Below are 60,948 nucleotides of genomic sequence, written 5' to 3' on the forward strand. Positions count from 1 at the left end.
TTCTCTGTTCTTATGCCAGTACCAAGCTGTTTTCAATACTGTAGCTGTGTAAGAGTTTGAAGTCAGGGATGGTTATACCTCCAGAAGTTCCTTTATTATATAAGATTGTTTTGGCTATCCTGGGTTTTTTGTTTTTCCATATAAAATTAATTATTATTCTCTCAAGGTCTGTGAAGAAGTTTGATGGGATTTTGATGGGGATTGCATTGAATCTATAGATTGCTCTTGGTAGAATTGCCATTTTTACTATGTTGATCCTCCCAATCCAAGAGCAAGGGAGATATTTCCATTTTCTGGTATCCTCCTCAATTTCTTTCTTCAAAGACTTAAAGTTCTTGTCAAATAAGTCTTTCACTTCCTTGGTCAGAGTTATCCCAAGATATTTTATGCTATTTGTGGCTATTGTGAAAGGTGAAGTTTCTCTGATTTCCCTCCCTGCTTCTTTATCCTTTGTGTATAGGAGGACAACGGATTTTTTGGAGTTGATCTTGTATCCTGCCACATTACTAAAGGTGTTTATCAGCTGTAGGAGTTCTTTGGTAGAGTTTTTGGGGTCGCTCATGTATACTATCATATCATCTGCAAATATCGAGAGTTTAACTTCTTCCTTTCCAATTCGAATCCCCTTGATCCTCTTATGTTGTCGTATTGTTATTGCTAGAACTTCAAGCACTATATTGAAGAGGTATGGGGAGAGTGGACAGCCTTGTCTTGTTCCTGATTTCAATGGAATGGCTTTGAGTTTCTCTCCGTTCAGTTTGATGTTAGCTGTCGGCTTGCTGTAAATAGCTTTTATTATATTTAGGTATGATCCTTGTATCCCCAATCTCTTCAACACCTTTATCATAAAGGGATGTTGAATTTTGTCAAATGCTTTTTCAGCATCTAATGAGATGATCATATGGGTTTTTTTCTTTCAGTTTATTTATATGATGGATTACATTGATAGACTTGCATATGCTGAACCAGCCCTGCATCTCTGGAATGAAGCCTACTTGATCATAATGGATAATTTTTCTAATGTATTCTTGGATTCGGTTTGCCAGGATTTTGTTGAGAATTTTTGCGTCGATGTTCATGAGTGAAATTGGCCTGTAATTCTCTTTCTTGGTTGTGTCTTTATGTGGTTTTGGTATCAGGGTAACTGTAGCTTCATAAAAAGAGTTTGGCAATGACTCTTCCGTTTCTATATTGTGAAATACCTTAAGGAGTATAGGTATCAGCTCTTCTTGGAAGTTCTGATAGAATTCTGCATTGAAACCATCTGGCCCTGGGGTTTTTTTTGGTCGGGAGGTTTTTGATAACAGCTTCTAATTCTTCGCGACTAACAGGTCTATTTAGATTGTTCACCTGGTCTTGATTTAACTTTGGTAAATTGTATTTATCTAAAAACCAATCCATTTCTTGTACATTTTCCAACTTTGTGGCATATAAACTTTCGTAGTAAGATCTAATGATTCTCTGAATTTCCTCTGTGTCTGTTGTTATGTCCCCCTTTTCATTTCTGATCTTATTAATTTGAGTGTTCTCTCTCTGCCATTTGATTAGTTTGGCTAGGGGTTTGTCAATCTTGTTGATTTTCTCCAAGAACCAACTTTTTGTTTCGTTGATTTTTTGGATTGTTTTCTGTGTTTCTATTTTGTTGATTTCAGCCCTCAGTTTGATTATTTCCAATCTTCTACTCCTCCTGGGAGAGTCTGTTTGTTTTTTTCCAGAGCTTTCAGGTGTGCTGTTAAGTCTCCAATATGTGCTTTCTCCGCTTTCTTTAATTGGGCACTTAGTGCTATGAACTTTCCTCTTAGCACTGCTTTCATAGTGTCCCATAGGTTTGAGTATGTTGTGTCTTTATTTTCATTAAATTCAAGGAAGACTTTAATTTCTTTCTTTATTTCTTCCTTGACCCAGGGATGATTCAGTAGTTGACTGTTCAACTTCCACGCGTTTGTCAGCTTTCTGGTGTTAGAATTGTTATTGAATTCTAACTTTATTCCATGGTGATCCGACAAGACACAGGTGGTTACTAATATTTTTTTTGTATCTGTGGAAGTTTGCTTTGTTACCGAGTATGTGGTCAATTTTTGAGAAAGTTCCATGAGCTGCAGAGAAGAAGGTATATTCTTTCCTATTTGGGTGGAATGTTCTATAGATATCTGTTAAGTCCATTTGATTCATTACCTCTAGTAATTCTCTTATTTCTCTGTTGAGTTTCTGTTTGATTGACCTGTTCATTGGTGAGAGAGGTGTGTTGAAGTCTCCTACTATTAGTGTGTGTGGTTTGATGACTGCCTTGAGTTCTAAAAGTTTTTCTTTTACATAAGTGGGTGCTTTTATATTAGAAGCATAGATATTCAGGATTGAGACTTCCTCCTGATGAATTGTTCCTGTTATAAGTATGAAATGTCCATCTCCATCTCTTCTGATTGATTTTAGTTTGAAGTCAATTTTGTTGGAAATTAGAATGGCCATACCCGCTTGTTTCTTAGGTCCATTTGCTTGGAAAACATTTTCCCAACCCTTTACTCTGAGTAGATGTCTATCTTTGTGGTTGAGGTGTGTTTCTTGTAAACAGCAGAATGTTGGGTCCTCTTTTCGTATCCAATCTCTTAGTCTGTGCCTTTTTATAGGTGAGTTGAGTCCATTAATATTAAGTGATATTAATGACCAGTGGTTGTTGATTCCGGTTATTATTTTTATCCTGGAATATTTTGTTTTCTCCATTGATAGTGAACAATAGCTAGATGTCTGGGTTATTGTAGGCAGTGATGGCAATGTTGGCTTCCTTGGGTTGCGATTTTCCTTCTATTACTTTCTGTAAGACTGGATTTGTGACTACGAATTGTTTAAATTTATTTTTATCCTGGAATATTTGTTTTCTCCGTTGATAGTGAATGATAGCTTGGCTGGGTGTAGTAGTCTGGGTTTGCATCCATGGTCTCTTAGTTTCTGCAGTACCTCTATCCAGGATCTTCTGGGTTTCATGGTTTCCATAGAGAAGTCCGGTGTAAGCATGATAGGTTTACCTTTATAAGTTACTTGACCTTTTTCCTTTGCAGCTCTTAATATTCTTTCTTTAATCTGTATGTTTTGTGTTTTGATTATTATACGGCGAGGGGATTTTTTTTGATCCAGCCTATTTGGTGTTCTGTATGCTTCTTGAACCTTCATAGGAATATCATTCTTTAGGTTGGGAAAGTTTTCTTCTATAATTTTGTTGAATATATTTTCTGGGCCTTTGATCTGCAGTTCTTCTCCTTCTTCAATCCCTATTATTCTTTGATTTGGTTTTTTGTGTGTTGTCCCAGATTTCTTGAATGTTTTGTGAAGAGAATTTGTTGGATTTGCCATTTTCTTTGACCAGAGCATTTATTTTCTCTATGGTATCTTCAGAATCTGAGATTCGTTCTTCTATCTCTTGTATTCTATTGGTTATGCGTGATTCTGTAGTCTCCGTTTGTTTACCTAGGTTTTCCATATCCAGCCGGTTCTCGGTTTGTGTTTTCTTCATTGCCTCCATTTCAGTTTTCAATTCTTGAACTGTTACCTTTACCTGTTTGATTGTTTTTTCTTGGTTTCTCAGGGTATCATTCACGGATTTACTTATTTCTTCAAACTTTTTGTTATACTTCTCATCCATTTCTTTACTCATTTCTTCAAACTTTTTGTTATACTTCTCATCCAATTCTTTAAGGGAGTTATTCATATTCTGTTTAAGGGACTCTATTGCTTTCATAATGGCACTTTTCTCCACTTCTTCTGGATTAAGGTGTTCAAGTCCTTCTATTGTAGGGTCGTTGGGATCTGGTGTTTTCATGTTGTTTTTCAGATTGTTGGACAAGGTCTTGCCTTGGCATCTGCCCATCTCTTCCTTCAAATGCTCTCTATTGGATCTTCTGGTACCGGGTCAGGTTCCCTTGTTGGGCAGGGACTTCACTGACAGAATGCCCACCTTTCCTCAGGCAGGCTATTGAAACACAGGCACTCCCTCCTTCCAGGATGCGCCTACAGCCCAGGCCCAGCGCGCAAGGCAGCTGAGCTGGGGAAATTTTATGGCCCCCGGGGGAAGGGAGAAATATAGGAATTTGTACCTGGATGGAAGCTAGGATGGCAGGCGGGAGAGCTTAGCGGGATGGAGCCAGCACTGCAGGGTGACCTGTGAGTCTATGGGGTCGGGGAAAGTCCGAGCTCCTCCTCACCGGGCCCCTGCCGCGAACTCACCCCTCTGATGGCCCTCTGCTAGAAGTCAGGGCCCCTTGCTGGTCAGGAATGTCGCTGAGCTGACACCAGCTGGGAGTCATTTTCTTTCAAACCTCCTCATGCAGTATTTCCTTAACCAGGTGAAGCAATGACTCAAGGTATATAAGTTTCATCTTTCCCTAAAGCAAGTGGTTTTTCTGAGTTATTAGCATGTTTTCTGCCTGTATTGAAATTAGGATAGTCTGTGTACTCGAGATCATCTTAAAGTTAGCAGTTCGTGGTGTTACTAGCGAGGTATGTTCAGGGTGGAACATTCCACCACGTTGACCAGCTGGGCAGAGAAACCTGTAGGTTAGGTGCAGCAGTGATGTGCTGGGCCTTTTCATGTAGCCAACTTTGTAGATACATTCTCTGCCATCTATGACAGAAAGCTCTCCAGGGAGTTGGGATTTGGTTTTTTGTTTGTTTTGTTTTGTTTAATGAGAAGGGCAAATGTTCCTGGGATGATTAAGGCCAGCTTTGTACATGAGCATGTCTACCTAAAACATCTAAGATTCCCACTTCAGGGAGTCAAATTGAACTCACGCGCCATTTTATTTTCCTTTACTAGTTTACCTTAGTGGGTATTTTTGTGGGGGGGGGGGTTCTGAGAATCGAACCTAGATCCCCTGAAGGAGCATCCAGTGTTTGGAACTGCTGAGCCACCGAAAGCAGCCTCATGAGTTAGTGTGCATCTGTCATTCCAGCACCTGAGAGGGTGAGATAGGAGGCTAACCTTGGCTACACAGTTTGGGGCCAGCCTGGGCTCCTGCTCTAGAGTATAAAACCTTTGAGAGGGATGAGAAAGAAAGAGATGGGGGAGGAGAAAAGAGGAAGAGGAAGGGAGGGCTCACACAATTGAAGATTGGTGATGTAATTCACTGGTAGAATGTTTTCAGTCATGATTCGTACCCTGAGTTTGATTTTAGCGTCTCTCTCTCTCTCTCTCTCTCTCTCTCTCTCTCTCTCTCTCTCTCTCCAGCTTTACTGAGATGTAACTGATGGTGTGCACTGTACTATTCACATATAAAGTATACAGTTTATATGTGGGCTTGTGCAAGCACTCTTGAAGTTATCACCATAATCAGGACAAATAAACCCCTTACCCTCAGTTTCCTTGTTCCTCCCAAAGCCTTGTCACTATTCCTTGCCATATATACTTTTAACCCACCCTCGGCCCTCACTGTAATCAGCCTCTGCTATGTTTATGTCACTCAGGAGTCATTTGCTTTTTCTACACACTTCCTACACAGGGGCCATATAGTCCTGTAGCACAAATAATAAAAACCCAGACACAGATACTGGGGTTCAACCTGAAGATCAAAAAAGCAAAACAGCCAGCCACTGGCTCTTACCTCTACCTCAGACTGAAATGGTGATACTGCCTCCAGGAATCACAGGATGAGACTGTGTGTGAGAGGTGTCTCCTCCTGTCCTATAGTCCTCTCTAGTGCTGGGATTAAAGGCATGCACCACCACCACCCGGTCTCTATGGCTAACTAGTGTGGCTACTGGGATTAAAGTGTGTGCCACCACTGCCTGGTCTGTATGACTGAACAGTGTAGCTGTTTACTCTCTGATCTTCAAGGCAAGATTTATTAAAATACAAAAGAAATATGACGACATAGTTCCTTCTGTTCTGTCTGCTTTCATGCAGCTTCATGGTTTGGAAATCTGGTGGGGGAGAATTATCTGTATTCTGTCAATCATGTTTTAAATAAACGCTGATTGGCCAGGCAGGAGGTGTAGGTGGGAAAACCAGACAGAAAGTGGAAATGATGCAAGGAGAGCAGGAGAATTCTGGGGAGGAGGAAGTCGATTCCTCCCACTCCTGCCCAGATCACCGAAGCCGCAGGATGTGAGCTGCCCCACTAAAAAAGGTACTGAGCCAAATAGATCAGAAAATAGATCAGAAAAATGGGTTAATCAAGATGTGAGAGTTAGCCAGTAAGAAGCCTGACCTAATGGGCCAAACAGCTTTATAACTTATAGAGATCTCTTGTGTGGTTGATTTTCTCTGGGGCCTGCTGGCTGTGGGATACCAGGCAGGGACAGAAAACACAAACAAGCAGGCCCAACATGTTACAGAAATCTGCTAGCACTGTATACCTCAGTAGTCTTTGCTACTCCTGCTTTCTAATCCCTGCTCTGCTTGCCCCGAGGGTGAAGCAAACTCCACATTTTGGTGTGTTTCTGTTTTCTACCGCTCTAGCAAAGGACCTAGCTGGCAGGATTTGAGGCTATTTTCTCAATTGTGCAAATCAAGTGCTTGATTTTAAAAAGATTTTTAAAATACCAGTAAATGATCTGTTGTCATCAGTAAGGACCGTGGTACAATCATGCAATATTAGACATACATAGTATTTTATTTCTTAGAGGATTCATTTAAATATAGTCATTTTAAAAATTTTGGTTTGTGTCATAGGCTATATAAACTGTATCACAAATTATGCTTCAGTTGATGTAAGTTGTCTCATAATAAGAATTTTCCCAAACATAAAATTAAAAGAAACTAATTTTTCCTCAAATGCTGCTTCCCTCTAAGGAACTGGGAATCCAATGTCATCTTGTGCAAGAAGTCACATCCTGGAATGGACGTGAGCCAGATGTCCTTCAACCCCATGAACTGGCATCAAATGTGTTTGTCAAGTTCAAGCATAGTGAGTGTGTGGACCATTGAGAGAAGTAACCAGGATCATCACTTCAAGATGAGGTGGGGGCCCGTGCTGTTTCACAACCACGTGGTCTTCATTTGCGTTCACAGACATCATTGGGCCTCTTTGATGAATTAAGTGGCTTCAAACAATACTCACAACCATGGACACACACACACACACACACACACACACACAGTGTATTATAAATTATAACAGTACTCAGTATCTGTAATAAGCTTGGAGTGGCTGCTCACACTTCAGATTCTCTTTGACTTTCCAAGTCCACTAAGAGTTTTTTTCCAGCATGTTTAATTTTGCAAAATTTGATTTATTCAAATTAATACATTTTAAATTTCTCTCTCATATATTATATCCCTATCACAGTTTGCCCCCTCTCACTTCCTCCAGCCTCTCCCTAGCATTCCTCTCCCCAGATCCAACCTCCCTCTGTCTCCCCTCAGAAAAGAGCAGGCCTCCCAGGGACATCAACCAAGCACGGCATAATACGTCACTATAATGCCAACTACATACTATCAAACCAAGTCTTCAAGAGGCAACAAAGCAGGAGGAAAAGGGTCCCATGAGTAGGCAAAAGAGTCAGCGTCTGCCCCTGCTCCCACTGTTAGGAGTCCCACAAGAACACCAAGCTACTCAGTCATAACATATATGCAGGGACCTAGGTCAGACCCCTACAGGCTTTCTGATCTCTGTGAGCCCCCGTGAGTCCTGGTTAATTGATTCTGTGAACCATATTCTTTTGGTGTCCTTGACCCCTCTTGTTCCTTCAATCCTCCCTTCTCCTCCTCGCAGGATTCCCTGAGCTTTGCCTAATGCTTGGCTGTGGAACATTGCATCTGTTCCCATTGGTTGCTAGATGAAGTTTCTCTGTTCTCTTTGATGAGGACTCTGTTGGACTATAGTCCCAGAACACCCTGCAGACAAGACAAGCTGTAGGTTGTAAATGGAGGCTGCATTTTCATTTCCCAGACACCCAGACCTGAATAATCATACAAAACCTATATTAATTACAGCGCTGTTTGGCCAATGGCTCAGGCATATTACTAACTAGCTCTTACATCTGAAATTAACCCATTTCTATTATTTTATATTTTACCATGAAGTTCATGGTTTGTTACCTCACGTCTCTTCTAGAGCAGCTATATGGCCCTGACTCTGCTTTCTTTCTCCCTGCATTCAGTTTAGTTTTCTCACCTACCAATATTCTGCCCTTCCATAGGTCAAAGTAGCTTCTTTATTAACCAATGATAATAAAACATATTCACAGCAAACAGAGGGGAATCCCATATCAGTAGGTAGAAGATTTTAGGGTTGGATTGGTGGTCTAGTCCCTCCACTTGAGGCCTTACATGGTTACAGAAGATGGCTGGTTCAGATCTGTGTCCCCCATTACTAGGAGTCTTTGCTAGGATTACACTTACAGATTCCATGGAGTTTCTTTTCCATTAAGTTTCCAACTTGCCCCCAAAATGTGCCCCAATTCCAGGTATTTCTCCCAATATTTACTCCCCCACCATTTGATCCCTTCTGTTCCCAACCCCACCTGCCACCAGTCCACCAACAAAATCTATTCTATTGCTCCTTTCCAGGGGGATCCTTGTGCCCTCCTTAAGCCTTCCTGATTGCTTAGCCTCTCTAGATCTGTGAGTTATAGCATGATTGTCTTCTACTGTACAGCAAATATCCACTTATAAATGTGTACATACCATGTTTGTTTTTCTGGGTCTGGGTTACCTCACTCAGGATGATTTTTTCAAGTTCCATCCATTTACCTGCAAATTTCATGATGTCATATTTTTAACAGCTGAGTAATATTCCATTGTGTAAATGTACCACACTTTCTTTTTCCATTCTTCTGCTGAGGGTCCTCTAGGTTGTTTCCAGTTCCTAATCATTACAAATAAAGTTGCTGTGAAAATAGTTGAGCAAGTGTCCTTGTGACAGGATAGAGTTCCTTTGGATATATACCCAGGAGTGGTATAAGTTGGTCTTGGGGTAGATTGATTCCCAATTTTCTGAGAAATCACCATATTGATTTCCAAAGTGGCTTTACAAGTTTGCCCTCCCACCAGCAATGGAAGAATGTTCCTCTTGCTCCACATTCTCTCAAACATAAGCTGTCACCTGTGTTTTTGACTTTACCCCTTCTGACAGGTGTAAGATGTAATCTCAAAATCCTTTTGATTATATTTCCCTGATGGCTAAGGATGTTAAATATTTCTTTAAGTGTTTCTTGGCCATTTGAGTTTCTTCTGTTGAGAATTTTCTGTTTAGATATGTACCCCAATTTTAGCTGTATTATTTAGTTTGTTCATGTCTAGTTTTTTGAATTATTTATATATTTTGGATATTAACCTTCTGCATCTGTCAGATGTGGAATTGATGAAAATCTTTTCTCATTCTGTGAGCTGCCATTTTGTCCTATTAGACAGTGTCCTTTGCCTTACAGAAGCTTTTCAGTTTAATGAGGTCCCATTTATTAATTGTCTATCTTAGTTCCTGGGTTATTGGTGTTCTGTTCAGAAAGTTGTCTCCTGTGTCAATGGTTTCAAAGTTGTTCTGTAGCATGGATAATATAAACCGAGAGACAGAAATTGGGGTTCTACCTGAAAACCAGAAAAACAAAGCAGCCAAGCCACTAGAGAAGTCTTACCTCTACCAAGGTTGGGTGACCACAGACTAAGCCAGTAAGCCTCTCTCTCCTCCCGTTTTACATTCCCTCTAGTGCTGGGATTAAAGGCATGACTCCTTAGGACTAGGATTAAAGGTGTGTGCCACCACGACCTGGATTTGTTTCTGCATTGATCTTGTGTAGCCCAGGGTAGCTTTGAACTAACAGAGTTCTGCCTTTGTTTCCCCAAATCCTGGGATTAAAGGTGTGTGTTACCATTACCTGAACTCTAGTGGCTTTAGATTTGCCTCTGGTCTTCAAGCAAGATTTATTTTTTAAAATACAAATAATACACTACTAAACTGTTTCCCCACTTCCTCTTCTATCAGACTCAGTGTTTCTGGTTTCTATATTGAGGTCTTTGATCCTTGGACTTGGGTTTTGTACAGGATGGTAGTTATGGATCTATTTACATTCCACTACATATCAAGATCCAGTTAGACCAGCACCATTTGTTGAAGATGCTTTCTTTTTTGCATTGTATATTTCTGGATTCTTAATCAAAAATCAAGTGTCCATAGGTGTGTGAATTGATGTCTGGATCTCCAATTCAACTCTATTGATCAGTGTGTCTGTTTTTATGCCAATACCATGTGGCTTTTACTACTATATCTCTGAAGTACAGCTTAAAATCAAGAATAGTGATACCTCCAGTTCTTTTGTTGTATAGGATTGTTTTAACAATTCTGGTTTGTTTGATTGTTTGTTTGGTCTTTCCTTTTGAAGCTGAGTATTGTTCTTTTAAGATCTGTAAAGAATTGTATAACTGGAGGTTTCTTTTCCTGCCCAGTCCCATATCCACTTTTAAAATGACCACTCTGAGGCTTAATATTAATTACAAACTGTTTGGCCTATTAGCTCAGGCTTATCATTAACTACCTCTTACAACTTAAATTAACTTATTTCTATTATTCTATATTTAACCACAAGGATTGTGGTTTGTTACATCTTGCTTCTCTGGGGCTGATGGCATCTCCTTGACTTTGCCTTCTTTCTCCCTGCATTTAGTTTGGCTTTCTGCCTAGCTGTATTCTGTCCTGCTATAGGCCAAAGCAGCTTCTTTATTAACCATTGGTAATAAAACATATTCACAGCATACAGAGGGGCATCCCACATCAGAATTTTGTTGAAAATTGCATTAAATCTGTAGATTGTTTTTGGTAGGATGGCCATTTTTACTATGTGAACCCTACTGATCCATGAGCATAGGAGATCTTTCCATTTTCTGATATATTCTTCAATTTCCTTCTTCAAAGACTTGAAGTTTTTATAATACGGTTCTTTCACTTGTTTGAGTGTAACTAGAGTTACCCCAAGATATTTCAGATTCTTGTGGCTATGATAAAGGGTGGTGTTTCCCTTATTTCTTTCTCAGCTCATTTGTCATTTGTATATAGGAGGGCTACTTTTTTTAAGTTAATCTTGTAGCCAGCCACTTTACTGAAGGTGTTCCTCAGCTATAGGAGTTCTCTGGTAGACTTTTCGGGGTCACTTGTGTATACTATCATATCATCTGCAAATAGCAATACTTTGACTTCTTCCTTTTCGATTTGTATCCCCTTGATCTCCTTCACTTGTCTTGTTGCTCCAGCGAGAACTGCAAATACTCGATTGAATGGATACGGAGAGAATGGACGGCCTCATCTTGTTCCTGATTTTAGTGGAATTGCTTTGGGCTTCTCTCATTTAATTTGATGTTGGCTGTTGGCTTCTGTGAATTGTCTTTATTATGTTTAGGTATGTTCTTTGTATCCCTGATCCCTCCAAGACTTTCATGATGAAGGAGTTGTATTCTGTAGGTGACACTTGTGTCTGTAGTTCCTGTTCACTTACCCGGATTTTCCATTTTCAGAAGCTCCTCAGTTTGTGGGCTATTTTTTCTGCTTTTATTTCAGTTTTCGGGTCTTGAATAGTTTCCTATCATCCATTTGTTTTTCTTCCTGGTGTTCTTTATTTATTGATTTCCTCCAAGTTTTTGGTTGTCTTTTCCTCAATTTCTTTAACGGAGTTTTTATTTTCTCTCTTTAAGGACCTCTATCACTATCATAATGTTGTTTTTAAGGTCTTTTTTTTTGTGGTTCAGCTGAGCAAGAATATTCAGGCCTTACTGTAGTAGGATAGCTGGAGTCTGATGGTGCCATATTACCCTGGCTGTTGTTGATTGCATTCTTATACTGGTATTTAGGCATCTGGGTTTGGGCGTTATAGAGCTAGGTCCTGCTTTCTGAGTTTTTCTTTGTTGATATGTGTATTGTTCCTTGGTTTCTGTTTCGTCTTTGACTTTCTAGTCTTTGTGGCCTGGATTTCTGGTAGTTGGTGTGACCTTTGATCAAGCTGGGAGCTGACTTTCTGGGGTTAGCTTGGCCTTTGTTACAGCAGGGAGTCTCTGTTCTTCTGACTGGTGTGGCCTGTTGGGAAGTACCTCATGCTTGGAAGCAGGACCTGGCCTCAGAGCTGGTGATGAGGTAGGAGGGCTGGTCATTAGAACAGAATCTAGGGAGTGGGACAGTTTAGCTGCAGAAGGGTCACTCACCTGTTCTGTGGCCTTCAAGTGAATGTTTTTAAATGTTACTATTATCTAAGAAAGGACCCCAGTGACTTTTGTTCCCATTTCTTTGGTACTCTACCAAAGACTCTAAAATCAGCATTTGTTGGCTATAGGAAGCATGCAGAGCGCAGTACACAGTCAGCCATGTTATTCGAGCCAGCGTCCACAGAGTAGAGTCACGCGAGTTACTCAGTTAAAAAGAAATGTGTCACAGGACGTCCTGGACCAAATAGTGATAGCTGACAATGGATGTTTGCTGCATAGTGTTCAGAGTCCCACAGTACCACGGGGTTGACCATTTTAAGTGAAGACCAAGGGATGCTGGAGAGATATATAGATATATATACTCTTCAAACTGCAGTTTTTGAAAAACCATCCCAGGAGTCAGAAAAGAACTGGAAAAGAAAAAAAAGCCAATTGTTCACACCGGAGGCATCTAAGAGTTGTGGTTAGCACATTTTCTCCGTCAAAGTTGTTTTCACAAGGGCCTAGAGAATAAACAATCTGTCTCCAGTCATTGGTCACACACTGTCTCTTAACAGAGCCGGTGTTGTCCACCAGAGCTGCATTGGGATAGGCACCTGACTTATTACACCCTTTCTTCCTGCGAGTCCCTCAAATGTTCCACTGTGTTTCTGAACCTTGACTTCTTCATATACCAATGAAGTAAGGGACACCTAAGAGGACCGGCAGGGCCCAGATGCTCTCAGTCACACATCCAGGCAGCATACTCTATTTATGTGACCATTCTCTACCCATAGACCATAACCAAGAAGCATCTGACTTAATGCCAAAAATTCTCCAAACCCTCTTTGATAATACATCATGGGCTGAAAACAGACATAGGATAAACTACAAGATGGATTTTTATCATCAGACATTGCAGAGGTAGCAGCTGGATTCCGGCTATATGTGCATGCTTATTTCAGCTCCCAGATGTGTGCCCAGCCCCCAAACATTGAAGTGTACAGTTTCTGCCTCACACAGTAACTTGGGATCATCTCAGTAATCCCCCATGCACTTCATTCTTAGCTACACATAGCCTGTCACTTTATGGCAGGTGTTTTGAAACCTGTTTCTTGGCCCTCACCTTCTCGCGTGTCTCTGTGGCAGAACACCTTCCCCATCTCACGTTGATACGCAGAGCCTCCACCCAGAATTGGTTTTCATTACTCCATTTGTTTCGATGTCTCCTTTATCTCCAGGTTGGTCAAGCTACCTCTGGAAGACGGGTCTCTCGTCAATGAAACGGATTTGCTGTTCCCCACCTCACTGCCCAAGGATCTCATTTATGGGCCTGTGCTGCCGCTGTCAGCCATTGCCGGGCTGGTGGGCGAAGAGGCCCAGACGTTCAGGGTAATTTTCTTGCTCGCTCCAAGGTGGCAGTCTTGGAAGGGAGGTCTCATTTGATTTTGAGGACCATGCTGATTGTTACTACATTTCCTAAGAAGCAAAGACTCCACATGCCTGAGTCTGGAAAATCAGGATCCAGTGTGGTTGAGGGACTGAGAAGCAGCCAAGTAGAGACCCAGGACGGGAGTTGACAAGCAGGCTTCCTGTCAGGGATGAAGATGCAAATGTTAAAATGTAGCTCTCACAGGTCGCACCTGGGAGCGAAGGGGAGGGGCTGCAGAAGTCTGACGGACCAGAACAGGGAGGGAGAAGGGCACCGACAACATCAGGAGGAGAAAATCTGTTAGAAGTCAGATCTCTGAGCACAAGCAAATGCCGGGGAGAGGAACACGGTGAGGGAATTTTAAAGCAAGAGAATTTGTCAACAGATTCACACCCATCCCCTCCCCCTTGCTTGCTTTCCACACATTTACATCAAGCTCCTTCTGATTGGTTAGTAGACTCTCTTCCAGGCTGTGGGACCCCTGGTGGCCAGGCAGGAATGATCCTGTCTGAGCAACAGACTAACAACCAAAGCAAAGAGAGACATAACTCCTTATACAGGGTGATAATTGGGACAGCGGGGCGAGGTGACCCCGGAGGGATTGCCACACAGCCAGTTTCTTTCCAGACTTGAAGCACGGGGTCCATCCTGTTACAAGCAGAAGGGCTGTTTCTAGTGCAGGGGACGACGTGTCCAGAGGCCCTGGGGAGAGGCATGTCTGAGAGACTGAGAGGGATAGATGAGAGCAAACATGCTAAATGCGGTTCAGAGCAATGGTCAGGAGGGACACAAGGGAGAAAGTCACGGGGCAAGGCCTTTGGGATAAAGAGGAGGGGCACCACCGCTTGGGGCCACTGATGGCCTGCAAGCTAAGCAGAGGACAAAGGCCGCCCAAGTGAAACAGCCCTGCTGTGAATGAAGGTGGGCGTTAGAAGTAACTCACAGGGAAAAACGAGATTGTCATAAAATGTCTGGGCAGGCAGACAAGAAACGGGTTCATAATATGTCCCCCCACCCCTCTTTTTTTTTTTTTTTCTTTTTCTTTTTTTGGTTTTTTGAGACAGAGTTTCTCTCTAGCTTTGGAGCCTGTCCTGGAACTAGTGCAGGCTGGCCTCGAACTCACAGAGATCTGCCTGCCTCTGCCTCGCTAGTGCTGGGATTAAAAATGTGCACCACCACCACAGGGCTCACTTTTGTAAAGAAGGAAGCATGGCTAATTTTTGTTTGGTCCTGGTTATAGCCTTGGAAAATGAACCACCCCCTCTCAGCCACAAGAGGGCAGCAAAATAAAAAAACCAAGGCATTCAGTCCTATTGTCATTTGGTGCCTGGAACTACCCAATCTCTCTCCCTCCTCCTCTCCCCCCACTTCTCTTTCTCTCTGTCTCTCCCTCGCTTCCTTCCTTGCTCCCTCCCTCTATTTCTCTCTCGTTTTCCGCTCTCTCCTCCTCCCCCTTCCCACTTTCAGTAAATGTGTACAGTCCTAATATTTCACACTTGGCACTAAACAATGGGACCAACGTAAAACATTTACAGTACAGGCAACTGTCCTTTGCCTTTGAAAGAAGCTATGAAACACCTCTTTAAATACCTCTGTATAGTGGCCGTGGACATGGCACAGTGGGTAAAGCTCAGATGTGAGTCTGCGGGGGACAGCTGTGTTCACCTGTCAGCCCAGCATAGGGGTGCAGTCATGTGCACCTGTCAATCCTGGGCACGGGAGCAGCCGTGTGCACCTATCAACCCTGGGTAGGAATTCAGCCGAGTACACCTGTCAGCCCAGCATCGGGGTGCAGTTATGTGCTCCTGTCAATCCAAGGTATGGGTGCAGGCATGTGCTCCTGTCAGTCCAGGGTAGGGGTGCAGCTGTGTGCACCTGTGTCAGCCAAGCATGGGGATGCAACCATGTGCAACTGTCAATTTGCATAGGGGACCTAATCAGGTGCTCTGGCTTCAGGGAGAATCCAGTAAGGTGAAGGGAAATAAGACACCTGCTGTTGAGCTCTAGCCTCTGAGAATACACACATGCACCTTCACACACGTGCAGATGCACACACACACCACACACAGAAGGAAAAAATGACTGGCTGACACGGAACTGCAGTGTTAAACAAGGTTCATAAACAAACTAAGCAGCTTCATTTCCTGGGGGCATCTGCCCTGTGCGTTCTCGCCATTTTCTGAAAGTAGACATTTAATGCCGTGGTGTTAAAACTCTACATCATACAGACGGCAGATTCCACAGAGTTTAACTTGGAATCTAACTTCCCAGTAGCTTGTCTTTCATCTTCTATACATACATACGGTGAGGAAAATAGGTGCAGCATTGATTAGCAGCTGTCCAATGACCCACGCTACTGTCTCGCCAGCAAGAACGACCCGGCACACTTAGGATCCTTCTGCAGAAAAGCTTTAATGCGTCTTGAGAGAGAGAGAGAGCATAAGCTTACAAAGCGGAGACCCAGAATGAGGGGAACCCATCCCTTATATAGGAAACAGTCCTCGCTTCGGACGTGTCACTCTTGGATTGGTCCGCTGCCCATCAACCCAGATGACGCCTCTGGAGTAGGCAGGAACACAGCAGTGGAAAGTTACCAAGCACATGTGCATTATAGTCCCACTGTCTCTGCCTCCCCAATGCTGGAATTAAAGGCGTGTGCTACAACACCTTGAACTCACAGAGATCTGTCTCTGCCTCCCAGGCATTGGGATTAAAGGCGTGTACTACCACACCTTGAGGTCACAGAGGTCAATCTCTACCTCTGTCTCTTGAGGTCACAGAGGTCATTATGCCTCTGCCCCTTAAAGTAATGGAGAATATGGTTGCGGCCCTCCACAGTCCAATGAGTGGAAGTACAGGAAAAGTTATATCTCAAATGCTTCAATTTCCTATCTTCCTTTGAATATCATTTTTTTGTTTTCTTAAGTATTTTGAAATTTTAATTGAAGCATGATTAATAAAAACTCAGGGAGAGAAACTGGGGTTCAAACTGAAGACCAGAAAAATCAAAGCAGCCAGACACTGGCTCTTACTCTACCTCAGTCTGAAATGGCCATCCTGCCTCCAGGAATCTCAGAATGAGACTGTTTGAGAGCTGTTTTCTCTGATTTTCTAATCCCCTCTAGTCCTGGAATTAAAGGTGTGCACCACTGGGATTAAAGGCTTTCACTGCTCTATTTCTATGGCAACTAGTGTGACTACTGGGATTGAAGGTGTGTGTCACCCCTGCCTGACTGTAAGGCTCACAGTGGGGCTTGTTCAACTCTCCTGATCCCCCAGGCAAACTTTATTTATTAAAATACAATTGAAATGCTGCTATATTTCCCCTTTTGTCTAAAATTAATAAGCTATAACTAATATAAGAAAACCTATACAGTAAGTACAATATATATTACTATATACAATATATACAGGCAATAAATACATCAACAATGTCTCATCCATTTGCATTTGACAAATTCAGAGAAAATACTCCATATCTATCCTATCTTGGTGAGTCCAAAGTCTTGTACCTTATTCATTTTCTATAATAACTTGCATTACCATCTAAAACTATCTTTTACTATCTCTCAACCTTATATACTTTACAATTCTTTAGTGAATTTCTTTTCTGGGTCTTATAAACAAAGGAGATGACAATGATAACTATCTAGTCTTTAACTTCCTCAGAGACCCCAGAAGGAAATAGTATTAACTGAGTAAGCAGAAAGTGCAAACAAGCAACTTCCAAAAAACCATGAGTAATGACAGAAGCAGCTGGTGGCCTGGACAGTGACCCAAAGTTCATCTGTAACGGTGGGGTATCCATCTTTGGCCTACAGGCCTAGCATATCCAACAGACTTTTCTGTGAAACAGGATACTTTGTATCCTGTTTGTCTCATTAGGACAACCTTGGCAGCAGTCAAGGCAGGGGCGTTTTCTCACTCAGTGACTTACTTTTGCCACAAAGAAAGTAAACCCCATGTGGAGTTTCTTCAATGCTCATACTTCTCTGAGGTAGATTGGTGCTGCCAGGAGCAGACATTTCTTATTGTCACAAAAAGAAGGACCTATGTTATTAAAACATCTTAAATGCCATCTTCTATAAATCTCTGAAGTGTTTGAAGATGACCTGTCTCTCTAAAATATACCTTTGTTTGACTTTGAAAACATACCTAATGTGACTACAAGTTAGATTATACTCGGTGACTGACTATGAACCTGCATTTCCTTATTATCCTAAACAGTTGGTAATAATAATCTTCAAGGACTAGAAATTTGCTTTACATTGTTAAATGAGTTATATAGGTATAACACCTAGAACAAGATTAGAAATGTCTGTACAGTGTGTTTCAACAAAATTAATCTCAAATTTGTATCAATATACAAAATCTGCACAATATGCAAAAGTCCAATCCAATGTAAAACTAGTGGTTGCTTTTTAAAAGTAGATTCAGTAATCTACCTTTTCATCTTATCATATCTATATTCTCCCTCTTTTCTTCTCAGAATAGATTCAATAATCTACCCGTTTATCCTATCATATCTATATCTCCCTTTTTTCTTTTCTTTTTTTCTCAAGACAGGGTTTCTCAATAACTATGGAGCTTGTCCTGGAACTTGCTCTTTAGACCAGGATGGCCTCGAACTCACAGAGATCCACCTGCCTTGCCTCCCAAATACTAGCAGGTGTACACCACCCCTGCCTGGCCTTTTTTTCTTTTCAAAACAAGATCACATCTATATCCTCCTTTTTTCCTTTTCAGAGTAGACTCAATAACCTACCCTTTTATCCCATCATATCTATATTCCCCCTTTTTTCTTTTCAAAACAAGAACCTTGAATCTAGTTTCTTTTGTTTAGCTTTTGTCTTGACCATTATCCATAACAACATATAATCAACACACTGAACAAAGACAAGCATCCATAACTCATCTTTTTTGTGAATGTGGACATGGTTTTCCAGGCAATTTCCTGATGATTAAGGGGTGCAGATAATCTTATGGGGGCCAAATGAAAATTTAGGATTATGGTCAAGTCCTTACTGGAGTATTCTGTGAGGCCTGATCCTCTCAGCCAGAGTCTTGAAGCTGTTCTGGATGTAGAACTCAGAGAAAACTGCAACAGAGGTGCTCTGAAACATAGGATCATCTGTTCCCACTGGAGATTTCTCAGGGGATCTTCCTCAATCAAGCCTTGTTTTCTTTAACCAAGAATGAATACATAGACTCTCACTTCTTGTGGAAACAAAAGCAAAACCTCTTTCCTAAAGTAACGTATCTTTTGACTTATGACTTATCTTTTGACTTCTGTCATGTATATGAGTGTTTTGTCTGCATATATGTCTGTACCATGCCTAGTGCTCAAGGAGGCCAAAAGAGGGCATCAAATCCCCTGGAACTGGAGTTACAGACAGGTGTGAGCTGCCACATGTGTGCTGGGAACTGAACCCAGGTCCTCTGGAAGAGAAACCAGTGCTCTGAACTGTTGAGCCATCTCTCCAACTCCAAAATTGTCATTTCTTGTGACCTGGGTACTAATGGCAAAGAAATAAATAATGACCTGATCTACGTAAGTGTCTCAAAAATTGGCAAGCCGGGGATTTTTACAAGATTACAGACATTAAGTAATCCCATTTTCTTTTATGTAGCTACTTCTGGAATGGCACATCATAGGCCTTTAAATGGGCCTGATACACATTGTGCAAGTTATTCTGGGCATTAGAAACTTATCCAATTTGTGTGTGGGGGGGGATCAAAAGCAGACGTTATCTGGGCAGAAAGCAGATCCAACATAATGATCAAGGGTTTGGTTTCCTTGTTCCATCCGCCCTCCCCCCTTTTTGGACAGAATTCAGTAAATAAGAATCTCTTTGGTGCATGCAAATATTCTTCAACATATTTGTGGCTCTTTTTTTATCAAACTTGTAATGCAGTACAAAGTTGGACTCTGGTTTTCCATTTTGGTCCTGAAATGGTCAGAATGTCAAGAGTGTGAACCCAGAGGACTGGAAAAGGAGGCTGAGTTGGTCGATGTTTTTAGACACAGTTACCACACACACATTTCTTTTGAAATGCAGGACCAAGAATCATGACATCTACTCATACATTCCTTGTGCCTCCACCTTTATTCTTAAATAAACAACTATATTATTTAAGAAAATATACAATCAAACCTACAAAAAATGAAAAAGAAAAAAAAAACATGTCTAATTGTAGATTAACTTTCTGCAGCTGGAAAACTCCCAGGTCTTAATCCTTACCTCTATTTCACACACAGATCCCCGGTATTAGGGAGCCAGACTGGTGAAGTTTATGTTGGAGAGTCTGGGAATGGGGGTTGTCTTTTTTTTTAAGATTTTGCAAGCTGGATACTGATGTACTTTGCCAGCATTGGACAGACAGGAGCAGATGGATCAAAAGTTCCAGGCTAGCCTGGGCTACACAGTGAGATCCTATCTCAAAATACATAAAGAGATAGATAGATAGATAGATAGATAGATAGATAGATAGATAGATAGATAGATAGAAGATAGATAGAAAGAAGATAGATAGATAGAAGATGGATGGATAGATAGATAGATAGATAGATAGATAGATAGATAGAAGATAGATAGATAGATAGATAGATAGATAGATAGATAGAAGATAGAAAGAAGATAGATAGATAGAAGATAGATAGATAGATAGATAGATAGAAGATAGATAGAAGATAGATAGATAGATAGATAGATAGATAGATAGATAGATAGATAGAAGATAGATAGATAGATAAATAGATAGATAGATAGATAGATAGATAGATAGATAGAAGATAGATAGATAGATAGATAGATAGATAGATAGATAGATAGAAGATAGATAGATAGATAGAAGATAGATAGATAGAAGGTAGGTAGGTAGATAGATAGATAGATAGATAGATAGATAGATAGATAGATAGATAGATAGATAAAATGTTAACTACACTTAGTTGTGCCAAACTAGAGTCTTTCCTAGGATTAGACTGTCAGAAGTCATCAGAGCCACTCGAGAGGGTTTAAGTCCCCTGCTTCAGTGAATGTCACTCAGTCAGATACCACAGAAAAGCCATTTGTTGGTGACAGTCTAAGCCCTTTGGTTAGCGGGTGGTGCGTTTTAAAAAGCAGGATTCAGGCTTTCACTTCCTAACTATCCAAGTCTGTGAAGACATGAACTAGATCGATGATGCAATTAAAGCCACCTCCCGGGTAAAACATCATCGTGCTGTATCTTCCGTCTGACCACTGCCTTGGTGGTATTTCAAGGTCCTTCTCTGTCCACTCTCCTCACTCGGCCAGGGGGAGCTGTATCATCACTGCTCCTGTAACCCACGTGCCTGGCTCAGCATCAGTCGCTCTCTGATTCGGCTGCTCGCTGATTCTCCTCTACACGGCGGTCCCGCTGAGAAGAAACTAGACTAGATGCACTGACTGCCCCATGACCAAGGGCTAGTGCACATGTGTAACATCAACATACGCAGTATCAACAACATACGTCAGTCGCAAATCTGGTGGGTCTGCTGCTGTCACTGCCTTGAATCTACAAATATCTCATCAATTAAAAGAGCAATGTGTTGTCTTTATCAAACAATTGGGTATTTATTAGGAAGGTGGCTAGCACAGCAAGGAGTTCGTAATGGACGCCTTACGAACACGTGGTTGCCAGTACTTCCCAACTCCAGCTCCTGCCCTGGTTGACTCCATCGTGTTTCTCAGCATGTTCTCCACGTTCAGCTTTGCAACTTCTTTTTTACTGTGCTTTCCCTAACTAGTCAGTAACTTCTGTAAGGGAATGGAGCTTTCTCTGTCACTCACTACCGCCCATGGATGCTTGGAGCACTGACGGGAAAGAGCCAAACACTCGATGGAAGCTGGTTAGATGAATGAGCACCTACATAAGAAGGGCATAAAAGACGGAGCTCTTTTTTGTTCTTGGCTTGATTTGCTTTGGTTTTCCGAGACAGGCCTTCTCTGTGCAGTCCGGGCTGTTCTGGAACTTACTCTGTAGACCAGGCTGGCCTAAGTCAAACTCAGAGATCCGCCTTCCTCTGCTTTGCTGGAATTAAAGGCGTGTGACACCATTGTATAAAAAGAGAATTCTTAAAGAATCTAAGCATGCTAGGAATTTGGCCTCTACCTTTTTAACAAATTTTATGTCAGTGGGTACAAGAATGCCAGAAGAAAAATAAGGTGTACACACACACACACACACACACACACACACACAGAGAGAGAGAGAGAGAGAGAGAGAGAGAGAGAGATACACACATGCATTTGCAGGTTTGCACATAAGTGCATGTGTGTGCATGCACACACACACAGACACACACACACACACTAGTACGTTTCAATAGTTAAATAGAAAGAAGTTGGGTAGGGATGTGGTTCAGTGGTAGAATGCTTGCTTAGCATGGAAGAGGCCCCAGCACTGTCAAAAAAGAAAGAGAAAGAGAGAAACAGAGAAAGAAAGAAAGAAAGAAAGAAAGAAAGAAAGAAAGAAAGAAAGAGAAAGAAAGAAGGAGAAAAAGAAAGAAAGAGAAAAATAAAGGGAGAAAGGAAGAAAGAAAGGAAGGAAGGAAGAAAGGAAGGAGGGGGAGGGGAGACATGGAGGAAAGAGGGAGAGAAAGAGAGGGAATGGTGGAGAGGGAGAGAGATAAAGAGAGGGGAAGAAGAGGAGAGAGAGATGGGGATAGAAAGAGGAAAGGGGGGAAGAAGGGGAAAGGGGAAAAGGAAAGATGGAGGCCATATTCTAATATCCTCCATGCAAAATCTGGTGCTGTGGCAACATTTCTGACATGGTTGTCAAAGCCACCTAGAGCTGCAGTGAGGAGACTGTGTGGTCTGTTCAATGCTTACTGAGAGGAGGCCTTGGAGTCTGGCCCTGCAGACACGGGACAGCCTCTCCTTGCTGTGCATAAAGCTGAAGGCTGGGGGTGGGGAGTTAATATCAGCATCTATGGCACGCCTGAACAAATTATGGCCTCTTTTTGTGACCCAAATCTAAGAATAGATTTTACACCTTGGAGGGTTATGAAAAAGAAAGCAAGGGCACATGTATCAATCTGTGCAATATAATCTGCACACAAGGTACAAATATCCCACAACAGTTTTGGTCCCTCATTTTCCCTTCTTAGAGAAATCTTGAGGCCTCCTTATTACCTAAGCAAACAAGAAATAAGCAACTTCCAAACTCTAGAAATGACAGAGACATCTATCTCACTGCCTGTACAGTCACCCAAAGATCCTCTGTACCTTTGGGGCATCCATCTTCAGCCTTCAGGTCCAAAGTTTCCAGCAGACATTTCCATGAAGCAGGAAATTTCAAAGGCAGTTCAGTCACTATCTGCTGTGTCCTGCAGAATATCTCACAGACTCTTTCATGAATCAGGAACCCTGAAAGACCATCTCACCTTTAGGCAAGTTCAGCAGTCCTCTCTCTGCAGGTTCTTTGTCTCCAGTTTATGCATCAGTCCAGGCAAGAGCAGTTTCTTGCCCAAATGGCTATCAAACTCCATAAGTAGCCTCTTCGATGCCCATTTTCCTCTTGAAGTAGATTGGTGCTGCCAGGAGCAGATGTGTCTCATTGTCATGAAAAACCCTAAGTTATTAAAACATTAAATGCCATATTCTGTAGTCTTTGAAAGATATGAAGAATGCCTATCTGAAATGTATCTATGCACATCTAGAAAATCTAACATGACTACAAGCTTGGCTATTGTTGACGATTATCCATTAACAACCTATATTTCCTAATTATACATTTTTAAATGAACCACACAATCACAATACCTCAATCAAGAGCAGAAATACATATAACAAAACTGACCGTAAAATCCATACCTATGCAAATTACTCATGTCTATATCATACCCCCCTTTAAATGTAAAAGACCATTTATAAACAATATCTGGAAATATGGGCACAGTTATTTCTCTCAAAACTGCTTCGTGCTGAATGGGGGTGCTGTTAATCAGGTCTTTCATGGTATAACCTCTGTGTGAGGTTCATCTCAGTTGGCAGATGAACGAAGTAATTTTTTGAGGGTGTTTACAGCAACCTTTCAGGAGGACATGGTCTATCATACCATATTGGGATAGAAGCAATCCACAGGGTCTCATCCTCTGTGAAAACAAAAGAAGAGCCTCTTTCCCAAAGTATCATATTTTTAGACCCAAATTCTGAAGTCATAATAACCTTATGATATCTATTCTGGTTTAGCTTGGCAGCCCATATAATAAAATGTCTCTCTGTACTTAGCTCCTTCACAGTCAAAAATTTTGAAGAAAACACAATGTATATAATCCAGACTCTCTGTGAATTTTCCATTTTTATGTGGCTTATTTTTCTTTATTTTTTTTAATCTATAACTATCTGTACTCTGTCTCTTTAAAGACTTTACCCTTTTTTTAAGGCATTAACTTTATTCTCTATATTCTTTTTCATCTCTCTCCCAAGCCTACATACAGTCATCCAACACTGTGACCCATATAGAGGTCTTCTATGTCTGAATCTGTCCAATTGTGAATCTGTACTTCTTTACTGTCCAGGAGCAGTTCTTAAAATGCTAAGCGCTTCTTAAAATCTTTAGTTTGCACCACGTAGGGGTAATATGGTACCAACTATTTCCTGCCCAGTCTAGACCTTAACTGCGCTATTATTATGGTAATTATGATAGATCATGCCTGGGATCAGCACAGTTCAGCCCGGAGCCTGAGCCCCTGAGTCAAGCACAGTTCTAGGCACACAGCAAGTCCACATTGTAAAAGGAATGGTGGGCCACTTCCCGCCTCCCACCGGCTAGCTTTACATGAAATAATTACACGGAAACTGTATTCATTTAAACACTGCCTGGCCCATTACTTCCAGCCTCTTATTGGATAATTCTCACATCTTGCTTTAACCCATATTTAGTAATCTGTGTAGCACCACGAGGTGGTGGCTTACCAGGAAAGGTCCTAACCTGCATCTGTCTCTTGAGAGGAGAGTCATGGCGACTGTCTCACTGCCTACTTCCTCCCAACATTCTGTTCTGTTTACTCCACCTACCTAATTTTCTGTCCTGTCAAAGGGCCAAGGCAGTTTCTTTATTAACCAATGAAAGTAACACATAGATAGATGACCCTCCTCCATCACCTCCTCAGTTTGATCCTCTATTACCAAGTCCTGTGGATGCTTCTTGTGCCTAATCACTGTTTACTGAGTGTTAATAGGCCCTTAGTGTTCTGATACCATTTTATATGTTCATATCATGAAAGTCTCAGCACACCATAAAGAGATACATCTGTAACTCCACAACACACAGGGTTAAAAAAAAAAACCTTCCTCATCTTCATGGGCCAGTAAGATGTCTCAACAAGTTAAGGGGCTTGCCACCAAGCTTGCCACCAAGCTTGCCACCAAGCCTGCCAATTAGGTTTGATCCCCAGAATACCTATATACAAATTGTGGCACACCTACCCTCCCTCCCACCACACACATGGAAGCTCAAACCCAACAAACTCACATCCATAAAAGCTGTGGGGCTGACACCTGAATCCAGGGACCAAGGTCTCGGACTCTCCAGTTCTGATCTCTGAACCAGTAACCTTTCCTGTTCTGTTTGGTCAGCTAACCATGTCCTTTTCTGCCTCCCATTCTTCCTTTCAAGCCCCCTTCCTGTGGCAGCTGTCTCTTTAAATCCGCCATCCTACAGATTAAAACCCTTTCCTGTGCCTTGTTATCTCAAGATCATGCTATCAGCTCTCCCTTACATCGAATATCCACCCATTCTTGGTTCCATCAGCTGTGGCCAGAGTAGCACCTGGACCACAAGAACCCACCCCCACCCACCGGGGCTCTGGGAAGGGAACCTCATGGGGCCGGCTACTCAAACACGCACCACCCACGCACCACCGTGCACTCTCTCATCCAGCTCATCTTTTCACACCTTGATTTTTGCAACAAATACCATTTTCTGACATTAATCTACATCCACCCCAAAGCAAACGGCTAATTACCATCAAATTGCCCATATTGAAGACCCACGTTTAACACCCGACTCGGAGTCCGTGCTGCCCTGATGCCCCACCTGTTCCCAGCTGCCACGCTGAACTCATTTTCCACTGGGCTCAGGATGTGTTTCACTGACCAGTGTTTTTCCTGGCTTTTCACAGATCTGCCTCCTCGTTCTTTTGCCGTTTTTCCTCCCCGTCTTACCCAATGTCTGCTTCTCCTCTCCGTTTTACCCAATATCTGGCTCCCCTATCTCTCCCTCTTGCAGGTTTCCTACAACTAAAATAACTTTCATGGACTCCCTCTCCCAACCCCTGACTCACACTTCCTTGGCAAAGCTTTCCCATATGCCCCTCCTCATTGTGACTGGCCTGCAGCCCTGTTCCTCTCTACAGAGGATCTACCTGGACACTCTGTCGGCTCCGTCCGTCTTCAGTTCCTTCCACTTCCACCTGTTCATACTTCTCATCATTCCTGTGTTCTTTTGCTGCCTTTGTTAGAGATGTCCATTTCTCTCTTGCCTCTCACTTCCTGTGGACCCTCCCTAGCCCCACCCCAACCTTCTGGCCCATTAGGTGCTCACACTGGAGAGCGTGGGCACTGTAACACAATTGGAGCCTCACCATGGGCTACCACAATGGCCCCCAGCCTCCTTTCCCTCTCGGTCATCAGCTGGCTGAAGTCACTGAGAGGCTTGTGACACTCTTTAATCCTTCCACATGTCAAGTGACCTCTGCAAGCACTTGTAGAATGAATTATAAAGCAATGCTTCTCACTCTGAATACCTGTCACATTTTTAATGTGTTTTATACACTCAGGCTTCAGTTGTCTTAAACATTGTCCACAATTCCTTTCCTGCATACTCTTTTTTTTTTACTGTGTTATAAATGCTTTCAAATATGTACTTATCAACTGGATTTGGTGGTTAAAGAGACTGTAATCCCTACACTCAGGAGGCTGAGGCAGGTGAATTACGAGTTTGAAACTAGCCCAGATAAGACCATCGTACAGAGGTTACCTTTCTACAGTAGCAAATTTCATTCTCCAAGAATTTAATCTTGGGAGATTTCCATTAACTCTAGCTTTACTCTACTGTCCAATCATCTTAGCCTCTTCCCTGAACCATGTACTGCATTTTCATCGTGGACTAGGCTCTGAAACAGCTTTAACCAGCTCTATGCACTTGTTAGGGATAATTCTCTTACAGACTGACCAGGAGTCTAACATTCATGAAAGGCGAATGTGTGCCCCATGAGACTATTGCTTCCCCGAATCTCCTAAATCTAACATTGGCACAGGAGTCCATTCAGCTCTTACTCGGTCATTTGGCAATTCTTGTACGGTTACTGGATATATTAAGGTTGGTTGTTTGAAAATCTTAGGCTGTTCCTCTTAGTTCTTATAACGAAATGCTGAAGTTGGTTCTCTATTAAATTCCTCTGTCTGGATTTGAATATCTCTGTGGTGCATTTTATTAAGTTTTTCTAAGGCCTGTGTTTTAGCACTCAGACTAACCACCATTTTTAGTGATAAAACAAAAATGATAGAGCTGATAATGTTTACAATTGACATTGCACAAATCCCATCTAAATTGGCTATCCTCTCATTTAATCTTTCCATTTTCAAACTGTCCAGCGTATGATCAAACAGAGACACAAATCCTGCCAATGTAATGATGTTTCCCATTTTTTAATGTGGGGAAAAAAACTCTCTCTTTTAACTAATTCCTCCTTTTTAAGAATTCCAAATATCTTACCAAGTCTGCAGACGATGTTGGTGAAGATGTGATTGCTGCTACGTAGAACAGTAGAAGCCTCACTGGATTTCAAGGCAGCACTTAGTTTGGCAGCAGCCCGAGAAGGGGGTTCAGAGAAAGTCCACCAGGAGAGAAACAAGAAAAACCCAGCCAGCAGGGCAGTGACTCCAGCCGCTTGTAGCTCCGGCCTATGCCCGTGGCTGTAAAGCCATTGGCAAACAACTTTCTCATAAATTTGTACCCCAAATGTTGGGCACCAAATGTAGCACGAATCAGTAAAACCCAGAGACAGTTATGGGGTAAGAGCCCCATCCACTGGCCCTTACCTCTACCTCAGACCAAATATGAACAATCCTGCCCCCACAAATCCTCAGACTGAGACTGAGACTGAGAGCTGCCTCCTCTCATTTTATATTACTCTCTAGTACTGGGATTAAAGGTGTGCACCACCACCACCCGGCCTCTATGGCTAACTAGCGTGGCTGCTGGGATAATTAAAGGTGTGTGCAACCACTGCCTGGCCTGTGTGGCTGACTAGCGTGGCTGCTTTGCACTGATCTTCAAGCAGGTTTTATTTGTTAAACCACAAGTAACATACCACTATATAAACTGGCAACATGGTTTTGTTATTTCCACCGCAAAGACAGTATTTTATTAATTAATTAATATTTTATTAATAAAAGTTCTTGCAGAACTTTTCTCCCTAATGGTTTTATTTATTGATATAAATGTACATGCCATAAAAAGCACAAGTCTTAAGCACACAGTCCAATAATAATATGGTTTTGAATTCATGAGTCTTTCCTAATCTCTGGCAATGTTTTTCTGAAAGCAGAAATGTATTTAGTATATAGTTCTTTATATAGTCCACAGGTCAGTAGTCTAGACCTCCGACACAGTTTGTTTGACTTCCACATTCCCATGCAGCTCTCACTGTTCATTGTCACTGCCCTCTTAATTATGATGTCTAATTTCTTTTTTGTCTTTTCCCCAAAGATGGAGGCGAACTTCTCAGTCCACTCACCCTGGTGTACCAGAAGGACGGCGTGCTCACTTCCGGAATTGTAATGTATTCTATCTCTCAGAATTCCTCGATGTCATGAGAACTCAGAGCTCCCCTTGCAGCTGCCTATGTTTATAAGCCGTATTTTGGCACGCTGGGCTCTTCCAGATTAGCAATTACAATTGTTTCCTTGTTGAATTTTATGATAAAAACATGACCAGCAAAACTTTCCACCACATGCAAAAAAAGAAGACAGGTAATGAATGATCATGTCTGTGTTGCTGCAAATAAACGAAAGAGGGCTTTGAAGATCTGCTGCTCTTCCTCCCACCCAGGGGAAAGAAACACCCAATTCTCCGCAGCCCAGATGGTGCCTGATTCTACAATAATGAATTGGGCTGTCAGATATGAGTTTAGGTCTCTTGCCTGTTAGAGATGCTAATGAGATTCAGAATACTAATCTCCATTTGCCTGAGCAGATGGAGTTAGCCACAGTTTGTGCCAGGCACCATACAATGTGTACTATTAATTCTCAAAACTTCATCTGGTAGGAATTTGACACACTCCTTGTACAAGTGCAAGTACCACGTCGTTTAGTGGTTACCAGGAAGTGAACCTGGGACATGAACCCAAGGCCTATGCTTTTATCTACTAGGACACACAGTCCCAGGAAGTTTTCAATGGGGGCAGATCATGTGTGACCATGTAGTTGTACTCAGTGTCATCAATGTCAAGGTTGGTGACAGCATTACTCTGCAATCTCAGGAGGTCTAGCTGACATTGTTAGCTTTGTGTTTTGCTCTCCCATGGCTCGCCTTGACACCCGTGAGGCAATCACATTAGGGTGAACGATTTGGTCCCACCAAGCAGAAGCCATCGTAAGCATCTCCTATGCTTACACTCCACTTACGTCTTCCTTTCTGGAGTTGTCAAAGACAACTGCCTCCCTTTTCTTACCTTTAGTCTGCAGTGGTGGCCTTTAAGATTCTTACCTTCTTCAAGGCCACTGTCTTGCTCTGCCGGGCTGAAGAATGATAATGATCCTGGGGAAGCAGCTTGCATGTCTCCACCGGCACCCAAGCTGCAGTCTGCGTTAGTTACAATGAGTTCCAATCCAGAAAGCGCTGGGTGCCTTCTCCCCAAGCCCCTTAACTATTGGAAAAAGAGCTCGCACGCTATTGAAATCATTCCATTAAGTCTATCATCAGCACCTGGCTGACCAGCCATCCTCACTGAATGTCTGCCATGTTCTAGCACCATATGGGGAATTGGAGAAGAAGACCTAAAGTAAATAAAAGACGCACTCCTACCTTTGTGTCGCAGAGGTGCTTAAAAATTGTACATAGTAGTGACCTAAAAACTCCCTTAGGATGAACACCCTTTGAAATGCGGAGAATTAACACACAAGCCATACAAACTGTGTCTCATCTGTATTGCCATCTGCATAGTGAAGGACACGGTTAAAAGCAGTCCAAATTGAAGGTGACAGTACATTCTAGATGGAAACACAAATGGTCTCTCACAGGGAACGGCAATGTCGTCACTGAGCCTTGGATTTTCTGATGACAAAAACGGACTATGCATTGGCAAAGACTGACTTGTGTCTCTCTCACCGTTTGGTCTGTAGGACGGCATAATATACTCGTTCATCATCAAAGATTCAAAGTACCAGGTGAAGAATTTTGTTGAGGTTGACGTGCTAGTGGCACATCTGGTATTCTCCCCTAGTTACAAAACGTTGCTGATTCAAACGGACAAGGTACTTTATTAGACAGTTACTCTCGACACGGTCTTCAGACACTGTCATGTGTGATGGGAATAAAGGCCAGGGTGTGTTGTGTAATGAGTCTCCTCGCATCGGAAGTCTAGCGGAGATGAAAACCTTGCACTAAATGAGACAAAACAGAAGGATGAACCTCAGTTTCCTGCTAACTTCATAAGGAAGCATGGAAGCAGTCCTGAACTCCCTCTGACTTTGTAATGTGAGAGAACAAACTGTCATTAGACAAGTGTTCAGCAGTTAGGTCCCACACAGCTGCTGACCAACACCTCAGCCCCATCAGCAGAAACCATGCAGAGAATCTCAGTGAACACCACAACGCCGGGAAAGGACAAAAGCATTGCTCATCCTTGACAAGTTTGCAAGAATCACTCCAAAGCAGGTAAGGGATGCAAACATTCACAGGTGACAGTAGATGACCAGAAAGGGACCACGTCAACGCTTGGCAGAAAGTCTGCAAGCAGGTGATGGCAGGTGTCTAGATTAGAGACAGTACACAGAGCTCCGTCCATTGCCTCTGACGGGACAGACACTCCATACCTCTTCCAGGTTGCAGAACTCCTGACATAGGGCAGTCTTCAGGTCCGCACAGTCTCTCCTGCATCTCAGCGCTACTAGACATTCCTTGGTTAAGTGTCGGATCTAGATAGGGGACACAGGATCTTAGTGGAGGTGTTTATGAAAACTGTCCCACTCCGACCCAAAGGCAGTGAAGTGTCCCACCTCCAGAACGGGAGGACTTGGCCACATGCTGATGTCCCCCATCCCTGGCAAGCGGTTCGGGGTATCTGGACATAGTTAAGCATGAAGAAACAGAACAGAGTTACCCCCAAGCTGCTTGGGGCAGAGGTAGGGCTACCTGGGTGCATTTAGGAGAGGCTTCAGTGAGCTTGGCCGTACCCTTCCTAAACCAAGGGTGGGTGGGTGGGGACCAGTTCACCGACAGCATCTTTCGGTGTAGGCTGCCGTGTCGGATGGTTCTTGAAAATCTGATTTGGATGAGAACTCAGGATTTCCGGAAAGCCTACACAAAATCAGCCCTTGGAGTCACTCAGCCTCAGAAGAAACGGAAGAGAAGCCCTTCAAAGAGCCTCAGACTTGAACTATTCCCCTGGAGATGAGAGGTGAGGGTATGCTCAGGGATGCCTTACCTGATGCCTTTGGCCTTGAGGACCAGGTGTGCCCTGTGAGAGTAGGGGCAGAACCTCATGCTGTAGATGCTGATCATACCCTCTGGGACTGGTCCTGGGGGACAGCTGCCTGCAGGGCGGGGCAGGGGTGAGAAGGTGGAGAATCTGTTAGCCCTGTGGGGAGGGGCCTTGCTCACCCCATGGATGTTCTTGGAGGACTCTGTTCTGAGCCTCCACTCAGAGGAACAGTTGCACATACAGTTTGTCCAAGTCTGTCCTCTGGTTTACAGGCCAAGGCTCAGTTACCCCTCTCCAGAGAGAGCAGCCCCATCACACCTCTCCCCCATCCCAAGGGTCCAAGTCTTGAAGGTTTACCTCTCCCCAAGCTTCTGGAGGCATCCCCAGACATCAGTCTCCGGGTCTGCGCAGTTCCCCAAAGCTCACAGTCGCCGCCTTGTGGCCCTCTGCTGCTGGAGCTTCCAGATACAACTGGGCTCCCTCCAGACCCAAACTGACTTTCTCAGCAGTGGTCAGCACTCTGGTGGAGGAGAGAGAAAGTGAGTTGGGACCCCTAGGATAATCGAGCCCTCCCCAAGACACCTCCCCAGATATGGAAGCCCATAAATGGACGAGGGAAACAATAAGTACCCCAGAAAACACCTCTTGCTTCAGACACACAAGGAAAGCGTTTGGTGGGCCCTCACCCACAGGAAGAAGCCTGGACATTTAAATTCCAACGTGGATTTCATAGGAATCGGAAACAAATTGATCAGGCTAATACTACCTTTTTTCTTTCTCTCACAAATCCTCGTCCTAAACAGATAGTTGACCACACCTGCATAACGTGTTCAGCGGACTTTCTTTTTGAAAAAGGCCAAACTTTCTCATGGTTCAGCAAATAGAATGGAACACTTGGGACATGGTGGGACTCTGCACCACTCAGGAAGTGAATTATTCCATTTGCTGAACCATGAGAAAGTTTGAGCTTCAAGTCCACACCGCTCTCCCGGCTCTCGCCTCTTCCTGATATTCCATTTGTGAGGTTTCTACCCAAGTTCTGAAAAACTGGCAGTGAGGAGGAACAAGACTCCTGGAGCCAAGGACTGTTTCTGAGCCCTCCTCCAGCCGGACTTTCTGACAGAAGTCCTTTAGTGTCCAAGGACAAAAAGCTCAGCAGCACAGCACCCATCTACGTGAGGTCGAGGAGGCAGCTGGCCTTGATGCTGCCACTGGTAAGCTGAAACCCTGAATGCTAGCAAGTGAAAAAAAGAATTCCTTTGACTTTCCAGGCCTGAGACAGAGTGGAGATGGCTTGCAAACACACTTTATGGCATGAAAGGAAGGACAGAAAAGCATCAGGTGTCTCATTTACACTCAGTTATTTCTGATTTACTTCATTTCCTAAACTTCTGTGTTGTGTGCTCAACACTGCTCCTCCTTTTCAAAAGTGCCCCCAGAAGAATGACATTATTTGTTCAAAGTGAACAATTAGCAGAGTTAAAGGATTTTAAAAGTCCAATGATTTTCAAAGGCCCATTGTTGTGGGCTGCAACAGCAGACAGTTGATCTCCAGAAAAACCAACAGCACATACGGACAGCTTCATTGCTGAATCTAATTTTTCACTAACATAACAGAGTCTTATCATAGCGCTTATAGGACAAACGGTTCTGGGCCTTTGGAATTCTCACCTCTTCTGAATGTCTTGGCTGATATCAAATTTTTTCTATAAAATAAAAATCTTTGTAATTTTCAGCACTAATTCAACCACAGTTTTAGTCAAGAATCCAGTGATTCCATGGGAGTTAAGCCTAAATGCCAATGTGTCATTGATAGTTCCTATATTGGAATTAGGGACTAGCGGGAGCATTTGGGTCAATGCTTGGAAGAGCACACGTGCCCCCAGAAACCTGGCATCGGCTAAAGCAGACCCGTTCTTACTTTGCTGACACTTCCACTTTGGCCGATGCAGACACAGGCAACTGCTTCCCTGGAACTCACTTTGATGGAGGACAAGCTTTATGATAAACACAAACAAGAAACATAACAGCAGACTAATGCACCAACCCAGGACAGAGGAGTGTCTGTTAGCATACCAAAGCAGATGCTGGCCACCAGGTTCTCCCAGCATCCTTCAGTCCCTATCTGTTACAGGATCCTTCTGGCTGGCACCCCCTGCCCCCCATCCTAAAGTTCTCCAGCCCAGAACTCTCCTGTCTCCCTGCCCCAACTCTCCTCACATGGCCCCGACTCAGTCTGCCAGTTATATTTACTCTGGACTTTCCAGATGTTTCTACTGCATTCTTCTTTACATCTATATAGAAACCTCAGCTGAGTAGTGGTGGCGCACGTCTTTAATCCCAGCACTCAGGGGCAGAGGCAGGTGGATCTCTGCGAGTTAAAGGCCAGCCTGCTCTATGAGAGCTTGCTCCAGGACAGGCCCCAAAGCTACAAAGAGACCCTGTCTCAAAAAAATAAAAAAGAAAACAAGAAAGAAAGAAAGAAAGAGAAAAAAATAAATAAATAACCATCAACCCAATAGCCTCAATAAAAGGAGCTGTCATATCCTTTTATTTCTTTTTTTTTCCATTCACCTTTCACATAAACATAGCAGGTAGCTGAGGAAAACACATCCAGATTCTAAAAGGGAAGGCATAAGAGAAAGGCAGAATTTCAAAATCAAAATGAATTATTGTTGACCTGTTTGGTGCTTTCCTAGTTCACTTAAGCCCTAAATTGGTCCTGGAAGTGTCCTGAAGGACTTATTCTTCCATTCAAAAGATGAGTGAATGGGGGTCTAACAAGATTAAGCACTTGTTAAATGTCCCACAACTGGTAAATGTAGGAGAGGAGAAGAATTTTCACTCTGGGGACAACACTGTCATCCAGCAGCTTAGTCGGTACCAGATGCAATAGAATGGACAATCAGAAAACTTCTCCCCATGGAGGGAAGACTGAAGGCTTTTCAGGTCTCAGCTGCTCAATTCTTGTAGCGTGAAAGCAGCCATAGGAAGTATATGAATGAACGGGCACGACTGTGCACCACTAAAACCACACTCAGGTTCACTGTGCTTGATATATGTTTTAACAGCCTCTAACTTTTAGAGCTGCTTTAGGCCCCCAACAGCACAAGACATAGAAGTATCTAACGTTCTCCCCAGCTCCAACACAGCCTCCTATATTATTAACATCCCAGTCAGAGTGGTGCCTTCATTACGATAGATGTACAAATGTTGACACATCACTCCAAACACACAAATCATAAACCATTCACTCAGAGTGGCTCATGTTGGTATGATTTCTACATCACAAGTTATGGTTTATATTTGATACCTTTAGCTGCTTAAAACAGTATTGTTGGAAAGCATTTTTAGCTCTTTCAGTTGCACAAAATTACAACAGTTGGCCTATGTAAGCCTGGTGGTTTTAATTTGGGCATTCATAGTTTATGTTGGAATGGCTGAGCTAACAATGTTCAGAATGGGAATTCCATTTGCAAACTAAAATGTTCTAGTATGCCAGAAGAAACTGCATTTCCAATTTTTTCCCTCATGATTCTCTCCTTCTAAAGGAAACTAAATTTGCAAGCTGGAAATGTCACTGGTTAAAGGTTTGCCTAAGGAAGCTGTTGGGTTGCATGCTATAATCCTAGAATTTGGAGTCTGAGGCAAGAGGACCATGAATTTGAGGCGAACCAGGTCTACATAGTGACCCTGTCTCAAAAACAAAAAAGAAAAACAGAAGGAGCGGGGAGGACGAGGAGAAGGAGAAGGAGGAGAAGAAGAAGAAGAAGAAGAAGAGGAGGAGGAGGAGGAGAAGGAAGAGGAAGAGGAGGAAGAGGAGGAATGTGAAGGGCCGCATCCACATGCCCCATTACAAGATGTCGCTGGCATCCGGTTTCACCGCCAGGTGAACGCACATGTGCTAGGTAACTTTTCACTGCTGTCCCCGCCTACTCCCGAGGCATCATCTGGGATTATGGGCAGCAGACTAATCCAAGAATGACACGTCCGAAGCAAGGACTGTTTCCTATATAAGGGATGGGTTCCTTCATATCTGGGTCCCCGGCCATGTTAGCTGATGCTCTCTCTCTCTCAGGACGCATTAAAGCTATTTCTGCAGAAGAATCCTAATGTCCCGCATGGTTCTTACTGGCGAGAGGATAGCATGGGACATTTGGTGCCGAAACCCGGGAAATCCTGACCATCACTCACACCAACGGGGATCTCTTGAATTCACCTTGGATTCAGGAAGGATTCAGAACTGCAGGTCTGCATGCTCAGAGAGGTATGACTCTAAAGTCCAGGATAGCATATCAGAAACTGAGCAGCAGTGGGAGGTTGTGCGCGTGCACCCAGATAAGTCAAAAATGACCCTCCGGTAATTCTAAGAAGGATGGGGGAGAAAACTGACCTAAAAAGTCAAAAGCTTCATGTTATGTTGTTTGCATTGTTTTTTATGTACTGGACAGGAGAAAGATATTTGAATTTAGGAACTGCTAAAAAAGCTATTTTAAATTTAAAATATGGGCTTAAGGATATGATGTTTTGGAGGAGAGGTTCTGTTTTCGCCTCCACGGAGGATGGGAGCCTAAGTATGTGCTTGAGATCCATGTGGTTTGAATCACCGAAACCTCCTGAAATGTTGTAGCGTATACCTCATAAGTTCAGCGCAGGAGGAGCTTGAGAAAACAGCCCCCAGATTTGAGTAAAAGTGAGGTAACCAAAGGCTGGACAATAGGAAATGTGGGGCACAGGCGGCCAGCGGAGCCGATAGTGCTGGCGCACATGGGCGGGATTTACTGGAATTGGCAGAGGCATCTACAGAAAGCCAGGTCGCCATGGCGACATAGGCGTGCTAAAGTCCGGATGACTTCAGAGGCTATGTGTACAATATGGATGGCGCCCGGCCTTTCCGCGGGGCTGCAACTTTTTTGGCGGAAACTTGCCCTGACTGAGGCAGCGGGCGGGCAAACAGAGGACGCGGCGCTGCTCGCCACGCGTCAGAGGTGGAGCCGCGGGCTGCCGCGCGCCGCGCATCAGAGGGGAAGCCGCGGCCGCCAAAAATTCACAATAAAATTCCCTGAGTCCCGATTCACTCCGTGCGCTTCAGGCAGGGCCGGTCGTAATTATCATAATAAAAGCGCATCAGCATGGTTACCCATATCCTAGGTGACGAGGGCATGGTAAACTTGCACGAGTCAAGCGACAACGCAAAAAGGGGAGCGCTGGATATGCGCCCCGGGAGGCGGGCGGAGAGGCATGGGCGCGCAGCCCATGGGAGGCGGCGGCGGGAGCCGGGCCTTGATGGTACAAAAGCATGGTTGGAGGTCCGCCTATGGGAGCTCAGGTGGCGGTTTGCAGACGAAGCAGAGCGGGCCTGCGTCCCGCCCCCCGCTGTGTAGCGCAGTTTCGGCAGTTTTAAGTTAGAAACTGCGGTGGATTCAAGGATTCCTTGGTTTTACAAACCCAATAGAGACATAGCTGAGTCTTAAATTGGTTTGTTGCCTAGTTTTCTGAAGTCCAGACTATGCCAGTTTGCATTTCCACCAATGATGGAAAAGTTTCTCTTAAAAATAAGTTATAAGCAATATTTAATCTTGGTCGTGTCTTAAGAATGAAATAAAGTCTCAAGAGTTGTTTTGATTCACATTTCTCCAATGATTAAAAATGTTATATGAGAGTTTTCAATTTAGGTTTATTGCATATATTTTTATTTGATTAAATGTTCTTTGAAGGACTATTTCTGGAGTCCTTATATTTTTTATATGGATTGATGACTGATAAAGATTTCCAAATCTGTAGCATATATGTCTTGTTGACTGTTCTATGCCATACAGACAGCTTCTCAGTTCTAAGATCCTATTAATTATTTCTCTAAATGTTGGCGGGAGGCAATGTGCCCCCATAAAGATAACAATTTTAATAATTCTGTCCAATTATGTGAGTGCTCACATACTGGATCAGATAATTATTTTCTGCCCCTGGAAAAGTTCCAGGCGGAACTAATTCTACACTGAGTTTTTTAGTACTCTTAAATGTTATTTTGGGAGAAGAGTTTTGTTTATGTTTTTTTCTAGGAATGCTGACATACATCTGGGTACTGTTCATGCTATGGATTCATCTGTCCAGAGGCCTAAGGACAAAGCCTCTGCTATGGAGCTGTCTGACCTGATTGCTGCGGAGCTGACGGGTTCCTGAAAAATGATCCAGTTCCTGCCCTTGATCTATCAGTTATTGCTGTACTGTTATTGCTATACGTAGCAATATTGTTATTGCTGTACAATTGCTGTACTGCTGGATTTCCCCTTGATTTGTCAGTTATTGCTTGCTATCAGTTTCCCTTATCCTGTCAGCTATTTCTGCTGAGCACTATGGGTATCTTCAAGACAGGTTGCAAAATGCCATGGTTGTTCAAATTAAAAATTTGGATACTGAGGTTAATCTTGACAGATTGGATATGGTTTTTTGACCTTTGCTAGTCACAGAATAGGATTTTTACTGTTTTTCATGGTCCCTGAAATACAAAATTTACTAATTGGCTGTCATTTATTCTAGTTAGCTTTCCAGGGACCTAACACCAGTGCTATTGAGACCTTACTAAAAGGGGCTCTATTCTGAGAAGAGTTTTCAGGATTGTGCCAAAGCACAGTCCCCTTTGGAAATGCTTGTATATGCTGGAACATAACCTTCATGATCTCATGAAACCAAAGTCAGGACTACTCAGGTCAAGTCCTTTTGGCATTCGCCTCAAAATATCTTTCAGCATAAATCTGTATGTCTAATAACCAAAGACGGGATGACAGTATATACAGATGGCTCCAAAAATGATATGGGAGCCTATGTTATGGGTTCTAAAATATATACAAAAAACTTTTCTGCCACCTCACCCCAGATGATGAAATGTATGATGGTTTTAGAGGTTCTTCAAAGATTTCATTGAGGCTTCCCTCAAGGAGCAATATTTAATGGGGTTTATGCCTGCCAAATGCGGCCTAGGGGAAAAAAGCCCATAGTTTCCAACACACCTCTGATAGACTTCTTGATACAGCTGGAGAATTGCGCCCCTGTGTTCCCAGATACAGTGACTGATTTTTACCTAAACCATGCTCAGTAAATCAGCTAGTTAATGAGCGATTGATTCTGAGACACATAGAACCATCCACCTCTCTGTAAGAAATCTATTTAAACAAAAAAGGGGGGAATAATAAAGGAATTGCCCCCGATGCCAAGAATGGCTATTGCCATGGCTCTGTTCACTATAAATTTTTCAAATCTGGATGATAATGGCCAAAATGCTGCAATACGACATTGTTCGGATCCGCAGCGGCCCAAAGATTTGGTTAAATGGAAAGATGTGCTTTCTAATGAGTGGAAAGGCCCGGATCCCATTCAATTGAGATCCAGGGGGAGCTGTTTATGTCTTCCCACAGGATCAGGAAAATCCATTCTAGATGCCAGAGAGACTGACCCAAACGATGAGGAGTGACCCACAACATGCGGACTCGCCTAAAGATTTGGCTCCTGTTCCTCCTGCCATTTTGCGGATGGATGACAACGGTTATGATGGAGTAGCGATGGGGGATACTCTCAGCCTTCCCGAAGCCGACACCAGTCAGCCATAGAGTGGCGGTGTTTCCTCAATTTTTTACAACCAATGAGACTCTGGGGCTCCCCTACCTTCCTAGAGATGATTTATAAGCTTGGCTGTAAGATTCCAGTCCTGGGTCATGTCCTTCATCCCCTACTTCAAAGAATGGGTGAGGGTGGAAATGTTTTGGAACAGCCCTATGCTATGGAATAGTGTTTCTCCTCTGGATGGTCTGCTGACTCAAATCCCAAAGTCGTAGGGACAAAATGGTTATTGCACAGCGCTGGCTGCCCTGGAACAGGGAGCCTCTTCTGATATGTGGTTATCTATGTTAAAACAATAAGGTTTATGCCAACCAGCTCCTGCACCCCTAGGACAGTGGTCCATGGCACAGGGTAGAATGTTTGGCTTAGCTAGCCCTGAAGGTTGTCGAGCTAAAGAACATCGCACAGAGAATGGCCCTCTCTGAGAGATATGTCACCCTGCATAAGGGTTTCCTGCCACATATTCCCTTTCCCAGAAAAATGGCAGAGGACAGGCCGGATAAGTTCCAGGTGTCATGAACCTAGGGGCAGATTCCGTGTAAGCCCATTTTAATGTTTCCACTTTGGGAAGTGCGACCTCTATCTTTACCTTCTGAGGGAGTTGCCTTTCTGCAAAGAAGTAAAAAAAGGGGGAGATGTGAAGGGCTGCATCCGCATGTCCCATTACAAGATGGTGCTGGCATCCGGTTTCACCGCCAGGTGAACGCACATGTGCTAGGTAACTTTCCACTGCTGTCCCCGCCTACTCCCGAGGCATCATCTGGGATTATGGGCAGCAGACCAATCCAAGAGTGACACGTCCGAAGCAAGGACTGTTTCCTATATAAGGGATGGGTTCCTTCATATCTGGGTCCCCAGCCATGTTAGCTGATGCGCTCTCTCTCAGGATGCATTAAAGATATTTCTGCAGAAGAATCCTAATGTCCCGCATGGTTCTTGCTGGCGAGACGATAGCATGGGACAGAGGAAGAGGAGGAAGAGGAGGAGGAGGAGGAGGAGGAGGAGAAGAAGAAGAAGAAGAAGAAGAAGAAGAAGAAGAGGAAGAGGAAGAGGAAGAGGAAGAGGAGGAAGAGGAAGAGGAGGAGGAAGAGGAAAAAGAAGAAGAAGAAGAAGAAGAAGAAGAAGAAGAAGAAGAAGAAGAAGAAGAAGAAGAAGAAGAAGAGGAAGAGGAAGAGGAAGAGAAGGAGGAGGAGGAGGAAGAGGAAAAAGAAGAAGAAGAAGAAGAAGAAGAAGAAGAAGAAGAAGAAGAAGAAGAAGAAGAAGAGGAGGAGGAGGAGGAGGAGGAGGAGGAGGAGGAGGAGGAAGAAGAAGAAGAAGAAGAAGAAGAAGAAGAAGAAGAAGAAGAAGAAGAAGAAGAAGAAGAAGAAGAAGAAGAAGAAGAAGAAGAAGAAAGCTTGTTTATGGAAGGTCAACTTTTGAGGTGCAATCTATTTAGAGTAGTTAGGACAGAGGTGAGAAGCAGCATTCTTCATCTATGGGATGCAGGTTTCTCAAAACAGGCATCTGGAGCTACCAGGGTAGTGAGACCTGATTTCTAGCACTTGGGTAAATAATTCCAAGCCCCTTAGACCTCCACTTGCCATGTTTAAGATGACGACATTAACGGTATGTACATGATGGTTTGGGTATGGAATGAAGTCATGCAGACCTCATCAGTAGAGTTTTAGCTCAGTGTACCCCAAAATTAAAGAGAAATACTAATGAATATTAATGCATTTTAGCAGCACAGCGCCTTCCCATTTTGCATCCATAAAGAAGACACACATTGCAATTGTGCTGTCGGGCGTATCAGAATGAGACTCCAGCTCACAACACTCATTTCACTGGTTTGCAGTTTAATGCTGACTGAAAGTGTTGCATGCTGCAGGCAACATTTCAATAATGTGAGTTTTAATCTCACCAAAGATCACAATAGTTTTCCCAGAAGGGTTTTAATCATGACCTTTAAGCTTGCTCTCCACTTCCTCTTAAAGATTCAGTAGGTAGTTCCTAAATGGTTTTTGCAAATGTTTCGTCTGTGCTATTTCATGCTTGATTCTCTATTATATTGACTAACTCAAGCACAAAAAAATGTAATAAGGTCATAGAAACCTATTCAAAAAAAAGTTTCCAGGTATCTGAAACATAATCATATCCAGTGTGTGTGTGTGTGTGTGTGTGTGTGTGTGTGTGTGTGTGTGTGTGTGAAGGTGCATATGCACACATGTAAACATGTATGGGGAGGTCAGGAGTCTTGAGTCAAGATCTCATAGGGTCTCACACCTGGAACTTGCTGATTTGGTTGAGCTTGTGGCCTGAAAGCCCCAGAGATCCACCTCTGCCTCCCGAGGACTGGGTTACAATACACCTGACCTTGTACCTGGGTTCTGGGGCTGGAGATCAGGTTCTTATATTTTCTCAACAAGCACTTTGTCTACTGAGCCATCTCCCCCGCCATAGATCCGCTTTTGTGAAACTACAGGAATCTTTGATCATAATGATCAATGACTTATGTGTTTTCAGAATGGAAATAACTTCTTCACTCTATTTCAGTTTGTTTTGAGTAATGAGTTTTTCCTCCCTCCTTTCTCTCTCTCTCTCTCTCTCTCTCTCTCTCTCTCTCTCTCTCTCTCTCTGTCTCTCTCTGTATGTATGTATGAGAGTGTTTTACTTCATTGGGTCTTTTATTTTTTCAAGACAGGGTCTCATCATGTAGTTCTGGCTGTTATGGAGCTCAACTTGTAGACCAGGGTGGCCTCAAACTTACAGAGATGCAACTGCCTCTGCCTCCAGAGTGCTGTAATTAAAGGCTTGCACCATATGCCCAGCTTTAGATTTTTTTAAGTTATTTCCGTCTCTAACAGAGGAACTCTAATAGTTCCTCTATTGCAGGAACTATATTCCCCTATTTACCTCTCTCAAAGCCTACAGGACATGGAGGATTATAATACTGGGTGCTCCATCATCGTTCCCTGAATTCCAGAAGTCAGATGAGGAGAAGGGCCCTACCTTCACATCTGCCTTTATTCCAGGTTTGCAGGGAGTGAGGATCATAGGAATCTTCCTATGACGTTGACTCTGGGACATAGAAACAAGGCTACTAAAAGCTACCACAGGAGGACCATTCCCTTCCTCTTAAGAAAAACTGGGTCAAAGGAGACTTTCTTAAAGCACTTACTTTTGCTTCCCTGTTTCTGTTTATCTTTATAACATGCAACACATATGCATCTTGATAATATTTGAATAATCAAAAACAAAATTTCAAGATTCTGACATCAAAGTATGTAAACTCAAGCAAAACCATCAGCATCCCTGCTAAAACCAAACCATGATAGTGGTGTGACCAGAAAAGGTGGATCTGAATCATGCCATTTTCCGGTACTCACCCAGAATTACCCCCCCACACACACCCGGGCCCTCTTTTAACATCAATTTCCTGAATGTTCAAAAACTTTATATAAAATAATGTCATGTTTTCAAATAATCTACCACATCCTCCAAAATACTTCAAACCACTTCTAGAGTACTTCCAAAGCTCAAAACAGGGAAACTTTATATAAAGTTGTTACACTGTATTGCTTAGGGACTGCTGTCTGACCGCAGTCAATACCCATGCAAATTTTCTTTTGTTCTAAAGCCGTTAAATTAGAGAATATGGAATCACTGATAAGAACAGACCATATTATTCCGTCTTGGTTTAATCTCTAAATGCAAGAGCTGTTGAGTAAGATCTTTATAGACATTTAACTGACTTTACACCACAAACTACTTTTGAATCACTTCAGCATTTAATAGGTGCATTGCCTTGGCCAAATAACAAAACCCTAATATAACCTGACATTCTAATGCCGTGTTATTCTAGTGGAGGTAAGAATACCATGTGGTTTAGAAGTTTTATCTGCATAAGTATGATAAGCATTTACTACTTATCATGTGCCTTTCATCTGGCAAGGTTTTGTTTTTGTTTTTTGGTATTAACTGTTCTATTTACTATTATTTGACTTTCATAGCCTTTAAAAGACAGGCAGTCCCTGAAATGAAATTCCCCTGCCTGCTTGTGACCTCATCAGAAAACACAAATCCACTAATGCCAAGCAGAGGCCAGGAATTCTTGACTGTGGGATGCTACTTGCCAGTCTTCATCCAAACCAGAAAATAAAAACAATTTAATTTTGATTACAGGTATCTGGCTTAAAGACCCCTTCTTTGTTCTTAGATTATTGACTTTTGTTGTTGTTCTGTTTCTTTGTTTTTGTTTTTAGAGACTGGAACTTGCTGTTTCTACACAGGGTTTCTCTGTGTAGCCCTGGCTGTCCTAGAACTCGCTCTGTAGACCAAACTGGCCTCGAATTTACAGAGATCCACTAGTTTCTGCCTTCTGAGTACTGGGATTAAAGGTGTGCGCCACCACCGCCCACCTTTTTTTATTCTTTACCCTAGTGCTATGTTACCTTAGCACTTTTTTTCCTTTTTAGTGTGGCAATTTAAGAAAATACAACACCAACTATGGTTAGATACTTGGGCTTTCTTTTAAAAAGAAAGTGAAAAAGTTAGCAAGCCTTTTCTGAGAACCAAAATTTGAGTAGTTCCCAAAGTTCAGAATCGACCTAAATATGCGCTTCTCTTCCAACACAAGTGGCAGTGGCAGAAGAGACACCCCCGAATAATCTTCCAATGGTTACCTCTCTAACCCGGAGTTGGGCGGCCCGGCGACAGTCGTAAAGACCGACCCGCCCCTTCGCAAGGCCCTGCTCCGCAATTGGTCGCCGATTCCTGACGACCAATACCCTCCAGCCAATACCCGACGAGTTTGGAAGAGCCAACCAATAGACGGCCGCGTTACCGCAGCTAGCTAGAGAAATGGCCGTCCGGCCAGAAGTCTAGGGCTACAGGAAGAGGAGGTCGGGTAGCAGGCGGTGCGCCCCAGCATCTGGCCTCACATCCTACTGGAAACCCGCGGGGAGCCGTCGGGGCCTGGGGCACAGGTGGCTCCGCCCAGAGCGAGGACGCTGGTGGTCCCGTTTGTGAAGTCAACCGGTTCCCTAGGGTGCGGCCCCACATCACTGGGAGGCTAAATCGCAGAGGCTGCGCCCAGCCCCGGGTGATTATTATGCGCTCTGAAGAACGAATCACCCTACGATTCTCGCTGGCAAACCTGAAAACACATCAGAAAACCAGCCAGACGATCGGGGTGGATGTCATTGCTAAGGTCCTCCGGGATATGTTTTCCAGATCCTTCTGCCATCACCTTAGAGCCTGGCTTCACCTCCGAACCAGCCACATCATCCCTAGAAAGTAATGAGGCACTCAGACTACCTTCTCGTGTGGGGGTGATCTGATTAACCTTTCTCAATGGGGAAATATCACCCTTTACTTATCCAGTCTTATATACGTAATTGGCTGTTGTGGTTCTTAACGGTACTGCATATGAGACACCAATTTCTGTCTAGTAATGGAATTTGAAAGGAAGAATTTGAAAGGGGCCAGAAGTAGGAGCTAGAGAGGTGATTCAGGGGTGGTTCTGAGTGTTTGCTGCCCTTCCAGAGGAAGATTCAGTTTCCACCACCCATGGCCTCTGCCAGTATCATCTACTCCAGGGGCTCCTTAACTCTCTTCTGCCCCGCCCCCCGCAGACAGTCCCTTACCCCCTTCCTGATCCTTCCTTCCTGATCCTTCCTTCCTTCCTTCCTTCCTTCCTCCCTCCCTCCCTCCCTCCCTCCCTTCTTCCTTTCTGGTCCTTCCTTCCTTTCTGATTCTTCCTTCCTTTCTCTTTTTCTTGATTTTTTGTATCAGTCTTCCTTCCTTCGTTTTTTTTTCTTTCTTTTTCTTTCTCTTTCTTTGAAATGAAATGAGAAGCTGGAAACTCGAGGAGGCAGCTACCCAGTCACGTTGATTTGATGCTGTTTGGATTTAATATTCAATGGTCACAATAAGAATAAGAGAATTAATGGGAAATCGCAGTTTTTAATTTAAAAATAAGGAATCAAAATTTTAACTTTTTTTTTTGAAATCAGGAGTTCAAAGTAGAGATGATGGTTTGGGGGTTTTCAGTGAAGAGTGTTAGGACCATTAGAATTGAATTATTCTAAAAATAGAAATACAGCAGTATAGGGACCTGGAGGAAACCCAATCAGGCCATAAAGTCAAATCAGTGAGAAATGAGCCAGGGAGAATACTGGGCTAAATGAAAGCTTGTCATTCAGATCAATCAAGGAAAATATCATTCACCAAGGGCTCATGCTCTTCAGAGCCCATAGTCACAGGCCTCGTGGCTCCCCTGTAGGTAGAGACTTATGAAACCACGAAAGGTCTTGGCATCAATTAAGTCAGAAGATACAATGGGGTCTTTCTCCATGGCTGCCATCCAGAGCTTAAGCTGTGGAGTGTGGGCTACACACCTGTGGGAAGACAAGAGAGAGGTGAGCTAGATGGAGCAGGCAGGCATCCCACAGTGCAGATTACCACCGCAGCTTATCCCCCTAAGCCTTTAAAATGTATATTTGAGAACACCTAAAATGCCAGCAGGAACTTTTGATTTGAGGGCTATTGTCGGGGTCTTTTTTTCACAGAAGAGGAAGCCAAGACAAGAGTGGGAAACTTGTCCAGTTACAGAACTTCAGACTGAGATTGACAGCTAAGTGGTAAATACCGATCGTCTCTATGAAATGTGAGTAGAGGTCGCCCTAGATAGCTGCCATTTCTAAGATGCAGAAGTAAGCCAGTGTGGCCAGCTGTCAAACACAAAACAGGAGTTGAGAAAAGCAGTATGGAAATTTTTAGAGTAGGTGGAAAGTAAGAAGTGGTCAACTCTTAAAAAAAAGTCTACAACCTGAGGAATTTTAACCAGCAGAGGGTAAATTTTAAATGTTCTGCTCATGCCACAGACAGATGCGTCCTGCTCCCTGGGGTCTCAGGACGACGATGAACAGGTAACCTGACAGGTTCTGTCCGCCCAGGACTTACCTCCCTGCTGGTCCTCATCATGCCCGTGACATTAAATATTTACCTTAGTTCAGAAAATCCCATATATAATATTAAAACTCTCATCCCAAATTATGCACAAAATATTCAAATGTCTTACTCATTGAGTTCCAGTACTTCCAGCCGTTGAAACCAAGGCCACATAAGATAATCAACCATAGAGACGGAATCCCCACCAAAGAAGGCTGTCTTCCGATTAGTCATAGCCTGGATGTTAAAGAAGAGACAACAAGTTTATTTGTGCAACCAGAAAATTTGTCATCAAAAACAACAGAGGCAAATCAGGTAGAACATGTCTAAGTCCTTTTATCCTGATAGAGTCAAGTCGGGTGTTTATATGACCAAAACTCCTCTGTAACCCAGAAATTCTACTTGGAAGTCTAAACAGTGTACCAATGGTTCCAACCTTCTTATTGTTGTGACCCCTTAATATAGCTCCTCATGATGTGGTGGCCCCCAACCATAAAAATATTTTTATTGCTACTTTGTAACTGTAATTTTGCTACCGTTATGAATCTTAATGTAAATATCTATGTTTTCTGATGGACTTAGGTGACTCCGGTGAAAGGGTTGTTCAACCACCAAAGGGATCATGGCCCACAGGTTGAGAACCACTGTAGTATACATATTTTGGGAACACAAAGGTCCCAGCACTCACAGATAGCACTAGGGAAACCAGGAATGTTAAACAGGCAGGGTTGTCTTTTCAAAGGAAGAGATGTATAACCTGATCTGGTCAGAAGGCTGGGAGTGGAGCTGTCTAATACCCTAGGTAAACCCCCTGATAGATATGGCTCCCCAAAACTCCCACAGCCATACTGGAGGTGGCTAATAGTCTAGGTGACCTTTGTGTTATTATATGGTCCAAGGGATACCTCAGGCTCCCAAATCTAGGACCAGAGGTGGCTGACAGCCCACATGACCTCTACACTATCGGTCTGACCAAGACTACACCAGATCCTCCCCTGGGCCAGTAAGATAATACCTGTCACCTATCTCTACCTGACGTGCACTTTGAGAACTGGTTCGATGACATCGTGCCTCTGTGTTCGAAGGGTTGTACTGTACTTGAATATGCCTAAAATTAACTGCCTGGTGTCAGTCCTAGAAGTTTAAACCAACACCAGCTCCCGAGACGTGTTGAGCCAGATTTGATTTCTTTCTTGCCTCATGCAGACTGTTACTCTGCCAGCCCTGGTGGTCACAGAGACCCCCAAACCACTGATGTTCACTGCAGCACTCTTTGGAATAGCTCAACTGTGAGCTTTGCTGCCTCTCCAGAGTACAGTAAAGAATTTTTGTTACTCTCAAACCTTAGAACACTACACAGCAAGTGGAAAGGACACAGCATAGATGAATCTTAAAACACTAAAGCAGAGTATAATAACGGCGTGCACTTTATATAGCTGCATTTGTGCAAAGTATGAAATAACCCAAACTTCGTATCTGGTTCTTAATATGGATGCTGCTACTATAACATGTTTATTTTTAAAAGTTGTCAAGTTGTTCTTTTATGCATTGGGTGGGTCTCTGAATGTAAATTTTTAGTTAAAAGTATAGTTATAATATCCGAGTAATGGTCAGAATTAAGTATTAACAGGTGTCAATTATTTGAGTAGCACTTAATTCTAATGGGATGTTGCTGAAGTTTAAGAAGGTGAGCTGATACTAGGGTTTCACCGAAGAGGGCTATTGAGAGTATTATTTGGTTGTTAAGCCTGTACCTGATGTAGGAAGGTAGGGTGCATATGACTGAAACTCATTATCTTCATATGTGACACAGTCAAAGAATTTTAAAAGACCAGAACCAAACCAATTTGCCCACTACAAAACCTCTGCAGTCTTCCTGAGAGGCTGTGTGATCTTTTACAGCGTGGGTAGACTGTTTATGTCTGATTAATTGTCTTCTCAGCACTAAAATAGGAACCTGAAGAATGTGGACAGCATCTTTCCAGCCTCTATGTTGTTCCACAGAAAACCAGGAATTAGCAAAAACTGATTTAAGGACAAATATAAAACCCCACAATGAATGCAAGAAACTCAACTGCCCGGTACAGCAGGCGCAAATTAAGATGCATTGTTAAGTTGTTTTAGGAGCTAGAAAAATAAGGGAAGTTACCGAACCCATTTTAGGAGATTATGATATTCATGATACCAGACCCAAATCAAGGTATCAGAATAGTGAATTTTAGGTCAAACCCATGTGCGCATGGAGAGATATTCTTTATTAACTGAGTCTATAATACATGTGAAAGTCCGCTGAGCAAGATGCCATCCCCTGTAAGTCCACCGAGGAGAACCACGGCCTGGCCTGTCCGGCCGTCTAGGGAGGCATGAGTCAAAGGATTTTCAGGTTGGACAGAGCCCTGGCTCCTGGGGCACTGTGTGTCTTTCCCTTCCTGAGAAACCGAGCACTCCCTCAGGCAGGGAAGTGTTCAGGCTGTTCTGCTTTTCTCTGTATGTCCCCTTAGTAGTCAAGGAAGCAAGTGTGGTCACTTCACAGGACAACCGCCCTTAAGACATTAATCTTGTGTACACTGGCCTGTACAGTTTGCAAACATCATTGTACCCTAGCAACTACAACTGTATTGATCCTGGCAACTGCCATTAGATTCTGTTTCTGACAAAGGTATAAAATGTAAGCATTAGCAGATTAGAGCTGGAGAGACGGCTCAGAGGTGAAGGGGCATGTACTGCTTCTCTAGAGAACTGGAGTTTGGTTCCCAGCACCCACGTCAGGCGGCTCACAGCTGCCTTTAACTTCCGATCCGAGGAGGCAGGTATGACCGCACCCACCTGCCCCTTCCCCTCACATACACATAATTAAAAGTAATAAAAAAAAAGTCTTAAAAATAGAAAATTAGTAACAAGCTATAGTGAAATAAACTTCAGAAAGAAAAAGAAACCAGAACAAAGTCCATGCTCAGTGATAAATGCTTGGCTGCATCCCCACTGAAGGCAGCATCTGTGCTTCCCCCAGCAAACCCTGTGACCGAGTGTGAACTAGCATCTCAAGACCAAGCAGAAAGCTTTATCTCAAGGTCCAAAGGACAGCTCTCCCCAAGGAACAGAAGTCTGGGCCTCCTCCGGTGTCTGCATTCCTAGCCGACTTCAGAGTGGGAAATGTTTACTGCATCATCAGCAGGGAAAGCAATAGTGAGGCTTCTGCTGTGTGATTACAACCAGGTTAAACTCTCCTTTTAAATACAAGAACATAGACTGGAAATGGGGGGGAAAGTGGAAACACGTGACATATTGTGGAAATGAGGTTAAATTTTTTCATTGTTACTTTAATGCTGAAGTACTAAATACTTCAAGCCCATAAGCCATGTGTGGTCATGCATGCCTGTAATAGTAGACCTCAGGTGGCTGAGGCAGGAGGATCATGAGTTTAAGGCCAGGACGGGCTGCATAGTGGATTTGAGGCCTGCCTGGGATACAATAACACTTGTCTCAAAACTAAATAAAGATAAAAACTAGTCAGTGATGGAACTTTTAGATGTTTTGATTTATATCAATAGAACAGCCTACAGTAGTCGGTTGTAACTGACTGTTATTTGGTACTATTTCTAATTATCAGAAAGCCACTGTGAGGTGAGCATCTGAAGGAGGAGGGGAAGGAAAGGATGTAGGTAGAGATTATATTTATTATGGTGAAAGCTAAGAGAATGGGTACCTTCTCTAGCTTGCTCAATTCCTTCCTCAATTCTTCTTTTATGCCAGGATGGTCTTCCTTCTTCGTCGTCCTAATAAAGCTTGAAACCAAAGAGGGCACCTGGACAGAGGATAGTTTTTTGTTTTTTTTTTTTTTTAGTTTATCAATGTGAGGCTAAAGGCCTCCAGCACTAACACAAAAAACTCTTATAGTCCTGCCCCCATACAGACATACTTGGATCCTAATAGTCATGCCCCCAACACACACACATATGAACATAATAGGACTGTAAAAGGAACGGTGGGCTGTGTCCCGCCACCTGGCTCATGGCTAGTTTAACCCCAAAATAATGACACGGAAACTATATTCTTTTAAACACTGCCTGGCCCATTATATCTAGCCTCTTCTTGGCTAACTCTTACATATTGATTAACCATTTCTAATAATCTGTATATCACCACGAGGTTGTGGCTTACTGGGAGGATTCTAACCCACGTCCATCTTGGGCAGGAGAAGTATGGCATCTGACTCACTTCCCTTCTTCCCAGCATTCTGTTCTGTCTACTCCACCTATCTAAGCTGCGGTCCTATCAAAGGCCAAGGCAGTCTCCTTATTAACCAATGAAAGTAACACATAGACAGGTGACCCTCCTACATCAGGGGACCTTCATAGTCATCACACCTAACACACATTCAAACATAATAGGACCCTCATAGTCCTCACACCCAACACACACACACACACAAGAAAATAATAGGACCCTCATAGTCCTCACACACAACACACACACACACATGAACATAATAGGACCCTCATAGTCCTCACACCCAACATACATATTCGACATAATAGGACCCTCATAGTCCTGACACCCCTCCAGTTGCCATAGAGACAAGTGTGGACCAAGTCCTAATGTTTAGAGAGACTGCAGCCTGCGCTTACAAACCTTGCTGTACACAAGGATGTAAGGTTGCATGGATTTCATAATTTGCAGGAAATGAAACCCACTTTGCCAAATTTGAGCCAGAAATTTCACAGACACCAAGCAGCCTAGAACTGACCAAATAGCCCTGGAACCATTGGAACTTTCTAGAATCACACTGAGATAGACCAACCAAGAGGGGTCAGTGCAGCCAGCACTAGTGAGCATTCATGGGCACTGGCACTGCTCTCACTGGGACGACCAGAAACACCACTGCCCCCTAGAATTTAATATTGCGACCACCACCACCCCTCTAACTGAAAGCTCTGCCACCTGTTTGGCTGGCACCAGCCGTCCACACCAGGCCTGTTCCTTCACCCTGCCCTTATCTTAGTTAACGGCACAGGAAGGGCCTAGGCTACAGGCCATGGCCCCAGTTGCAAAGGGAGCTGGGAAGAGCAGTTTTCTGAGTTCCTCTTAGACTCACAAAAGACTATTCAAAGTGGACTTGAGTCCCTGAAGAAATGACAGGTGTGGTGGCTGAAGCCTTAATGAGTGTGGTTGGAGTTGTGAGTTTTGATACTCAGCTCTTGATGATGACCTCATTGTGAGAGAGGAAAGGAACTCCCATCGATGTCAGCACAGTTGGCCCTTTTGTGGGCTGATGACCCGCACACAGCCCCTCCATCCACACTGCCATCTTTGACCCATACTGTCCCTTAATAGCTGCTCAATATTATTTTGTCAGTTCCCCACTGCAATGCTCTCAATTTTGGCTTTCCCTAAAAATGTATTTTGTGTGGCTTGGGTTTCGCAAGCCTCCAGCGACACACAAGTCTTTACATAGTACTGTCTTGTACCTCTTTTGCAAGTGCCCAGGAGTGAAGATGACTAGCCCCTCCAGCAGGTCAGAGGGCATCTCTGTTGTGATGAGTCATGGCCTCCGGCACAGGGGCTGCCCTTTCCCCCCAATAAACGGGAAGAATGGTGGGGAACCCTAGTGTTGCTTTCTGCACTTTCTTTCTAGTCAGTAAATAAATCATAGAACGTGTGTGTGAGCATGTGTGTATGTCTGTATCTGTGTGTCTGTGTGTGTTGGGGAGGGGTCACATGCACTGGAGTGTGTGGGTGCATTCTACCCATGCATGTGCATGTAGAGGCAGAGCAGAACATGCTGACTTCCTCTGTCACTCGTCACCTTACTGCCATGGACAGGGTCTTTTGCCGAGTCAGATATTTGTGGTTTAGGCTGGGCTACCTGGGCTGGCTGGGCAGGGAGCTCTCCAGAACAGGGTGACGCTACCCTCCCTGCCACTACATGCACCACACACACACACACACACACACACACACACACACACACACACACAGCAGCAGTGCAGGGGCTTCAGGCACACAGACACCCCAGATTTTTATGGGGTGCTGAGGATTTGCACTGGAGACCTTGCGCTTGCAGAGAGGCACTCTGCATACAGAGCATTTCCCCAGCCACCTTGGCCCTCACTTCCACGCCCTCCAGCATTCCAGGTAAACTTTCCAGCCACTTCCTCTACTAAGCCAGATGACTCCCCTGCCGTTCTGCACTGTCTCCAAACCAGAATGTTCTCCTTGTCCATCTCCCTTCTTCTTAATGTTTTTTATAAAAAAAAAAAAAAAAACAATTTCTTTCTTTATAGACAAAGTGCTTCTTTATATACTGGAAAGTAATTCATCTGACTGGATGTAAGAGAGAATCGCTATTCCTGGTGTCTAAACACATGGCTTTCGGTCATCTCTGCTAATACTAATTTGAATTAATCCACTCTGACGATAAATAAGATGTAAAATCACATTTTCCCCCAGAAACTTCAGTGGATCGTCACTGCTAAAGACTGGCCATGGCACTTGAGTCAGCTCTGGGCACTGTGTGTTAGATCTGTTTACACGTGACCTAAAACGCTAGAGGTGAAACAAGAAATCTGCCCCAGAGCACCCAGTCTGAATGTTTCCAAGCAGTAAGCAATCAGTGATGGACGCACAGCTCTCTCTTCATGGAGCTCACATTCGCAAGGCGAAGAAGACGTGCAGTCACCAGGGCAGAGGGCCCAGAGCCTCAGCGAGGAAAAGCTTATTGGAACAGAGCTGGAGTCCTGAGCTGCCTGGACATGTTTCTGGAGGGCAGCAGGTTCAAGCATATACAACAAGGCCGCCTAAACTAAGTAAAAGAAGGGGAGAAGACTCCCAGCAAAAGCTGAGAGAGATGAGAGGCCATGTGGCAAGACGGGGCTGGACAGGGGGACTCATCAGGGGTAGAGTCAGGAGAAAAAGCCAAGAGGGCCGGCTGTGAAAGGCAAGCAGGGAGCAGGGCGCCAGAGCCCGGCTGGGCACAGCAATGGAGTATGGTCCTCTGTTCATGTCCCTTGGCCCTGAACCACCACGAAGGAGCAACGCTGATTTAGCTTAAAACAAAACACCAGCTGGGATTTCATACACGTACCTTAGAGAATAACTCTAAGATCATCCTCTGGCAAGCTCTCTCATAAGGGTCATCTGGGAACAACTTCTTCTCCGGGTACGCCTCATCCAGGTACTCACAAGTAATGAGGGACTCGCAGATCAAGCGACCCCGACTGTCCTCCAGAACCGGCACCAGCCCAGACGGATTCTTCTGGAAGAACCACTCAGGTTTGTTTTTCAGGTTGATGTTGATGACTTCGTGCCTGGAAGACACAAGGGTATTGAAGAGAGCAGGGCATTTTCTGTTTTCCTGAATTAGCATCGATTGGTTCTCCCATCTACCTAGTGGATGAGACTCGGACTTAGGAAGGGAGTTCTGCCTTTGTCGTCACCATACCACATTTTCAGATTGAGAACTTGGTTCCCATGCCCTCCTGCAAGTGAATCACACAGAGCTCCCCTTTGTTTTTACCTGACTTGTTTCACTTAAGGTCCCCAGGGTCCATCTTCGTCACTCTGTAGACTTTCCTTCAGCTGAAAGGTGGGCCCTCGGGTTGTGGTGGCGTACGCCTTTAATCCCAGCACTCGGGAGGCAAAGGCAGGCGCATCTCTGGGAGTTTGGGAGCTGCCTGGTCTATACAGTGAGTTCCAGGACGGGCTCCAAAGCCACACAGGGAAACTCTATCTCAGAGTGTGACACTATGTACTTACGAAGCACCTTTTCTTTATCTGCTCATCTGTCCATGGCCATTGGGTCACACTGTTGTGAACAGTGAGGCAAGGAACATGGGGATGCTGGTGTCTTCTGGATCTTGATAGGAGGCAACTAACTGGATTGTGCTCATACCCACTCAGTATATTAGAATCAGCCTAATAAAAACTCATTTCATTTTGATTCGGTTCAAAATGAGTTGAATTGATTCAACAATTCATTTTGTTAATATAAATTTTGAAATCCTTACAATGGCATTTTTTAAATCCTAAACATCTCATAAAATGTATCCGATTAAATCCATATGCATTGATATGTTTTCAATAAAAGGGGGGATTAAAGATCATAAAGAGTATGGGGCTGGAGAGATGGTCCAGTGGTTAAGGATTTGGGTTTCCAAGACAGTGTTTACAACAGTCTGAACCCCAGTTCCCAGAGATCCAATGCCCTCTTTTGCTCTGTGGGTTCCCGCAAGCACATGGTGCACATAAACACATATGCACACTTACACACACACACACACACACATACATATGCACACACACATGAAAAATAATTTTTAAAATTAGTACAAAAGAATAAAGGAGTCCACTGGAGCCAGGCTAAATCCAGATTGTAATTGTATACGCACTGTATCTTGCAGAGACTATAAGAGAAGGAAGTGTTCTAAGCCGTAAAGCAAAGTCTGTATAACTCAAATCAGGTGCAGTGTCCAGAAGGCCAGATCACTCAAAAGTTAGGTATCCTAACACCTCTGATTTCCTGGTTCCTCGCCCACAACTGAGCAGATTTAGTTTATGGATTTAACTACATAATCCTTCACAAAAACAAATACCCAATGTGAACACTGAAGTAAGCTCACAAGCATGCATGTAAAAAGGTTCATCGCGCTCGCGCGCGCGCGCGCGCGCGCGCGCGCGCGTGTGTGTGTGTGTGTGTGTGTGTGTGTTAAAAGGTACATGTACTGACAGTATAATGAACATACATACCAGCTGCTAAGGGAAAACCAAAACCCTCTGCCACAGAACAATGCTCATCTCTGAGACTTATACTTTGAAAATGAAATGCGGGTCCTGGGATGTAAAGACTAAGAACATACACGGATGAATGCCAGTATTCTGAGCCACACCTGCGCTCACAGGATGGAGGATGCTCCTTACAGAGAACATGCGACAGAGGTGGCCTGTGCAACATGTTACTGCTCCAAAAAAAAACGTTTCCTGGGGTTCGGAATCGATCCTGGAACCTAGTTATAAGCACTATCGGAAGGTACCACCTTCCCCAATAAGAGCCTTCCTCTCCTCCGTTATGGTAAAATAATTTCAAATTTGCTTTGGGAAATCTGCTGGTGAGAAATGTAATTCTTTTCCACGTGGAGTTTCAGTGGGGAGCATTAAAACAAGGCACTGTGCCCTGATCTTGGGCTTTCCCATTGCATGTGGGCAGCAAATACCTTTTAGTTTTCAATTCAGTTTGAGTTTCTTAGTGGTAAAGTTCTGAGTAACGCAGAAAAATTTGCACAAGGTAAATATTAGCGAAAATATTTCCTTATGTGTCCAAAACCATGCTCTCTCATCCAAATGAAATCAATATTGTTATGAAATGAGAGTTAATTCTAAGATACTTCTTTAGGATATATCTTATCATTTAGGGAAAAGTGTTATCTGTCTAGCCAGGTCTCTCTATGGACTAAAATTAGTTTACAAACTTCAACTGTATACATGAAATTTTTCTTAAGAGAGGTCTTCCAAACAGCAGGTGTCTAATAATTATTCTCAGAGAAAAGTCAAGTGACTCGTCAATTATAAATGACCTGTAGGTCAATTACTGTTAGTTTCAATAATAAGGCTTTATAAAGAGGCTTTTAGAGCCATGCTGTGCAAGTGAAGGTTGACTCAGAACTCTGCTTGCCAGATCAAGTTGTGACCTTTGCCTCTAGGTGAAGGCGAAGCTCAGTAGATCAAGAATCCAGGGACCAGAGCTGAGACACCCTCCACAGTGTTTAACGATCTTGTGCAAACCACTCACTTTACTGAAGAAACGGCTTTTCCAAGCCATGGAATGTTTAAACAGGCTGGCTGACCTAGAGCCCTGGAGCCCGCGGCTATTCTCCCCTTGAAAAATAAAAGGCGGTGGGAGGTGAAACTTAAGTCTCCTACAAAAGGCTGAACACAAACCAACATTCTGAGGGTCTGGGGCGAGGTGGCCAAGCCCGCCACCAGCCCTGGGCAGCGGCTAGGGAGTCGTCCCCCTCCTTCTCACCGGATTCCCTTGGCCTTCAGGACCAATCGCGTCCTCTGAGCGTAGGGGCAAAACCTCATGCTGTAGACGCGGATCTGACCCTCCGGGACCGGACCAGGAGGCGCGCTTCCTGCAGGAGAGAGGAGGTGGTCACGGACCAGATGTCACGGAGATCCGGGGCATCCCGGACATCCCGGGTCCCCGGAGCCTGACCGCCGCGGACAGCCTCACCTTTCCCCAAGCTTCTGGCGGATGCCTCGGACATCGTTGAGCTGTGCAGGCCAAGAACCACGAAGATCCCTCTCTTGTTTGCAGGCGACTCCGGAAGCACATGGCCTAGACTTGGCTTTCCTTAAGTGCCAGCGCTCAGCCCCGCCCAGACCGCGCCCACTAACCCGGATCTGGCCCCGCCCACACACAGCTCAGCGCTTAAAAAAGAGGATCTATGGTCCCTTGCATCACGCCCTGGCCGCCTGGAGATTCACCAAAGCTGAGACGTTTAGAGACACCCCATTCCTCCAGGCAGAAAGTGGTTGCCTGTCTGCCTTCACACAGGACTCAAGCCCCGACCTCCCTACCTCCCATACCCAGTCCTTGGCCACCGAAGCCCAAACAGTACCGGCCTCTGGGCTTCTGCGACCCTTGGAGCTAGGAACCCTTGGGTCCTACTCTCAGCTCTTGCTCTGCCCCAAGATTTCCAAGACTTGGGTCCTGTGACCTGGGTCACCTCAAAGGCTCCTGCTGTAACCTACGACTCCGTGGAGGTGGTCTAGCATCCTGGACAGACTTTCCCTTTTTCTGTCAGGACTACCTTACATAGATGCCACCATCCCTACTCACCCACAGAAGCACATTTTAGCCCACCAAAAGGACCACACATCTGGATATCATTAGTCTCCGAATGCTGGTTGTGCTTTCAGAATTCCATCCATTAAAACACTTGTTTGGAAGTCCGAGAAAGAGCACAAGCTGACTTTAGCAGAGTGGACTGAGGAAATTTAGCTTCTTGGTTCCATAGGGGAAACAAAAAAAAAAAAAAGATCTGAACAGAGGGTGTGTACAAAACTGCATCTTTTCACTTAAGAGTCAGGAAAGAAGGGCGGAGTCTGAGCACCAGGATTCACACCGCCAGTGGTTGAAAGCCAGTAACTCTGGTGCTATTTAGGGAATAATATGTCTGGAATTTGTTTCCAGCTCCATTACTGGAGAAGCAGAGAATGTCCTTGGAGCTTGCTACACTTTTGGTCTTGGTTTGTCTTGTGTCCACTAAAACTACGGAAGAAAATACCAACGTGGGTTGACCGCCAGATATATCTAAAGATTCCACTCAAGGAACGGCAGTACCCTAGTGGGTGGGGCTTCCCATCTGGCCAGTCTAATACGCAGAGAGCAAGCACGAACTCTTCAAAGAAACAACGAAAAAAATACTGTTACAGCAAACCACTGTACAAGATTATTGGACTGCATTATAGTAGAGATCATGTGTAAGTCCTGGAAGCTGAGAACGTAGTATTGTGGCATCTGGGCATCTATCACTGCTGACCACAGTTAAAATGGCACAGGACTATTTATTTTGTAGTTGTGAAGACCAATAATTGGCCTGGAGAGATTAATTTAATTAAATGTATTGCAAAAAGATGAAAAAATTTAAAGCCCTCATGACAATACATTTTTAACATCTAAGTAATGCCCACCTTCACTATCCAGATGTGGACACTTGATACAGCATCCTTCTGTGACTTTTCAAAAAAAATGATGGCTAATTTCATACTTTTAAATATGTAATCTATATTGACAGGGTTAAGTTCAGGTTGCTAGAGGTCACCTTAACTGCCTTACAGTTGATATTTAAATAGAAACATTTGTTTTTATAAGTTAAGAATAACTGAAGTAGCTGACTATTAGCTTTTGCAACACCCTATTCCAAATATGAGAAAAGGAACCAGGGTGGTGTCAGTCATTCTTGTAAGCCTGAAGACACCTGGATTGCAAGAATAAGAGAGTGTTGCAGACAGATCGTCTCGTGTGATAAACACCCCAAGACAGGAGCCATCATCTTGTGGGAACCAGATTGTCCATACAAGCAATAAAGACTCCTTCAAGGTTATCTTATAGACACGGACTAAGCTGTGGTTCAACCAAATCACAACCTGACCAGCGCTATTAATTGTGCATACCTCTTACCCGCTCCCCAAACTCTTCCTCTGCTTAAATCTAAAGCTCACATCAGCATCGGGAAAGAGGGATGAAATACCTAAATGGCCATTTTGGTTAAACCTTTTCAAACATTTTTTTCTATTAAAAGATTATTTATTTATTTATTTATTTATTTATTTATTATACAATATTCTGCCTGCACGTATGTCTGCAGTCTGAAGAGGACCAGATCTCATTACAGATGGTGCAAGCCACCATGTGGTTGCTGGGAATTGAACTCAGTACCTCTGGAAGAACAGCCAGTGCTCTTAACCTCTGAGCCATCTCTCCAGCCCCTTTTCAAACATTTTTACATTTGCTTTCATCTGTTTTCCTCAGCCCAGAATGGGCATCTAGCCTAAGACTCCAGTTAGTAAACTTTCTGTTTGGTTTAATTAATTCTATGACAGTCCCTAGCAGAAAAAAAATGAACTTCATCAAAGAATTCTATGGAAAGATACTGGCTAAACTTTGGTTGAGTGAATAAGGCAGGAAGGCCAGAGTCTGGTCAATGAAGATAAAAAATATCCTCAAAATGAGAAGCTAAACAGGAACAAATGGTATAGACAAAAAGAAAGAAAGAAAGAAAGAAAGAAAGAAAGAAAGAAAGGAAGGAAGGAAGGAAGAAAGAAAGAAAGAAAGAAAGAAAGAAAGAAAGAAAGAGAGGAGCTTCAGTTAAACAGAGAGGAAAATGAATTAAATGTGGTTTATTCATGTAATGGAAACCAATAAACTGCAGACCTAGCTTCCAACTCAAGTGTATCCTAGAAACATGACTGAGTTCTAGAAGCAAGGCACAGTAAGAGATACACTATGACTATGTATTAACTTTAAGACATGCAAAATGAAACACACATTGGTTATTGCAGCATCTGTATATGTGGTAGAATTAAAAAGCAAGAAAAACTATCTACAGACTTCAGGGTAATAGTTCCCTCCAATTGGTAATGCATTACCAAAAGGGAATTGTTGTGGATCAACGGGCTTTTATCTTGTATTATTTTAATAAAATGCTGATTGGCCAGTAACCAGGCAGGAAGTGTAGGTAGGACCACCACGCAGAAAGTAGAGGCAGGGCAAGGAGAACAGGAGAATTCTGGGACATGGAAAGCTCAGTCTTCAGTTGTCACCCAGGCACAGAGGACGCAGATGCGAATGCCTCACTGATGAAAGGTACCAAGCAAGCCACATGGCTAACACAGACAAGAATTATGGGTTAAGGTTCACCTTCTTATTTATTGTCTGTGCTACTGGGGTTCTACCTAGGAAGTGGTTTCCTGTGCCTATGTCTTGTAGAGTACTTCCCACTTTCTCTTGGAAGTAGGCAAGATAGCCAGGCAACCTTGGGTGCATGGGGGAGAGGGGTGGAAGGAAGGGGAGATGGTTAGAGAGAAGGGAGTAGCGGAGGATTGGGGAAAGCTTGGGGGAATGGGATGGGGGGAGGAAGGATGGATATGGGAGCAGGGAAGTATATATCTCAACTAAGGGAGTCATTTTAAGGTTTGCAAGATGCCACAGACCGGCTCAGGGGAGCCATTCAGACCGTGGGGGAAAACAGGGCGAAGGCTCAGGAGTAATCAGAATACAGCGAAGGAAATGACAGACAGACATCCTCAATGTATTTGAGAATGCTGCTGCAACTTTATTCTTTTAGTGTGAGGCTTTTATATTTTTACAAACAAAGAACTTGGCAAAGGCATTCATAATCAGATTATAAAATAGAAAAGATCAGCACAAAATAGTTTTACAAAGAGAATCTTTGAAGATGCTTTGGCAGGGGTACAAGGACTTTTGCTCCCTCACATTCGGTTAAGTCAGCCTTTTTTCTTGTTTTTAGAGAGACCACTGTTCTTGAGTTAGGCCATCTTTATCAGCTTACACCAGGTGGCTGGCTGGGTTAAGCTAAATGACCTTGTGTGCCTGGATGGGAAAGAAGAAGGCTATCTTCCTGGGAAAACTTTCTGCTAGGAAATTTTAAAGACATGATCTCAAACTTGTCTGAAACTCATCTCATACCATTAATCTCAATTCCCTTTCCTTCCCAACTCTCAGGGTCAGATGTTGTAATTACCCTAGATTTTCTGGCCATAAGGAAAGCTGCATAGGCCTCCTGTTAAATCGCACATATTTTCCCAGGTAAATGCCTAATACTGTTTTCCTGTAGAAGGTTTCTAAGGTTTTTCCTAGTAAAATTAACTTCTTTTGTTCCACATTATCAAGGAATTATCCTAATGATGACCCTGCCAATTCCCAGAACTGGCTACTTCTTTTAAGGCTTTAATGAATGGTGGGGCAGAGCTCAAAATGTTCTCAACAGTCTTGTTTGTATTCACAACTGCCTGGAATAGTCTGATCTGTTAGTAATATCACAAAGAACATAAAGACAAGGAAAAGGACACACATATGGATCCAAGGTCAGCAAAGTCAAGTCAGTACAAATGGCGACTCAGGTGGCATTATACCACAACTGATTGCCAAGGGACAGCCTGAAACACAGCTCCAAGAAGCACAGATCCCAATCCTCCAGCAACACCTGCCCGTCCAGTCAGCATTTCTGCTACACTGGTGTGACAGCCATGAATGTAGCAGCAAGAGACTTGATTCTAGAGGGGTTCTCAGGTACAAGGAGAGATCCCCAGATTGTTCCCTGGACAGCAGAGGAGAGGGGGCATGAACTGGCCTTGGCCCATAACCATACTGACGAATATTTTGCATATCACCATAGAACCTTCATCTGGTGATGGATGAAGATAGAGACAGAGACCCACATTGGAACACTGGACTTAATTCCCTAGGTTCAAATGAGAAGCAGAAGGAGGGAGAACATGAACAAGGAAGTCAGGACCACGAGAGGTGCCTTCACCCACTGATATAAGGGGACTGATCTAATGAGAGCTCACCAAGGCCAGCTGGACTGGGACTGAACGAGCATGTGATCAAACCGGATTCTCTGAATGTGGCAGACATGGGGACTGTCTGAGAAGCCATTGGTAATGGCACTGGGACTAGTT

At 43.5% G+C, this 60,948-nt stretch overlaps 1 protein-coding gene and 3 long non-coding RNA genes across 4 annotated transcripts in view; 2 read left to right on the forward strand and 2 right to left on the reverse strand.

Annotated features, from left to right (window-relative positions):
- The window catches only part of LOC148121297 (uncharacterized), a 16,537-nt gene extending 2,869 nt beyond the window's left edge, over window positions 1-13,668 (forward strand). The window contains exons 2-3 of the long non-coding RNA XR_015738243.1: window positions 6,779-6,946; window positions 13,333-13,668. This is a non-coding gene — a long non-coding RNA (uncharacterized LOC148121297). The remainder of the gene's footprint in view (window positions 1-6,778; window positions 6,947-13,332) is intronic.
- A 14,398-nt stretch (window positions 13,669-28,066) lies between these two features.
- Window positions 28,067-43,678, reverse strand: LOC148121298 (uncharacterized). Its single transcript, XR_015738333.1, has 4 exons — window positions 43,476-43,678; window positions 31,558-31,720; window positions 31,204-31,312; window positions 28,067-30,694 (listed from the first exon to the last, which is right to left on the reverse strand). It is a non-coding gene; the product is annotated as an uncharacterized LOC148121298 (long non-coding RNA).
- Window positions 43,679-43,973: 295 nt separating this feature from the next.
- Window positions 43,974-49,456, forward strand: LOC148121299 (uncharacterized). The gene is made up of 4 exons (XR_015738334.1): window positions 43,974-44,088; window positions 45,363-45,460; window positions 45,678-46,059; window positions 48,755-49,456. It is a non-coding gene; the product is annotated as an uncharacterized LOC148121299 (long non-coding RNA).
- Gsto1 (glutathione S-transferase omega 1) lies at window positions 44,738-56,132 on the reverse strand. The gene is made up of 6 exons (XM_087907818.1): window positions 55,973-56,132; window positions 55,763-55,871; window positions 52,829-53,051; window positions 49,451-49,549; window positions 45,875-45,981; window positions 44,738-45,191 (listed from the first exon to the last, which is right to left on the reverse strand). The coding sequence occupies exons 1-6, from the start codon at window positions 56,004-56,006 to the stop codon at window positions 45,038-45,040; spliced, it is 726 nt and encodes a 241-aa protein (XP_087763944.1). The 5' UTR covers window positions 56,007-56,132; the 3' UTR covers window positions 44,738-45,037.
- Between the last annotated feature and the right edge of the window lie 4,816 nt (window positions 56,133-60,948).

The sequence above is a fragment of the Myodes glareolus genome, chromosome 7 (assembly GCF_982192425.1).
Source record: "Myodes glareolus chromosome 7, mMyoGla1.1, whole genome shotgun sequence".
NCBI lineage: Eukaryota > Metazoa > Chordata > Mammalia > Rodentia > Cricetidae > Myodes > Myodes glareolus.

Excerpts from the sequence above, each read along its gene's own strand:
- Gsto1 (XM_087907818.1), bottom strand. The coding sequence starts at position 56,006 with ATGTCCGAGGCATCCGCCAGAAGCTTGGGGAAAG. Across the intron at positions 55,872-55,972 it reads CGCCAGAAGCTTGGGGAAAG|GAAGCGCGCCTCCTGGTCCG; the intron begins GTGAGGCTGTCC and ends TCTCTCCTGCAG. Across the intron at positions 45,982-49,450 it reads AATTGAGCAAGCTAGAGAAG|GCTATGACTAATCGGAAGAC; the intron begins GTACCCATTCTC and ends TTTAACATCCAG.